The sequence below is a fragment of the Entelurus aequoreus genome, linkage group LG08, assembly GCF_033978785.1.
Source record: "Entelurus aequoreus isolate RoL-2023_Sb linkage group LG08, RoL_Eaeq_v1.1, whole genome shotgun sequence".
Taxonomy (NCBI): Eukaryota; Metazoa; Chordata; class Actinopteri; order Syngnathiformes; family Syngnathidae; genus Entelurus; species Entelurus aequoreus.
In genome coordinates this window covers 47,344,994-47,417,082 of record NC_084738.1, presented here as the reverse complement: position 1 = coordinate 47,417,082, position 72,089 = coordinate 47,344,994, and the positions used below count along the sequence as shown (strand labels likewise).

General features: G+C 42.2%; 2 protein-coding genes across 2 annotated transcripts; both read right to left on the bottom strand.

The window, feature by feature from the left end:
* Positions 1 to 13,330: 13,330 nt before the first annotated feature.
* LOC133655116 (voltage-dependent calcium channel gamma-4 subunit-like) lies at positions 13,331 to 36,441 on the bottom strand. Its single transcript, XM_062055032.1, has 5 exons — positions 36,096 to 36,441; positions 35,516 to 35,776; positions 30,876 to 30,959; positions 19,335 to 19,475; positions 13,331 to 15,864 (listed from the first exon to the last, which is right to left on the bottom strand). The coding sequence occupies exons 1-5, from the start codon at positions 36,124 to 36,126 to the stop codon at positions 15,053 to 15,055; spliced, it is 1,329 nt and encodes a 442-aa protein (XP_061911016.1). The 5' UTR covers positions 36,127 to 36,441; the 3' UTR covers positions 13,331 to 15,052.
* A 3,606-nt stretch (positions 36,442 to 40,047) lies between these two features.
* LOC133655115 (voltage-dependent calcium channel gamma-7 subunit-like) lies at positions 40,048 to 67,389 on the bottom strand. The gene is made up of 6 exons (XM_062055031.1): positions 67,264 to 67,389; positions 59,050 to 59,245; positions 58,784 to 58,870; positions 58,573 to 58,713; positions 42,584 to 42,729; positions 40,048 to 41,858 (listed from the first exon to the last, which is right to left on the bottom strand). Exons 2-6 carry the CDS (start codon positions 59,243 to 59,245, stop codon positions 41,391 to 41,393), a joined length of 1,038 nt encoding a protein of 345 aa, XP_061911015.1. The 5' UTR covers positions 67,264 to 67,389; the 3' UTR covers positions 40,048 to 41,390.
* Between the last annotated feature and the right edge of the window lie 4,700 nt (positions 67,390 to 72,089).

Here is a 72,089-nt window from a genome sequence, read left to right as displayed (position 1 = left end):
AGCTAATGAACAATACAAAATATCAACAAATAAGACAATGTTGTCAGTGACATTGACAAGTGATGTGTAGCTCACAGTACATCTCAGTCTCCATGTTGACCCGCTTGCAGGCTTAATTGAGCCTCTCCTACGTAGTTTGGCTGCGACCCCTTCTCTAAATATAGAGCGTGGTCAACAGGAACACAACCACACAACATTACACACATACACAAACGAACACACACGCGCACACTCACACTTGTGCACCGTCAGTATGAGTTAACTAAGAGCTCATCAAGTCAGAGGCTTGTCATCAAATGTCTTCACGTTGAGTCAGCGCCATCATTTCCATTTAACATGTCCTGGTTGTCTTCGTGTCCCACATCTGACGACCCCTCCCTCCCACCTACCCCCTTGGAGTGACAAGATGCACCCTCGCCTGAGTGTTACGGCGGATTTAAGCGCCAAAGCAAGTAAAAAAAAAAAGTCATCTTGACTGGCAGCCTCACCCACACCTGAGTAAAGTGCGCACGCGGCTCAGGAAGCTGTGCACGTTATCAGCGAGAGCAGACAAGGAAGGAAATTAAAACGTTGGCTCCAATGGTGACTTCATCCCAGCCAGGTGCATAATGACTTACGCATACTTAGAATTTCAAGTGTGTTACAATAAAAAGTAAAATGCATGTGTCGACGTTGTTGACATCCACATTCTTCCTTCTAGATTGGAAAAAGTTGGCCAATTGTTATTTTGAAGCTAAATACATTTTTTTGGTTCTCTGTTCTTCACTGCCTCAGTATTGGATACATAAGTGTAATTCTGCCAGCAAGGCCTTCTCTGCTGGCCTAACATAACCAGAAATCATGGTCATAATTAAAGATTAAAGTAATGTTTAATTTACTTTCCCTAAATATCTAAAAATATTCATATTCTCTTCATGTCAAATTATGTTCGTTCCAATGCTGTTGTTTTTCAGTTTAGTTTGTATCCAATCAGAATTCAGCTAGCTAATGTTGCCATGCTGTACGAAATCTGTCCGGGGCCTTCAGAATCAACAATGCAGGCGTCTGTGCACTGTAAGTGAAAGGCCTACTGAAACCCACTACTACCGACCACGCAGTCTGATAGTTTATATATCAATGATGAAATCTTAACATTGCAACTTATAAAGTGCAATTTTAAATTTCCCGCGAAACTTCCGGTTGAAAGCGTTTATGTATGATGACGTTTGCGCGTGACGTCAATGGTTGAAACGGAAGTATTCGGACACATTGTATCTCAATACAAACAGCTCTGTTTTCATCGCAAAATTCCACAGTATTCTGGACATCTGTGTTGGTGAATCTTTTGCAATTTGTTTAATGAACAATGGAGACTGCAAAGAAGAAAGCTGTAGGTGGGATCGGTGTATTAGCGGCTGGCTGCAGCAACACAACCAGGAGGACTATCCGACGCTAGCCGCCAACCACATGATGATCGGGTGAAGTCCTTCTTCGCGCCGTCGATCGCTGGAACGCAGGTGAGCACAGGTGTTGATGAGCAGATGAGGGCTGGCGTAGGTGGAGCGCTAATGTTTTTATCATAGCTCTGACGAGGTCCCGTAGCTAAGTTAGCTTCAATGGCGTCGTTAGCAACAGCATTGCTAGGCTTCGACATGCGGCACAGCATTAACCGTGTAGTTACAGGTCCAGTGTTTGGTTCGGTGTCTCCTGATAGTAGTATTGTTGATCTGCTGTCTATCCTTCCAGTCAGGGGCTTATTTATTTTGTTTCTATCTGCATTTAAGCACGATGCTATCACGTTAGCTCCGTAGCTAAAGTGCTTCGCCGATGTATTGTCGTGGAGATAAAAGTCACTGTGAATGTCCATTTCGCGTTCTCGACTCTCATTTTTAAAAGGATATAGTATCCCAGGTGGTTTAAAATACAAATCCGTGATCCACAATAGAAAAAGGAGAAAGTGTGGAATCCAATGAGCCCTTTTACCTAAGTTACGGTCAGAGCAAAAAAAGATACGTCCTGCACTGCACTCTAGTCCTTCACTCTCACGTTCCTCATCCACAAATCTTTCATCCTCGCTCAAATTAATGGGGTAATCGTCGCTTTCTCGGCCCGAATCGCTCTCGCTGCTGGTGTAAACAATGGGGAAATGTGAGGAGTCCTTCAATCTGCGACGTCACGCTACTTCCGGTACAGGCAAGGCTTTTTTTATCAGCGACCAAAAGTTGCGAACTTTATCGTCGATGTTCTCTACTAAATTCTTTCAGCAAAAATATGGCAATATCGCGAAATGATCAAGTATGACACATAGAATGGATCTGCTATCCCCGTTTAAATAAAAAAAAATCATTTCGGTTGGCCTTTGATGGACACATACAGGTGATAGACAATTGCAATAGCCAATCGGATCACAAGTTGTTGTCAGTAAGGCCTGCTAGCTGGCCTAACGCTGTGATTGGATACTCACTTAGGAGTCCCAAGTGAGTATCCAATCACAAGGAAGTCAACAGGAAGTGGCACCGGAACCATACGAGCCATAGAAATCCACAGAAAACTCAGCAGTACAATAACTACGAAGATAAAGTGTTTGTCTTACACCTAGTAATCCGCTGTGGACAGACGAAGCCAAGCAATGCAGGTTTAGCGAGTGGTGAGCGCTCCCGCGAAGGAAATCTAATTTTGGCGGGCAATCACATTTTGTCACAACGCCGAAGGCAAAATGGTTTGCCCTTTACTTTGACATGAATCAACCGACTACGACGGTACCGAGTGCTACAAATTGTGAGTTCAAATATTTTATTTCTTTATTCTTTTAATTGCTGAAGCAGGTTTATTGAAAGTCAAATGCGCCAAAAAATAGACCCTTTTGTACACTGTTGAGGGGATTCAATCCGCCGTAGCGTGCAAGTGTGTTTCTGTATAGTTAAAGTTAAAGTTAAAGTACCAAGTACTAGGTGTGGTGAAATTTGTCCTCTGCATTTGACCCATCCCCTTGTCCACCCCCTGGGAGGTGAGGGGAGCAGTGGGCAGCAGCAGCGCCACGCCCAGTAATCTTTTTTGGTGATTTAACCCCCAATTCCAACCCTTGATGCTGAGTGCCAAGCAGGGAGGTAACGGGTCCCATTTTTATAGTCTTTGGTATGACTCGGCCGGGGTTTGAACTCACAACCTACCGATCTCAGGGCGGACACTGTAACCACTAGGTCACTGAGTAGATATAGTATAGTATTAGTAGTATATTGTATCTCCAGCCGTGTCCATGTGGTGACATAAATTACGATATTTTGAGAGGTGAAGTAGGGAGGGCATCACTGAAGGCCAAGCAAGAGCAGTGTCTTTAATCCGATGAGGCAGGACAAAAAATACAAAAACTCGGAGGCTAAACAAGCGTGGAGCCAAAAACCAAATGGTCACCAAGGGTGAACAGCGAGATGGTCTATAACAAGGGAAAAGCACTTAAGTGTGGAGAAAACAAGACAAAACGTAAACATTGCGAGGAGCGAGCATTGACTCAAGAACTTGTGCTGTGTGACTGAAAACTATAAAGGAGAGTGATTAATCAAAACAGCTGTTGAGAACACTAATTACTAAACAAGGGCAGGTGTGGAGAATTAGTGTCCATGGAAACCAAAAGTAAACGAAAGGAAAGAAGTTACAGCAAGGAAACAGACTAAAACATAGGAAAAAAGCTACTAATCATAAATCAAGCCATGACCCGGGCAACGCATCATGACACATTCGACACCTCATCTGCTCTATGATTTGTTCCTTTGTGCAGTTATTTTCTCCCATGGATCCTTCATGTTAGCCTGGATTATGTTTTCAAGACCTTTGATGACACTGTCGACATTTGTGATGTTGTTGCTTTTATAATTGTTCGCCAGCCAGCCGTCTGTCAGCCAGCTGTCTTTAGTTAGCTTCTATATCTGACTTCCACAACAGCTCAATTATCCTTTATCACAGGGGTGGGCAATTAATTTTTACCGGGCGCCGCATGAGCAACCCGAGCACTGCTGGAGGGCCACACTGACAATATTTCAATTCAATTTTGCTCAAATTATTTTTGATATACCGTAAGATAGATAATAATAATAATAATATTTTAATTTAATCTAACTTATCTTTATACAAAAGCAGATGGCTTTTGATGGTTTTATTTTTAACACTTTCTTACACAACACTTCCTGATGTATATTACAATACAAAAATTTCAATTTCTGTCACTTCATCCTGCATCCTCTTTGTTGTAGAACCTTTATTTAACCAGATAAGAAAACGTTGTGAACGTAGCACGCCTGTAAGGTGATTGGCGAAGAAGGAGTAAGCGTTGCTGTTGCGGAAATGAGGAGTGAGAATTGGTTTTCCTATTGGAAAGAACGAGATAAGTTGAGCTGTGTTAGTATAGGTTACTCAATAAAAGTTTAAAAAGAGCGTCAGACTTGGTGTGCACTTCTTCTGGACGCTACAATTGATGTCACAAGTGGGATGAAATGCCTCCCAGTTCGCCTTGCCATCAAACCTGGGAGTCTTCATTGAGGGCGGAATTCCCCCCGTGGCAAGCAGCGTGGCTGCACCTGTAAAAGCTCTCTCTCTCTCTCTCTCTCTCTCTCTTTGCGGCGAGCTCCTCACGTGGCACGTACCTCCCGATGACGTAGCACACAAACAGTGCAGTATGCGCAAAGTTTTACTTCTGCCACCAATTGTAGCGTCCAGAAGAAGTGCACATCAAGTCTGACGCTCTTTTTAAACTTTTATTGAGCAAGCTATACTAACACAGCTCAACATATCTCGTTCCTTTCACACGCACGTCTCCTCACTCCTCATTTACGCAACTCAAGAAGACAACATCTACTTCAGCAGGTCGTTACACTATATTCTTTAAACACAGCAACGTGTGTACCACAAATAAGCACACAGCTTTACCTTTACTTGGCAGTCCATGTCTTGTTGAAAACACGCCATTCGTCATCAACTTTTCTCTTTTTAGCGTCTCGGGGATAACCGGGCATCACTTGTCGCTGTGCGCCTTCCCTCACAGGACATACGCACATATAACACTTTTCAAAATAAAAGCAGCACAGTTGTATTGCACGCAGGACAAAGATGTTTTTTTAAATGTATTTTGTAATTTGAGATTGCCGCTGCACGCACGAGCATACGTCCACACGGAAGTAATACAAATAACGCTTTTCAAAACAAAAGCAGCACCGTTGTATTGCACACTCGAAATAGATGCTTTTTAAAATGTATTTTGTAATTTATAATTGGCCTCACGCGGGCCGGACAGGGACGTACAAAGGGCCGGATGCGGCCCGCGGGCCGCACAATGCCCAGGTCTGCTTTATCATGTATTATTATTATTATAGATCATCATTTCTTTATTTTACACCCAAGGGATCCATATCACAATAAAAAATTACACAACAACCACAACAGAAAAAGCAATAAAAGCAATACAAACAGTAGAGTAAATTTAGAGTAACATTACTAAATTCAGCATGGCGGGCAAGGGGTTAGTATGTGTGCCTCACAATATGAAGGTCCTGGGTTCGATCCTGGGCTCAGGATCTTTCTGTGTGGAGTTTGCATGTTCTCCCCGTGACTGCGTGGGTTCCCTTCAGGTACTGCGGCTTCCTCCCACCTCCAAAGACATGCACCTGGGGATAGGCTGATTGGCAACACTAAATTTGCCCTAGTGTGTGAATGTGAGTATGAATGTTGTCTGTCTATCTGTGTTGGCCCTGCGAGAAGTGCCCCGCCTTCCGCCCATGTGCAGCTGGGATAGGCTCCAGCACCCCCCGCTACCCCGTAAGGGACAAGCTGTAGAAAATGGATGGATGGATTACTAAATGTTCAATCTCTCCACACTCTTTAATGTCCGACATACAGTACGCTTGAAGCTTTTTAATACTGGGTTAGTTCATACCGACACCACAGGTAGGCAGTATACAACTGCAATATGCTCTAAAAAGTGTGATCTTCACAGATACTGAGCACATGCTAAACTTTCCACAAAGCATGTTTGCTTGTGCATATAATGTACCAACGCTGCTTGTAAATATTCTTGTCATCACACAGGTCTTTCGCTATAATATATGACCTAAATATTAAAATCTCATGGTACGATATTATCACAGTATTAAGGCCACGGTACGATATTATTGCGGTATATGTCCCCCAACAAAGCTTGGTAAAAATGCCAAAGTGTGTAAAATAAAGTGGTAGGTATGTTTAGTATAAACATGCTTACTATAATTGAACATAAACATATGCTAAAATGTTCTAATCATATATTTTTTTAACTTTTTAACTGAAAAATGCATGCAGTTCCAGAAATAACAATAACAGAGTGGAGTAGGAGGGGAAAAAAACATTCCATATGTATCAGGTCTATCTGAGAAAGTCTGAATAATTTTTTACCATGACAACATCCCAGTACACTTCAAACTAGGCAACACCCTGAAACACAGACTAGTGCATCCTAAAGATTGGACACCCCACACCCACAAAAACAATCTGGTGTATGCTATTCAGTGTTATGATGAATGCACTGATTCATATATTGGAGAAACAAAACAATCACTAAGTTGACGTATGGCACAGCATAGACGGGCGGATTCTTCAGGCCAAGACTCAGCTGTCTACCTGCACCTCAGGGAGAAACAGCACTCCTCTGAGAACAAAAATGCACAGATTCTGCAAAGGGAGGATGGATGGTACGAAAGAGGAGTGAGGGAAGCCATCTATGTCATGGTTGAAAAACCATCCCTGAACAGAGGAGGTGGACTGCGACACCACCTATCTCCCACATACAACACCATCCTTTCAACCATTCCTAAAATACTCTGCAATTTAGCTTCCAACAAATAACAGGAGTTAGAAACATTCTGGTCACAGAAGGTGACCAGAATGTTTTTAACTCCTGTTATTTGTTGGAATGCCATTTGTGCCATTTGTTTACAACTGAATAGAAAGCTAACGTGGGGGATTCCGACTGTTTTGAACTGGTAGTAATTGATCCACAATGATCGTTCTGCCACACAATACCTCAATGCTATACATCCATCCATCCATCTTCTTCCGCTTAGCCGAGGTCGGGTCGCGGGGGCAGCAGCCTAAGCAGGGGAGCCCAGACTTCCCTCTCCCCAGCCACTTCGTCCAGCTCCTCCCGGGGGATCCCGAGGCGTTCCCAGGCCAGCCGGGAGAGATAGTCTTCTCAACGTGTCCTGGGTCACACCTCCCTTTTTATAAGCTGACTCTTTTTGTTTGAGTTTAGACCGCTTCTTGATGCTGCTATTATCGCATGTAAGGGCTGGTCTTCTAAATCTTTAGTAAAACTTGGCCAAGTACTATTCTGTCTCTGTGGTTCTTCTTACTCAACATATATGTCATCCAAAAGAACTTGGGATTGACCAGTATGTTTTATTCCCTGAGAGGAAGACTGATCGCATGCAAAACTCCCCAGATCGTAGACCTATGTTTCATGGTCCTTTGCCCATTCATTCTTCCAACATTCTATTTCCACCACGCTGCCTACTTCTGACCCATTCGCGGAACATTCATGCTCAACTGCCATTGACAGAGGGATTTCAGGATGTTTATTTTTCACACTTCTCCATGTTTTTTCCCATCCTCTTCCTGCTGAAGATTCAGCCATCCTTTCCCCTCCTCTCTCACCGTCTATCCACTTTGTGCAAAAGTTTATATTTGCTGTTTTTCTGTAGTTTATCAGTCTCTCCGTCTCCAACCAGTTCGGCAGTGAGTAGCAACCTCATCAGTAGTCTTTTATCTTTAGATCTCCAATCACTGTTGCACTTTTTTATCCATATCCTCACTTCTTTCCACACAGCTAGCTCTCTCATCATTAACTCTACAAAAGATAACGTTTCTTGTTTGTCCACCTTCTCTGTCATCATTAGCTCGATATTTCTGGGCACGCTTCCTCTGGGTTAGTATATTTATGTTTCTTGTGCTGCGTCCCATCTCGTTGCTAAGCATTTGCTTTGATGTTCAACCATTAGCAAGCTTGTTGGCGGCTAGCGTAAATTGGAATATAAACGAATACGTAGCTCACACCAGACCGGGTTCAAGCAAAATATGTTCTAGCCGTCAAGATCTGTGACCCCAAAATAGTCTAAAAGTATGATCACAGTGCAGAGCTCAGCATAAACATCCACGTTGACCCACAACAAGCGAAAAAATGTCAGACTATACTTTATAAAGAACAAATCATTCAATCAATCAATCAATCAATGTTTATTTATATAGCCCTAAATCACAAGTGTCTCAAAGGGCTGCACAAGCCACAACGACATCCTCGGTACAGAGCCCACATACGGGCAAGGAAAAACTCACCCCAGTGGGACGTCGGTGAATGACTATGAGAAACCTTGGAGAGGACCGCATATGTGGGTAACCCCCCCCCCCCCCCCCCCCCCCCCTAGGGGAGACCGAAAGCAATGGATGTCGAGTGGGTCTGACATAATATTGTGAAAGTCCAGTCCACAGTGGATCCAACACATCAGCGAGAGTCCAGTCCATAGTGGGGCCAGCAGGAAACCATCCCGAGCGGAGACGGGTCAGCAGCGCAGAGATGTCCCCAACCGATGCACAGGCTAGTGGTCCACCCGGGGTCCCGACTCTGGACAGCGCGCACTTCATCCATGGCCACCGGACCTATGCAACTCCCCCTCCCAAGGGACAGGGGAGAAGAGGAGAGAAGAAAAGAAACGGCAGATCAACTGGTCTAAAAAGGGGGGTCTATTTAAAGGCTAGATTATACAAATGAGTTTTAAGATGGGACTTAAATGCTTCTACTGAGGTAGCATCTCTAACTGTTACTGGGAGGGCATTCCATAGTATTGGAGCCCGAATAGAAAACGCTCTATAGCCCGCAGACTTTTTTTTGGCTCGGGGAATCACTAATAAGCCGGAGTTCTTTGAACGCAGATTTGTTGCCGGGACATATGGTACAATACAATCGGCGATATAGGCTGGAGCTAAACCGTGTAGTATTTTATACATAATTAGTAAAACCTTAAAGTCGCATCTTAATTGCACAGGAAGCCAGTGCAAGTGAGCCAGTATAGGCGTAATATGATCAAACTTTCTTGTTCTTGTCAAAAGTCTAGCAGCCGCATTTTGTACCAACTGTAATCTTTTAATGCTAGACATAGGGAGACCCGAAAATAATACGTTACAGTAATCGAGACGAGACGTAACGAACGCATGAATAATGATCTCAGCGTCGCTAGTGGACAAGATGGAACGAATTTTAGCGATATTACGGAGATGAAAGAAGGCCGTTTTAGTAACACTCTTAATGTCTGACTCAAACGAGAGAGTTGGGTCGAAGATAATACCCAGATTCTTTACCGAGTCGCCTTGTTTAATTGTTTGGTTGTCAAATGTTAAGGTGGTATTATTAAATAGATGTTGGTGTCTAGCAGGACCGATAATCAGCATTTCTGTTTTCTTAGCGTTGAGTTGCAAAAAGTTAGTGGACATCCATTGTTTAATTTCATTAAGACACGCCTCCAGCTGACTACAGTCCGGCGTGTTGGTCAGTTTTAGGGGCATGTAGAGTTGAGTGTCATCAGCATAACAGTGAAAGCTAACACCGTACTTGCGTATGATGTCACCCAGCGGCAGCATGTAAATACTAAAGAGTGCAGGGCCAAGAACCGAACCCTGGGGAACTCCGCACGTTACCTTGACATAGTCCGAGGTCACATTGTTATGGGAGACGCACTGCATCCTGTCAGTAAGATAAGAGTTAAACCAAGACAAGGCTAAGTCTGACATACCAATACGTGTTTTGATACGCTCTAATAAAATATTATGATCGACGGTATCGAAAGCGTCGCTAAGATCAGGAAGCAGCAACATAGATGACGCATCAGAATCCATCGTTAGCAATAGATCATTAGTCATTTTTGCTAGGGCTGTCTCCGTAGAGTGATTTGCCCTGAAACCGGATTGAAAAGGTTCACAGCGATTGTTAGTAACAAAGTGTTCATTTAGTTGTTGTGCAACAATTTTTTCGAGAATTTTGGAAATAAACGGAAGGTGGGAGACCGGTCGGTAGTTTACCATGAGGTCAGGATCGAGGTTAGGTCTTTTGAGCAAAGGATGAATAACCGCTTTTTTGAATGCTAGGGGAACAGTGCCGGAGGAAAGTGATAAGTTTATAATATTTAACACTGATGGACCTAATAATACAAACAGTTCCTTGATAAGTTTCCCAGGAAGTAGGTCAAGTAAACATGTTGTTTGTTTTATCCCACTTACACGCTGTAATAATTCCTGTAATGTTATTTCATCAAAAATAGAGAGACTATTTTGGAGGGCAGTGTCCGTCGTATATACAGTCGTATTTGTGTTAATAGAACCCAGTTGTAGCTGGGATGCGTTGTCTTTAATCTCCTTTCTAATGAGTTCAATTTTCTTATTAAAGAAATTCATAAAATCATCTGCCGAGTGGGTGGAGCTACTGGGAGGAGTCCCTTGTTGGGTTAGCGATGCTACTGTACTAAACAGAAATTTAGGATCGTTTTTGTTGAGGCGGATGAGATTTGAGTAGTATTTAGCTTTAGCTAAGGTAAGCATGCGTTTATAAGTTATTAAACTATCACTCCATGCTTGATGGAAAACCTCAAGTTTAGTCGCGCGCCATTTGCGTTCCAGCTTTCTACATGATAATTTATGAGCTCTAATTTCTTCTGTAAACGATGGGGTGCGCCTTTTAGGGGCCCTTTTTTGCTTTAGCGGTGCTATACTATCAATAATTTCGCGCAAGGCATCGTCAAAGTTGTTAGTGAGGTTATCAATAGAGCCGACATAATTTGGGAATGGTGCCATTACCGAAGGCAGTAGGTCAGCAAGAGTCATCGTTGTGGCAGCATTAATGTTGCGGCCGCTATAGCAGTTATTATGATTATTAGCTTGTTGACAATGAGTCAAAACTTCAAATTTTATAAGGTAATGACCGGACATTACTTTAGTATATGGAAGTATCATAACTTTGGAGGTGGTGACACCCCTGACAAGCACTAGATCTATTGTATTACCGTTGCGATGCGTGGGTTCATGTATTATTTGTGTAAGACCACAGCTATCAATTTTGGTTTGGAGCGCCACGCACTGAGGGTCCGATGGGGTATTCATATGGATATTAAAGTCCCCCATTATAATTATATTGTCGGCGTGCGTCACTAGATCAGCAACGAACTCTGAGAATTCACTGATAAAGTCCGAATAGGGCCCAGGGGGGCGGTAGATAACAGCCAGGTTGAGAGGTAGCGGTGTGACAGACCTCATAGTAAGCACCTCAAACGATTATATTTATTATTTAGGTTAGGGGTAAGGTTGAAATTTTCATTGTATATTAGTGCGACACCCCCTCCCCTTTTAAGAGGACGGGCAACATGCGCATTCGTATAGTTAGGAGAAGATGCCTCATTGAGCGCAAAAAATTCGTCTGGTTTGAGCCAGGTTTCGCTAAGACCAATGACGTTAAGATTGTTGTCTCTAATGACCTCATTAACTAATAACGCCTGGGAGACAATGATCTTATGTTTAAAAAGCCCATATTATAGGTATTGGGCTGTTTTGACGAGTTTTTGTTAAGATTATCCGTAGTAGCAATATTAACAATGTTGCGTTTATTATGCGTAGTGCACTTTAAATAGTTTCGACCATATCTAGGAATTGATATGACGGGAATTTTCTGATTGTTTGCTTGGTGCTGCAATAGACTGGACATATCATAATTTGCCACCTCAGTAGAATGCATGTCCACCTCTGACACAGACACAACAGAAAAAACATTATGTGAATTGTGTATTATTCTAAGAGAATTGCTATGCGTACATGGATTATCCAGCCTGGCGCTGGCTAGTTCTAGCTTAACTGACTCCTCACCCGGACTAACAGACATTGTAATTGCCTGTGACCGGGCTTGCTCTAGTGTAGTCAGTCAAGTGAGACTTAAACAGTAGTCTATGTTTCTAGACAGGATGATGGCGCCTTCCTGGTTAGGGTGAAGGCCGTCTCTCATCAGCAAGCCTGGTTTGCCCCAGAAAGAGGGCCAGTTATCAATAAACGTTAGTCCCTGTTGCCTACAGAAGCTAGCCAACCACTTGTTAAGCGAGACTAATCTGCTATATCTCTCATCATTGCCTCTCGCAGGCAGGGGGCCAGAGACACTTACTCGATGCCTGGACATCTTTCTGGCGAGATCACAAGTCCTGGCTATGTTTCTCTTTGTAATCTCTGACTGTCTCATTCTAGTGTCATTGGAGCCAACGTGTACAACTATATTCGCATAATTAGTGGTGCGATTAGCCTGTCGTACGGGTTTACTAGGCCTGTTGCGAGTTAGCTCCCTAAGATTAGCTTCAATGTCAGGTGCTCTGGCCCCGGGGATACACTTTATTGTGGCTGGTTTGCTAAGCTTTATGTTTCGGGTGATGGAGTCCCCTATGACTAAGGTGTGGTGCCCGGTAGACTGGGGTGTAGGACTAGCTAAAGAGCTAAATCTATTATGCGTCTCAACCGGTACACCGTAGCTTGTAGGCCGCTTAGGACTGCTACAAGCTGGGCTAGTTAGCTCGCTACAGCTAACGCTAGCAGATGTGTCCGCAACATCTAAAGTTACGACATTACTCTGCTCTAATTGGCGGACACGGCCCTCTACCAGAGCCAACCTCTCTGTGAGTAAGGTGCAAGACGCGCAGGAAGCCATTACTCACAGTGTTTTCTGTCACCGAGTGAAGTTCCTGCTGTCCTCAGGGAAGTGGTCGCGGTGTGCGGGAGTAGCTTCCTACTTACCTTCTGACCGGCGCTGCCTTTCTTAGCAGCTAGCTAGCTGAGGAAAGGGTGGTGGGACAGAGATCGGGTGATTTGCAAGTTAAATAGTACCACTAAATATGTTTGAGAAGTGATAAAGAAAGCTGTAGAACAATTAAAAGCACACAGATAAAGCGATACTTAGCCTTTTTCGCAACAGCGAACAGACGGCGAGCAGTCACGCACGGTGAACCGGAACCGGAAGCACCCGGTATTATATATTATATATTCCACAATATTTTATTGTACAGTGTCTTCTGGTATATTTTATTATTTAAAAGCGTCAAATAAATGGTTAATGGTGGCGACTTGTCCAGGGTGTATCCCGCCTTCCGCCCGAATGCAGCTGAGATAGGCTCCCGCGACCCTGAACGGGACAAGCGGTAGAAAATGGATAGATGGATGTCCTGTTAAAGATGGCGGCCATTATATGCAGTATATGCTGCCCCCTGCAGGCCTGGAGTATGAAAGCCTGTGTCTCTACAGTAATCTGCATGACACAAGGGATTTTCAAAAAGTTTTATTGAATATTTCTACTGTATACCTGTATATATGTTCATATATGTATTTGATGTTCTGACCACTATTTCGTATTGCTTTCTTTTATTGTTCTAATTTGATATATGCTGTGTGTTGGGAAAAGGAGCTGGCGTTTACGTTCAAATTATTACGGTATATCATCACTGCTTTGGAGGCAAAAAGCTTAAACACGAAGCTCGATTTCTCAGCACTGACGTCACATGACACACATTAATATATTACATATATATCTTTTACGTTCCACCAATAAATAAATCAACATCAATTCTATTTCCTACACTCATCAGTACACGAGCCAGAACATGAAAAATACACTCAGTAATAAAAAGGCAGAAATCAAACAAACAAAACAACGATAATAAAAATTGAAGTGAAGTTGTTTGACCATCAACACTTTGTGCACACGTCAAGTCCACTGAGAGCAGAAAAAGCAACAAAGATCATAAAAAACGCAAAGTCACGAACAATGAAACAAAGTACTGAGAATACACTACATGTACATTATTTGTACATTAGAGAATAGAGTGAAGGCTTCTTAGAGAGTTCCTCATTTGGTGCTTGAGATGTTTCATCTTAAAATGTGCTTTTCTTTTGAGGCTCAAACGCTGCAGTCAGCACGTTGAAAAAACTAAACCTTTAAAAAGTACGTACTTTAGCTAGAGACCGAGTGCCCGCAGTACCACATAGTTTCATGAGGGTAGACGGCGAGCGTGCGCTGAAATAGAGAAGTGTCTCAGATTGGCTACAACCCAAAATGTGGAAATCCAAATTTTGTCTTCACAACAGTCAAATGTCCATAACGTCCAGCACGTCCGACAAAGTCTTGTTTGGTTTACAAACAGAAAGAGACTACGTCGCTATAAAAAGGCGTTTGTCTTCTGGAAAGAACCATGTAACTTCCTGTGAGAGGAAAAAAAAAGATGACTGACCTCGAAGTGATTTAGCAAATATTTCACAGACTTGAAGGCAGTCACCTGGCAGTGTTGTAGTTTTTTTGTTTTTTTACAGTGATGCCTACTAACAAAGAATAGTACTATTTAAAATAATACATATATACATAAAATTCATATTTAAATTGCTAAATAATAACATTAGTATTAAATAATTATATATTAACATGTATTAATACTAAAATGAAAAGTACCACACAGTGTTAAAAATATACTTAAATACATATTAACATATACTATAATGTATAATAATAACAAACTCAATAAATAAATTATGAACATTTACTATAATTATAAATATTCATAGTCTGGACCCTTGCTGGTCCTGCTAAGAAGGTCTTGGGTCATTTTAAGGCAGATGTCTCAAACACATGTCAGCTGCTGATCACACACTGTATGCTCAAAAGTATTGGGGCATCTAAGTCTTCTGGGAAAAAGTAGAACAGAGTATTGTCCATTGGTGGTCACTGACATTCTTTCATATCAAACTCATGCAAACATGGCTTTAAAGACCTGACTTTGTGGCACTGGAGACAGAAATGGGGTTTCTCCGAAGTGTTTCCAAGTAAGAAGCGTACAATAATGTCTAATGAACCCTGATTGACTAAGGGGAGTGTCCCAATACTTTAGTGCGTATAGTGTGTCCTAATGTCCGTATGGCTGCTAGGTGTCCTAATGTGAGGACAGAACTTAGCCCTCCTTTGACTTCCTGTTGCCTCATATTTGGACGAGAGCTCTTAAACTGGCGTGGTTTTCCTGTTGAGCGTGTCCGAGTTGCTGTCTCGTTCCCTCTTGGCCGTAAGTCGGTCCAGGGTTCCCACGTTGCCCCTGTCCCTCTCCATGGTGGTGGTGGACATCGGAGCCTGGGGGGTGGTAGGGGCGGCTGATGAGGAACTATTCAGTGGGGCCGTGTTCTGGGCGGCGGCCGCAAGGTTGGACTTTGAATGGGAGGGTAGCGTGCCGCTGCCCCCTCCGCCGCTGCCACCCCCGCCGGCCTCCTTGGGGAAATAGTTGTGGAGCTGGTAGAGCGTGGTGCGGTCCACGGTGCCGTAGAGGGGCGGGGCACCACCCCCCAGGCTGCCCAACTTGGAGTCTCTGGACAGAGTATACATGGAGATATCCCCGCCTCCACCGCCACCGCCGTGGTGAGGGTTAGGCAGGGTGGCTACGGAAAACGGGGGGGCGGACGGCGGCAGGCTGAAGGTTTTGGAGGCGCCGATGGGGGAGTTCTCTTGAGAGCGGGGCGGGTCGGTGGAGCGCGAGCTGGAGCGCGAGCGTCTCCTGAAGCGATAGCTGGGCAGACGCAACATGGCGTGCGTGGTGCTCTTGAAGAGGTCGGCGCGAGAACGACAGCGCAGCTCCTTGTTCTTCTCGATGTAGATGTTGACCGCCAGCACGCCCACCATCTCCGCCAGGATAAACGACAGACCACCGAAGTAGAAGGACCACCCGTACGAGTAGTGCCATTTCTTGTCCTCGTCCTTCTTGGGAGAAATGTCGCTGAGCGCTGCAGAGATGTACACGATCACTCCAATGATGTTGCTGAGGCCTGAAGGCACAAAACGACAACATAGGAAGGTTTAATGCTGACTCGGCTGTGTGACATCATAGCACAGTGACATCATTGCTATATGATGTCATAGCATAGTGACACCATAGCTGTAAGATGTCATAGTGTGTGGCATTTAGCACAGTGACAGTGATGTGATGTCATACTATTTTGACATCATGGCTGTGTGATGTCATTGTATCACACATTGTGTTATGTCACGCGTGCAGCGCAGTGGCATAGCAGTGACATCATTGCAGTGTGATGTCATAGCATTTTAAAATAGGTGTGTCGTGTCAATGTGTCACATCATACCAGTGCTGTGATTGCCTTGTGATGTCATAGTGTGAAACATCAGCACTGTGACATCATAGCAGAGTGACATCATAACTGATGTTATAGTGTGAAACATCAGCACTGTGACATCATAGCAGAGTGACATCACAACTGTGTGATTCTATAGTGTGTGACATCATAGCAATGGCATAATGGATGTGTGATGTCATAGTATGACAGCAGTGAAATCATAGTTGTGTAATGGCACAGTGCAAAATATCATAGCACAGAGGCATCATAGCAGTGACGTGTCATAGTTTGTGACATTATAACTGTATGATGTCATAGTATGTCCCAGAGGTGGGACCAAGTCATTGCTTTGCAAGTCACAAGTAAGTCTCAAGTCTTTGCCCTCAAGTCTCGAGTCAAGTCCCGAGTCAAGACAGGCAAGTCCCGAGTCAAGTCCAAAGTCAAGACTGGAAAGTCTCAAGTCAAGTCACAAGTCCTGCATTTTGAGTTTCGAGTCCTTTCAAGTCCTTTTAACCACAGACTAATATTTTTACACAGATTGTGTATGCTTTTAAACCGCTGTATTTATTTATTAAAGCAAGTGCATTTGAAATAGCAGGAAAAAAAATAGTACTGACATTGCAATTCATAATAGCACTATTAACCAGTCATTTTAATAGTTTAAACAATTTTAAACATTTAACTCATTCCTTTACAGAATAAACACATTTGCAAAAACAAGTGCAACTGTACTTATTTGTACAAAAGTGTTAACATTGTATTTCCATGGCATATTGCATTGTAACTAGTTCCACAGCAGTTTCTATTCTGTTCTTACCTTATCTCATTGATCTCATCTCATACTGTATGTGTGTTCATGTGTGCGTACACATGAAAAACATAACAAATACATGAACGTAACAATAAACAGAGTTGTACTTTTTAGATGTCAGGGCCCTAAGCAATATGTACACATATTCTTAATATAGTATACATTTTAACTGACCTTTATTTGACTATGTTTGTCTTTTTGTAGGTGGCTAAAATATGCGGTGCTGCTGACCGCCGTCTAACGTTATGTTACTGTGTGTGATACAATGACTAACGTAACGTTATGTTTAGGTACCTCATGCAACCCTGCTTAAAAAAATCACTTGACAAAAAGAATGAATAAGGAAGCAAACTGCAGTGGACGCAACATATTGCTGTATTTGAAATGATGTTATAACCATAGACATCTTATAAGTAGACGCAGTATTGGTTGCTGTGACGCGAGCAAATTGCATCTTGAAGTGGTGATGAGGAGCCGGCGAGCAGCCTAAACTGACAGTTGACAGGTAGAAAACAAAGATGCCGGGCTGGTGTTCAGCGTTTTCCTGCTCAAATGAGCGGACTGTTGAAAATAGGAATCGGGGGATTACTTTTCACAAGTAAGATTTAACATTAATGTACTTTTGGTTGTATTTTATGAAAATAACATTACCACAGAGTTAAGAAGGAGCAAAGATCTTCAATATTTGTATGTGAAAATCACAAACAAATCTTCTGGGGGAGGATGACCCCCCCTACAGGGGTTTGGTTTACAAACTTTCAGCCCCACCTAAAACAAAATTCACCAGCCGCCATTGATTATAATGCATTCTCATTTTAGGCAAAATATAAGACAATACTTTCTTAACAGTATAATTGTAACCAGGAATAAGTCTTCAAGTAACAATATTCAAATACTAACATTGTTGGGTAAGACAGCATTTGGTTTTATTCTGAATCCAGTGAACCAGATTGGTGGTTTTAGCTGATGTAAAGACTTTCAGGTGTTTATATATGTTTAAGTATTTGGCAGACGCTTTTATCCAAAGCGACATACATAAAAAATACATACATAACAATCACTGTAAACATCATTTAAGGGAAGAATGTAATACAAAATATCAATACAAAGTGTCAAGACAGAATAAACTCTCTGCTGCTGCAGCAACAGAGATACGGTCTATAAGATATATAGATATCTAATGTATTCATACATTGTTTATGTAGGATATACGCATGTATATATAACGTAATTATATTGTTTCTTCAACTTAAAAATAGCTGACCGTTTTTTTCCCCCTTCTCTGGGTTTATATTCCCAGTTTTGATCTCGGACGTCTGGTCACTTATAGCATATAAGAATATTCTATTACTGTTAAGCAAACTATGAATAATAAAACATGTGTCCGTTATCATAGCTACACGTATGACAAAAAAACGTGTGAAAATGAGTGGTATTCAGTGAGGTAAAATGAATTAAATGCGCTGACAGTTCATTGCTCCTGCCAAATGAATTGCACTGAGTGGAGCGGATCACCACTCCAAGATGGCGGCCCCGCGTCTCGTCTGCGCCAGTAGGCAGTAGCGCTCGATGCTGCGTACCCTTATAAGATGTCTATGGTTATAACGTTAGCAGTGAGTTTACAGCCTCACTGATTTAACTACACAGCAAATAAAAGTCATGTTACTTAGCCAATAAACGTTATCTTACATTCAAAACTTACCCTTTGTGCAACTTCAAATGTCGAACGAAGTTAGAAGTTGTTGCGTCTCCGTCTGTAATATTCGAACTGCGTGATTTGCATACGGCAATTCGTTTTTTGTTGACCAAGTCGTAGTTTTTATACCCGAACGAAACCAACTTTGGTATAAATCTTTCTCACTGGCGCGTTGTTTGACAACTCTTGTTCATTGGTTGTCACACACACGCTGATAGACAGACACGTACAAAATGAAAGATACGGAGCGCTCCCAAATAACTTTTTAAACTTTAGGTTTTGGGGAAAGTAGCAAGTCATGTCAAGTCAAAAGGCTCAAGTCCAAGTGAAGTCACAAGTTATTGATGTTAAAGTCTAAGTCGAGTTGCAAGTCTCTTTACATTTTGTCAAGTCGAGTCTAAAGTCATCAAATTCATGACTCGAGTCTGACTCGAGTCCAAGTCATGTGACTCGAGTCCACACCTCTGGTATGTCCATCACAGCAATGACATTATAGCTGGGTAGATGTCGAATCTGTGTGATGCAATAGAGTGTGATCTCATAGAAGTGACATCCTAGCCAAGTGACATCATGGCACAGTGACATCAACTCCACACATTAAAAACGTCCTGAGTTGTCTGGTGGGATACATTTTGCTCATCTTCAAGCGTTGCTCACCTGCTGCCACAAATAGTATCCCGCCTCCCAAGATGATGTTCCTCTTTCTCTTGTAGAAGCCGCTGGAAGCTACGCACACACCACCCATCAGAAGAAGAACAGCGCTCAGGATGGGGAAGATGCTGGACGCCCGCACGACACCTGCACACACACACACACACACACACACACACACACACACACACACACACACACACACACACATTCTGGTTATCATTTAGAATGGGGACCAAGTTTTTGATCATCACTTGTGGGGACCACCCTTTCTACAGGTTGTGAAGGCATAAAACATTTTTGGTAAAATGGCCACTGCCCAGTTAGCTCATACACGTCTTTAAATCTCTGGATTGATGAAGTAATGTGCTGATCATTCTTACTGGGGAAAAAGAGTTAATATGGTTTATGGGGACCAAATTTTAATAATTTTGCATAATTCACACAAATTTGTACGTGACTACTGAGGACCATTTAAAAAAAAAAAAGGTTCAAATTAAATATGACATGATCCTCAGAATACAGCACTACAGCTGTCCTCTTATAGGAAGTTTCACCACTTAAATGTTAAAGCAAATCCTGCATCTTCTGTGACATTACTGAAAACTGCTATTTAGCAGTAATGAAGTTGTCTGCAACTCCAACTACCATATATAGAAGGATGGAAAATTCTGAATGTGAATCATACTTTAAGGTAATAATGTTTTATAATCGTGCTGTATGAAAATTTCATCCTAAGGAACACTAAACCAGATTTTGTTTTTGGAAAAATGTGTTAGTTTTAACTAAGGATGGATACCATACATAATCACAGTACTATTAATGCCAGGATAACAAATATTTCACTTTTCAAGAAAATTAATTTTCTCTTTCACCAATATTTGAAACACGTAAACAAAGTAACCCAAATTTCCCTGTTGTGGAATCAATAACAGGTAAAGGGGACCTGTTTTTTTGTCCCCATACCGTCAGAGGTCCCCTAAAAGGCCTACTGAAACCCACTACTACCAGGGGCGGATTAAGAAATTTTGGCCCCCTGGGCCTGACATGGTCTTGGCCCCTCAACCCCCCGCGCGTGTGGGCGCACACACACGCACGCACTATGCAAGAAATACTGTATACTGTGAACAGACATGCACACTGTACTGTACAGAAGAGTGCACATACTGCACACACACTATTAGGTATACCACACAGACACTGACAAGCACAGGTTTCACACAGACACAGGGGGAGGGGATAAATGGCCTAAAAATAAACATTTTTGAAAATGATTACGCCCACTTCAGTGATGGTGCATTGGGTCATTTGAGAGATATTATGTATTGGAAGTTGGTAGCTATCATGAAATAAACCCCCCAACCCACCCAAAAAACTAAATCGGACATGATTTTTGCCCCCTTTTCCTCCCTTCTATCATTAAAAATAAAATAATATCTTAGGAAAACACATTGGCATAACGGCAGCTGTGCAGCAAATTGAGGCTCAAAGTCTGTATCTATTTGTGGTTAAGCTTGAGGAGAAGGAGAAAGGTAAAATGATAACATGCATCGGAGAGCACCACAAAGAAAGGTGTAGGCCAGTTCATGGTACAAGGGCTGCATGCAGGTCAAGATAGCCCATTTCCAAGAATGCTATAGTGGCTGGACAGGCACTGGACATGTCCTGAACTCAGTGTCAGACGTGGCTGCCGAATACTTGGATGAAGTGAAGCAGCTGACAGATCTCATGCTGCCCCATCTGAAGACTGTCCTGGCCAGGCAGAGGATGGATGAGGAGACCTTCCCAATGGACCCTGTCAGTGAACAGGCTAGTAACATTGATGGCACCCCTGTGCACAACATTGGGATGGAGAGACAATGTGGCAAGGTGGACTACAAACTGAAGAAGTTGGGCACACTGAACGCAGTCAATAGGTCAATAATTTTACAGAAGAGCCAGGAGCTTCAGAGGTTTCAAGGCAGCAGCACAAGCAAAAAGGGAGGTTGAACTCAACTGGAGTAAATTCATGAAGGCAAAATTCGAGAGTAGGGCAGATGAGAAACAAGAGATGGCTCAAAGAAAGGAGAGTAAGAGACTAGACATGCTGGACACACTGAAATCTTTTGATGGCCCCTTCACGATAGTGGGGAAGTTGAAAAGTTCCTTGTGGATGAAAGTCTGCACAAGAATGCAAAGCTGCAGAGAATGAAGCTTGAGGTTCAGTTTGCCAGAGAAAGCACCAAGCTTCTGCCTAAAGTCAATCCTATCTTCACAATCCAGGTGACACTTCCCAGAAATGGCAAAAGTGCAATTCTCCAAGTCATAATGGATACTTAGAATTTTATGGTGGTGGTAAGTATTCATGAAAACAGGTAGCCTAACATTAGTGAATGGGTGAATTCTGGAAATAACCTAAAAATCTTACACAGTGCACCTTTAAGCAAGGGGTTTCTTTCGTGCTTTCAATTTTGCAAAATCATCCACCACATCATTGAAGTCCAACTCTCTTGTCAGCTCACTCTCAATTGCCATTAGAGATAACGCATTTAATCTTTTCTGAGTCATTCTTGTGCGCAGCTCATTTTTTACTCTTGACAAAAGAGAGAATGAGCGTTCTCCCTCACAGTTACTGACCGGTAGAGTGAGAAAAATCTGTAGCGCAATGTATGTATTAGGAAACGTAGGCTGTAGTCCAAAATGTATTATTGTTTTGAGCAGTCCTGAAGGGGTCCTCTCCTCATCAGTGTTGTTGAGCTGTATAAAAGATTTGAACTGTATAAGCTCCTGTCCAAGACTTTCATTGAGGTCAGATGGGTATGATTCAGTGAGAATCTTGGCCTTGTGAAGGACTGAAGCATTGGACTCTGTATCCAAAGAGAAAAGGACACTGAACAAATTGTTCAGATGTTTGTAGGCCTCCAGACGGTGATTAAGGCTTGAACTCAGTTGATCAATAGAGGCAATAAATGTCTCTATTTGAAACAGTTGCCTTCCCTCAAGCACAACATCTGGGGATGCTGATTCATCAGCAAACTTTTTACGTTTCCTCGTCCGTTCAGCCCTGTAAGATGGGGTGCCACCCAACATGTTTAAGGCTTTCTGCTCAAAATGATCAAATAGATCTCTTTGGGAGAGAACAAAGGTGCGCAGAGATTCCAGCAATCTAACTGCTGTACCAAGGTCCATGTCTGCTTTTTGAAGTTGCAGACTTGTGGCCTGAAATCTGGACAGAACAGTGTCCCAAAAGCCTGCCATGAAGGCCATCTCAAGTGAATCCAGCTTCCGCACTAGACTGTCAGCTTCAGTTCGTGTGTCTCGTTTCTCTGTGTCATCAGTGGAAATAACCTGTAGTGCTGCTTTTATTTTACTGTAGTTCTGCCACAGTGCTTTGGTAGATTCTGCACGGCAACTCCAACGCGTGTTGGATAAAGCTTTAAGTGTGAGATCTATGTTGGAATTGCCAAATACCCTGTCCCATCGGTGTGTGGATGCAGTTGTGAAGTTGTAAATAGACTGAATCAAGTCAAAATACTTAGAGACTTCATTTCCACATCTGTCAATGCTGTTGACTCCCACCAAATTCAAAGAGTGAGCTGCACATGGAATATAGTGTATTAATGGGTTGCTTTTCTTTAAGTGAGCCTGCAACCCATTATACCTCCCTGACATGTTGCTGGCATTATCATAAGCCTGCCCCCTGCAATTTGACAGCTCTAACCCTAGATTTTCCAACACAGACATGACACAGTTAGCCAAACTTTCACCTGTATGGCTAGTAATGGGCTCAAAACCCACAAAGCGTTCAACAACACTGCCCTCTTTGCTAACAAAACGGAATATGAATGTCAATTGGTCCACATGAGATAAATCTGGGGTTGAATCCACAATGATAGAGTAGTATTTGCTTGCTTGCAGTTCATCTGCTATAGCCTGTTTGGTTTTTGCACCCATCAATTCAATGAATTCCTCACAAATGGTGGAGGACAGATATGAGGTATTACCTCGACCCATCTGCCCAAACTTTCTGATGTGATCCTTTAGAAAGGGATCAAATTCAGCCAGGACCTCCAGAATACCAAGGTAGTTCCCATTGAGAGGAGACCCTAACGATTCATTTTTACCCCTAAATGCAAGGCCCCTTTCTGCAAGGAATTTAATGACTGCAACAACTCTTTGTAACACCTGCCTCCAATAGCTGCTCTCTGCCTGAAACTGTTTGAACAGGTCTGCATCAACTGTGGCACCTTTGGCGCGGTTCAAGACTGCTTGCATGCAGGTTATGTGCTCAGCACTTCGCTCATGTTCACCAAATCTTTCTGAGTGTTTCCAATCACAATAGCCTGTCACAAAAGAATGCGTTTTTGGGGAAAACAGTTTGCATGCAAAGCAGTAAACATTACCAGTAGAGGGAGAGTACATCAGCCACTCTCTTTGTACTCGTTGTCCATTGGGCAAGTGTGAAGTAAAATGTTCATTGTTTAGGCATCGGGTTTTGCCTCCTAGCCCACTGTTCCTCACAGAAGCTGGATAATGGCTGTGACGGTTGTGAAATGATTTTGCACCTCTTTGAATAAGAACTTCCTTCATTGACTCAGTGAGGGTCTCAGCCCATTTAGCGGGATCACTAGGTAGAGTTGTCACTGTAGATGGTGTTGAAGAAAGATTCAGCTCATTTTCTATGCTGTCCAGAGGTGCAGTGACCTCACATTCATCCGAGCAACTGGCTACTGCTGAATTGGTTGAATCATAAGCATCAGAAGCATTTGGTTCAGTGTCTACACTTGTAGTGGTCTCAGGATCTTGGGAGCTACATGCTAGCTCAGGTGCATTGCTAACCTTAGCTGAATTTGCAGTAGCATTTATAGAATTGCTTTCAGCAGATGTCTTTGTACTGAAGAAGCTGGAGATATTTGGAACACTCTCAAGTAAAACTGATTCCTTTTTTTTCTTTTCTTGCTGAATTTTTTTTCTAGCTCCTCCACTTAAACGTTTATGATCCATATTTCCCTTCTTTCTTTGCACATTGGCTCTTTGCCTATCACAACAGATAAACCAACTATGTGTGTGTGTGTGTGTGTGTGTGTGTGTGTGTGTGTGTGTGTGTGTGTGTGTGTGTGTGTGTGTGTGTGTGTGTGTGTGTGTGTGAGTTTGTTTGTGTGTTTATGATCGGTGCTGCTTCCTTCAAGTGTGTGAGGTGATTTAGAAAACTAGCAACCCAGCATCAACACTCCAAAGCAGAGAATAACAGCTTACTAGCATAGACAATTGAGAGCAGAGAATCAACTGATTCGTCTGATAGACAGCAGGAGAGCAGAGTGGTCAGTGATGATCGAATCAAGAAAATGTCTAAATGGCAAGGGAACAGACTGATTTGTACTGAGGAGAAAGAGAGAGAGAGCCAATTACAGTGAAATATATTCCAAAAGAGCCAAGTGACTAGCTGAAGGCAGGGACAAATGCCTTGGAGTGACCAACAAGAGTGCAAAGTACCAAATGGCAAAATGTGGAAAGACCAACAGGCAGATCTGCTTTTACCTCTTATCTTCACAACCAAAAAGTTGCTAAATGATGTTTTCAGTCGCTAGCCAGGTATGGCCAAAAGACGCGAAATCTAGCGGCAAAGTCGGTCAATCACACTGACAGTGAAACAAATATTTTGAAAAGATAATCATTGTACACCTTTGTGCACTTTAGTCTTCTATCTAAATATTTTCACAAAGGACACCAAGGCAGCTTGCTAGCTATGATGGGAGCAACAATGTCTGATAGACAGCAGGAGAGCAGAGTGGTCAGTGATGATCCAATCAAGAAAATGTCTAAATGGCAAGGGAACAGACTGATTTGTACTGAGGAGAAAGAGAGAGCCAAGTACAGTTAAATATATTCCAGAGCCAAGTGACTAACTGAAGGCAAAGACAACAGCCAGATACCTTAGCAGAGACCAACAAGAATTCAAAGTACCTAATAGCAAGATGGCGAGACCAACACAATAAATTGTATTAGGATTTAATTTATTAACGTTAATCTTAACAGCCAAAAAGTTGCTGAATAATGTTTGTAGTCGCTAGCCAGGTATGCCCAAAACAAGAGTCGCTAAACCTAGCAGCAAAGTTGCTTAATTGCAACACACTCTAGGATTCAGGGGAATTAAGGATAATAAAGATATTAATTGTACAACTTTTTGTACTTTTTTTCTAGTTTTTTGAGTCGCCAGCCATGTATGGCCAAAAGTCGCTAATTGAATGCCAACGTTGCTTAATCGCCAACACACTGGGACTCACTGAAGGACTGACTGAATAAAAAAGATAATTAAGATAATTGTGTACTTTTCTCTTCTGATATTTTCTCTAAGGACCCCAAGCTATCTGCAAGCAGCAATAATGTCTGACAGACAGGAGAGCAGAGTGGTCAGTGATGAATGGCAAGGGAACAGGCTGATTTGTACTGAGGAGAAAGAGAGAGAGAGAGCCAATTACAGTGAAATATATTCCAAAAGAGCCAAGTGACTAGCTGAAGGCAGGGACAAATGCCTTGGAGTGACCAAGAAGAGTGCAAAGTACCAAATGGCAAAATGTGGGAAGACCAACAGGAAGATCTGCTTTTACCACTTATCTTCACAACCAAAAAGTCGCTAAATGATGTTTTTAGTCGCTAGCCAGGTATGGCCAAAAGACGCGAAATCTAGCGGCAAAGTCGGTCAATCACACAGTGAAACAAATAATTTTAAAAAGATAGTAATCGTACAATGTCTTGTACTTTTGTCTTCTTTCTTAATATTTCTCAAAGGACACCAAAATGTCGCTATCTGCAGGCAGCTTGCTAGCTATGATGGCAGCAACAATGTACCTTAGAGTGACTGACCAACAAGAGCTCAAAGTACCTAATGGCAAAATGTGGAGAGACAGACACAATAAATTGCATTAAGATGAAGAGAACTGTTGCTATTATTAATCTTAACATCAACCAGAAAGTCGCTAAATGTCACCAGCCAGGTATGGCCAAAAGTCGCTTAATTGGCCACACACAGTAACAGAGAAACTAACAAAAAAAAGATCATAAAGATAATAGTTGTACAACTGTGTGTACTTTTGTCTTCTTTCTAAATATTTTCCCAAAGGACACCAAAATGTTGCTATCTGCAGGCGGGAGCGTGCCTATGTTCCCCGGGTCCTATGTTCCCCGGGTCCTATGTTCCCCGGTTGTTCCTGGGTCTTTGTATGCGACCGGGGAACTTAGGACCCTTTTTCTAAAAAAGGGTCCTATGTTCCCTGCATTGTATCTGGCGAAATTGCGAAATTGTGCCCTGACCAAAACCATCCCTAAACCTAACCTGTCACAGGGCGTTGTGGAGCACTTTTTTTTGGCGAAATTGTGCCCTGACCAAAACTATCCCTAAACCTAACCTGTCACAGGGCGTTGTGGAGCACTTTTTTGGCGAAATTGTGCCCTGACCAAAACCATCCCTAAACCTAACCTGTCACAGGGCGTGCGGCAGCAGATAGAGCAACTCAAACGCGAACTTCCTTCCTTCGACAACTTAAACGCGTCTCTGTCATGCGTGTCTGCGTGCGTCTTACTTAGTCGCGCATTGGAAGCAGCGGGGAACATAGAACCCTTTTCTGGAAAAAGTGTTGTACGTTCCCCGCAGCGGGGAACATAGAACCCTTTTTTTTAAAAAGGGTCCTTAGTTCCCCGGTAGAGGGGAACATAGGACCCGGGTAACATAGGGACGGGGAACATAGGGATGACCCGCTGCAGGCAGCTTGCTAGCTATGATGGCAGCAACGATGTCTGCCAGACAGGAGAGAGTGGTCAGTGACGATCGAATCGAGAAAATGACAAAATGGGTCAAAGACCAAAAAGTTATTAACTGACAGCAGTGACAAATGTCAGACTGTAAACTTTCTCGAAAGAAAAGGACAAAATGGGAAGATGCTGATAATAACAGCAAAATGGAAAATATAAGAATTTCCAAGTAATGCTCAACTCAAGTGTGTGTGTGTGTGTGTGTGCGCGCGTTAAACTTCTTGTTGAATGATTTCAAATTATCTCTGAGTCTGAACTGAGGGAAAGGAAACCAAATTTTGAGCAGTCTCTCACGAGTTCAAAATACCAAATGAGGAGATTCTAAAAGAACAGACCGGTTTATGAAAGACTTGATGGGGGAGGGGCACAGCTAAGAATACTTGAGTGAGATTCTGTGATCCAAATTCGAGATAGAGCTTTTTGATAATGATAATTTGTCAGAGTAAGGTTGTGTAATCAAAATTTGAGAATGAGCTTTGTCAATCAATCAAGAATATTTGCATTAAGTTCTGTGATCAAAATTCAGAAACAACCTTTAATAATTGATAAAGAATATGTGAGTGAGGTTGTGTGATCCATCCAATTTGAGAATTAGCTTTGATAATAATGATTGAGAGCCTCTGGCCCTCTGTGGATCATGGCCGCGGGGCCAATTTTGCCTGGCCCCTTGGGGCCTCTGTGGGTCGTGGCCGCGGGGCCAAGTTGGCCTGGCCCCTTGGGGCCTCTGACCCTCTATGGATCGGGGCCAAGTTGGCCTGACCCCTCGGGGCCTCTGGCCCTCTATGGATCATGGCCGCGGGGCCAAGTTGGCCTGACCCCTTAGGACCTCAGGCCCTCTGTGGGTCGCGGCCGCGGGGCCAAGTTGACCTGGCCCCTTGGGGCCTCTTACCCTCTATGGATCGTGGCCGCGGGGCCAAGTTGACCTGGCCCCTTGGGGCCTCTGGCCTTCTGTGGCTCGCGGCCGCGGGGCCAAGTTGGCCTGGCCCTTTGGGGCCTCTGGCCTTCTGTGGGTCGTGGCCGCGGGGCCAAGTTGGCCTGGCCCCTTGGGGCCTCTGACCGTCTATGGATCGTGGCCGCGGGGCCAAGTTGACCTGGCCCCCTGGGGCCTCTGACCCTCTATGGATCGTGGCCGCGGGGCCAAGTTGGCCTGGCCCCTTGGGGCCTCTGACCGTCTATGGATCATGGCCGCGGGGCCATGTTGGCCTGGCCCCTTGGGGCCTCTGGCCCTCTGTGGGTCGCGGCCGCGGGGCCAAGTTGACCTGGCCCCTTGGGGCCTCTTACCCTCTATGGATCATGGCCGCGGGGCCAAGTTGGCCTGGCCCCTTGGGGCTTAAGATTATTATTTTTGCAAAAGTAGTTTTGCTTGGGTCGCGGCCGCGGGGCCAAGTTGGCCTGGCCCCTTGGGGCCTCTGGCCCCCTGGGCCTGGGCCCGGTAGGCCCGGTCATTAATCCACCTATGACTACTACCGACCACGCAGTCTGATAGTTTATATATCAATGATGAAATCTTAACTTTGCAACACATGCCAATACGGCCGGGTTAACTTATAAAGTGCAATTTTAAATTTCCTGCCACACTTCCGGTTGAAAAAGCCTTCGGAGGATGACGTATGCGCGTGACGTAGCCCGGGGAACAGACGTATGCCTTCCCCATTGAATACAATACAAAAAAGCTCTGTTTTCATTTCATAATTCCACAGTATTCTGGACATCTGTGTTGGTGAATCTTTTGCAATTTGTTTAATGAACAATGGAGGCTGCAAAGAAGAACGTTGTAGGTGGGATCGGTGTATAGCGGCTGGCTGTAGCAACACAACAAGGATTACTCACTTGGATAACAGACGCGCTAGCTGATGCTAGCCGGCCACCGCACGGACGATCGGGTGAAGTCCTTCGTCGCGCCGTCGATCGCTGGAACGCAGGTGAGCACGGGTGTTGATGAGCTGGGCAGATGAGGGCTGGCTGGCATAGGTGGAGCGCTAATTTTTTATCATAGCTCTGTGAGGTCCGGTTGCTAAGTTGCTAAGTCAGCCTTAGCGTCGTTAACAACAGCATTGTTAAGCTTTGCCAGGCTGAGATCTATTAACCGTGTAGTTACATGTACATGGTTTAATAGTATTGTTGATCTTCTGTCTATCCTTCCAGTCAGGGATTTATTTATTTTGTTTCTATCTGCATTTGAGACAGATGCTATCACGTTAGCTCATGCTAAAGAGCTTCGTCGATGTATTGTCGTGGAGATAAAAGGCACTGAATGTCCATTTCGCGTTCTCAAATCTCATTTTCAAGAGGATATAGTATCCGAGGTGGTTTAAAATACAAATCCGTTATCCACAATAGAAAAAGGAGAGAGTGTGGAATCCAATGAGCCAGCTTGTACCCAAGTTACGGTCAGAGCGAAAGAAAATATGTATTTCACTGCATTCTAGTCCGTCACTCTAACGTTCCTCGTCCACGAATCTTTCATCCTCGCTCAAATTAATGGGATAATGGTCTGAATAGCTCTAGCTGCGTTGAAAACAATAGGAAAATATGAGGGAGTGAACAACTGACAACGTCACGGTACTTCCGGTAGGGGCAAGGTTTTTTTTATCAGAGACCAAAAGTTGCGAACTTTATCGACGTTGTTCTATACTAAATCCTTTCAGCAAAAATATGGCAATATCGCAATATGATCAAGTATGACACATAGAATGGATCTGCTATCCCCGTTTAAATAAAAAAAAAATCATTTCAGTAGGCCTTAAAGGTGACTGTGTAAACAGAGCGATGTCCCCATTAAGTAAGCATTGCCAGAACACACACACACACACACACACACACACACACACACACACACACACACACACACACACACACACACACACACACACACACACACACACACACACACACACACACACACACACAGCAGGTGTGACTCTGCAGAGGAAGTGCTACACTACAACTTGGCAGCAAAACACACACATTCTCATTTCTATCCCATATTTGAACAGTTACCTTTATTATTACATTTGTGGGTTTTTTATAACAAGCGATCAAAGAACAAAATCAAGAAAGAAAGGGAAACTCATAATTTTTACTTCTTGTAAAATGTAAATGTCTATTTACATTTTACCCTACAAATGTTCCTGTTTTACAGTTTGAAGATTTAGTATAAAACAAGGGTGCCCAAACTTTTTTCCTCCGAGGGCACCCCTGCTTTAAAACATTACAACATTCCAGGATAGAATCATGTGGACAAGACCCAAGTTCTAAAGGAACACAGTACATTCGGCACTTGACAACGGAGGCAGCATGTGAAACCTGAGCTGAAAATAACCCATTTGCTGCTTTTTTCTGTGAAAGCTGCTTTTGTGTACACCCCCAGACTCAACAGCACACACACACACACACACACACACACACACACACACACACACACACACACACACACACACACACACACACACACACACACACACACACACACACACACACACACACTCACACACCTGGGCTTTAACACACACATACCTTCTTTGCTTGACTCTGACATTCGTGCATTGATGTCCGCCCACCACCCCCTTCTGTCCTTTCCACATCCTCTTCTTTCTGTGTGTGTGTGTGTGTGTGCGTGTGTGTGTGTGTGTGTGTGTGTATGTGTGTGTGTGTGTGTGTGTGTGTGTGTGTGTGTGTGTGTGTGTGTGTGTGTGTGTGTGTGTGTGTGTGTGTGTGTGTGTGTGTGTGTGTGTGTGTGTGTGTGTGTGCATCACTCACGCAGCAGATACTCGGCAGCGTCTTGGTCGTAGTCGGCGTCATCTGGGAAATGATTGATCTGGGAACACACACCTTGCTTCAAGCCTGACAGCAAAGACAAGGTGGAATACGATGAAGACAGGAGCGAAAAACATTTGCGTTAGCTTAGCCACTTAGCGTCCAGCAATGTTCTCGACTAGGCAAAAAACAACCAAAAAAAACACTTAATATTTCATCTTCCCTCTATTGATTTTGAGTCAGTCTGTCCAAGGGGACGCCAAGAAACACAAATACTCAACATGAAATGTTACATAACATTTTCATTTACTCATGTAAAAATCAGTGGTGCTTTTTGATATCGGCCACATGGGCAATTGCAGAGGTCGGCAATCTCTAAAGGGCGTCAGAAAACTGAGGAGAAATAATATATACAAATTTGTGCTCAGCGCTTATTTGCTTATCAGGTTGTAAACAAAGGAATTTACAACAGAATTGGCTTAAAAATGTAATTACTGTATTTTCCAGACTACTTTTTTCCTATGCATTGAAGCAATGCGGCTTATAAAACAATTTAATTTATGGATTTTTCTTCGCTAACTGCCAGAATGTTTTGTGTTCCACAAATAGTTTTTGTATTACGCCGACAGAGACACTGAAAATGTGTGTTATGGTTTGTGCTATGGCGCAATCTTTTAGACTTAGACTAGACTTAGACTTCCTTTTTATTGTCATTCAAATTTGAACTTTACAGCACAGATAAGAACGAAATTTCGTTACATAAGCTCATGGTAGTGCAGGATAAAAAAGCAATAAGGTGCATATATAAATAAATATATATATATAAATATATATATAAAATAAATAAATGTATATAAATATATGTAAATAAATAAATAGATTACTGTACAGATAAATATATTGCACTTTTCCACATGCGTCCACGTTTATGGATGTATGTTATATTGTCTTTTTTATTACAGCGAGTTAATCCATTTTGGGGGGAGTTGAGGGAATAATTTAATTATGAACGCGTTTGCTCACTGCAGGTGCTGCGGGGTGACAATGTGCTTCCTCTATTCGCAGACAGAATTTCTACTCAAAATTTTTATTTATTCGTCACTCCAAGCAATGTTTGTACGTTTTAAAATATAACTAAAACCATTCATACTCACTAAACAGTCCCATGTGTGATGTAAGAGTGTTTTCATGCATATGTGTACGCGCTATCGTAATGTAATCAAGATATTGTCGCTAGCATTAGCAAATATGCTAACAAGTCTACAAGTTCAGTCCAGTTCAGTTTATTTAGCACATTTAAAAACAATCCCAGTTGGCCGAAGTGCTGTACAGACATAAGAAAAGGGGCACATAGTGTCAAATTTACATTGTAAGACGGAAGGATGAATAGAATACAGTAGTAAAATATACCTTAAAAGAAGTGCAGAATATATCAGTCAAAATGTAAAACATAAATAAAAAGGGATAAAACAAGAAATAAAAACAACCAATAAATAAAAACAACCAATATATCCTGTCTAACTAGATTTTAATGCCAGGGAGTAAAAATATGTTTTTAGCCTAGATTTAAATTGGCCCAGAGACTGGGAGGACCTAATAGATAGTGGAAGGTTGTTCCATAGTCTGTGCCCTACCACTCTCGTTTTTAGCCTAGTTTTTGGGACAGCTAGGAGGAGCTGGTCTGAAGATGTCAGGGTCCTGCTGGGACGATAAGGCTGCAGCAGCTCAATAAAATAAGGCGGGCTTCTTGGTGTAAGCATTTAAAAACAATAGGTAACATTTTCAAATGAACTCTAATAGTATATGGGAGTCAATGAAGGGAAGCCAGTACGAGGGTAATGTGCTCGCGGCGTTCGGTTTTAGTTAAAAGACGGGCAGCAGAGTTCTGCAAGCGCTGCAGCCGCTGGAGAGAGCCCTGATCATGGCCTAGTCATCCAGGCGTGACGTCACAAATGCATGGATAGCTCTTTCAAAGTCGGCCTGTTTTATTTTTTGCCAAGAGTCTTAGCTGAAAGAAGCTAGATTTAATGACACAGCTAATTTGTTTGTCGAGATTCTTTGCCAAGAATCCTAGCTGATTCTTGGCAATATGAGGACAGAGGATCAATAGCACTGTCATGCACACTAAAACATACTGGGTTATTCTGATAACCCAATTTATGAGTTGCTGGTGTTGAGTTAAATTGTGGAGTTATTTTTAAGAATAGCAATCCATTTTTTGGATTATAAGGGTATTATTTTAACTCTATTTCTGGGTTTTCAAAATGATAAATCATTTTTAGGTTGTTTTTCAACAAGTAACGCATTTTTGGGTAAACAGCTTTTTTTTTTAAATTAAAAAGTTACTTTTTTCTTGAAGGGAATTCTATTATGGATTAATCTCGTTAACATTATTTACAATCACCCAACATTGAGTTATCATAACTCAACTTTTTGGTTAAATAATTAAATGCACAAGTTGGGTTGAAAAACTTAACCCAAAATGTTGAGTTGAAATAACTCAATTAAGGGGTTCATCCTTTTCTGAACCAGCAGTTGGGTTAAAATTGGGTTATTTTTTAACCCAACATTTTTTAGTGTGTGTCCTTGCAGCTAGTTTGTTTAACCAAATACGATGATTTCTGTTTTATTTTTGTTTAGGTATAAACAATTGGCCCTCAACCATCAAACAATTCTGCAGAGTAGTCATGGCAACCTGGGTATTGCTTACTGTTACAGGCAGATATATCTGAATATTGTCTGCGAAACAGTGAAGGGACATTGTGTTTTATAAAAACAACACCCAGGGGAAGCATATATAAAGAAATCAGGACAGGTGCTAACATTTAACCATGGGGTACACCATATTTAAGGGCAGACTCAGAGGAGGAGTATTGGCCTAGGTTTACAGAAAAACTCCTGCTGGTCAAAAATGACTGGGACCATTTTAGAGCCATTCCCAATACCCACACAAAACTCAAGGCGAGTAAAAGAATGTTGTGGTCCACCGTATCAAAAACAGCAGTCAAATCTAAAAGCACAAGAACTGCAGATTGACCTGAGTTCACAGCTAAAAGAAGGTCATTAAAACTCTTAAAAGGGCATTTTCTGTGCTATGTTGTGATCTAAAACCAGACTGGATTTTTTCCCCCAATATCATTTGAGTTAAGATAATGAAGAGGTTGATCAAAGACAACATTCTCTCGGACCTTGGGTAAAAATGGCAACTTTGAGGTTGGTTTAAGATTTGATAAAATATTGGGGTGAAGGTTATTCTTTTTGATTAGTGGCTGGACCTCAGGGAGGAATTGACTACATGGACAAAAAAAGGCCCAATAGAGGTAAAAACATTTTTAGAAAGCTGACATGGGATAATGTCTAGTGGACATGGAGAGGGTTTTATCTGTTGAACTATTTTTGTTAATTCAGGAAGGGACACTGGCTCAAAACACTCAAAGGCAGTAAGGCATGTTTCCACTGAGACTACAGCAGCAGGAAGGGACAGTCTAATCATTGATGTTTTTCTGTGAAAAATGTCAAAAATTGTTCACATTGTAGAAGAATGCTCCACACTGTTGGAGTTCAGTGGATTAATAAGCAAGTTTCAGTGTCACATGAGTACCTACACAAGTGACTGTGTTGGTATTACTAACTTACAATGGCATTATTTTTATACCGTTTGTATCGTTTGCTCAGTGGCCTTGTGGTTAGAGTGTCCCCCCTGAGACTTGAAGGTCGTGAGTTCAACCAAAGACTATAAAAATGGGACTCATTGCCTCCCTGCTTGGCACTCAGCATCAAGGGTTGGAATTGGGGGTTAAATCCCGAAAATGATTCTTGAGCATGGCCACCGCTACTGCTCACTGCTCTCCTCACCTTCCAGGGGATGAACATGGGGGTGGGTCAAATGCAGAGGAAAATTTCACCACACCTCGTGTCTGTGTGTGACTATCTTTGGGACTTTAACTTAACTTAACTTTCAGTTTTGTAAATTCACCAAAACGTCACTGTGGCGTTATTGAGTCTGTTTAGCTAATTAGAGCGGTAGCTTCTATAGCTAGTGGGTCCCTGATGATGACCTCTGTTTTGTTTGATCAGCTGTTTTACTGCCCTCTTACAGGCACCGTTTGGAAACAATTAAGGTATGTAAATAAACATTTACAAAATCTTTTGAACCGGTATATATCTGCGGCTTATAGTCCGGTGCGGCTAATATGTAAACATATTTATTTCTTCAAAAATGTGGTGGGTATGGCTTGAATACCGGTGCGCTCTATAGCGCGGAAATAACGGTAATTTAATTCTTAATATTGTATAACATTGAATATATTGCAGGTTAAACGCCTTGAACAAATTATTTCACTCCAAATATCCTTACGCAGAGGTGTCTCGGACAGGGCGCCATTAAGGCCACAACCAGATCAGATCAGTGTTGCCGCGCTACAACGACGCTCGGCATGTTGTCTAGCTTCAACAACTTATTGTTTGTGATTATTCCTGTCATGCTAATGATACTAATGCGCTACATAATTGATTGCATGGCAACACCCGTGCCACACACACACACACACACACACACACACACACACACACACACACACACACACACACACACACACACACACACACACACACACACACACTAACACAGAGACTAGGTTTACCCTCCAGGCAGCAGATCCTCCACAGGCCAGAGTGCGTGAGCGCCCCCGGGTCTTTCTTGTCCTTGCTGCTGCTGCTGTCGTCCTGCGATGAAGACGAGTTGGCCGTGCTGTTGCAGATGAAGGCGCGAGCGTACAGCCAGTAATCAGTGCCGATGGCCACCGTCATGAGGGCGAAGGCGGCAAAGGCTCCCATGGTGGTCAGCAGCACCTGAATGCCTCGCTCGCACCACACCAGTGCCGGGCGAGGCAGGAAGCTGATCTCTGAAGACAGAAAGTGCATCATCATGCCAACATGTCAACAATGTCTTCTATGGTACGCACACACACACACACAATATTGTGTGTATTGACATGTGTATGTTCATAATGATGCTCAGAAGAAGAGTCCAAATGTCAGAAGGCGAGGTGTCAGGTGTCCACTGCAGTGTCTCGGTGTCATATGAGTGTCGAACAACAATAAAAACATTTGGGTGTCTTCAGCATCACGTCACGTGCACGTGGATGTGACATTCATGTGCACGGCAATGCAGATGTGCATAGTGTGTTTGTGTGCGTGTGTTTGTGTGTGCGTGTGTGTTACCTGAGGGCACGTTCCTGCTTTTTGTCTCCATCTTCTTCTTCTGGTCAAGTCCTGGTCGCCTCCTCCATCCACCGTGTTTACCCTCTGCTCTCCTCCCTGGGCTCTCCTTACCTCACTGGTGGTCCTCCTCAGTGGACGGCCTGGCTGAGGAGGAAAGGAGGAAGGGAGGGAGCAAGGGATCAAGGGAGCGAGCTAGAGGTGAAGGGCACGAGGAGACAAAAGCGGGGAGGTGAAGGTGAAGAAGAAGATGATGATGGAGAGAAGAAGCTTCCTGTCAGAGAGGAGAAGCTGCTTTGAGAGCAAGGAGACGTAAACGATGTGAGCGAGCGTGCGCTCCTGCATCGCCATGGCAACAGTGGATTCAAAAGTCTACCATGGAGCTGCCAAGTGTGTGTGTGAGAGTGCGTGTGTGTGTGTGTGTGTGTGTGTGTGTGTGTGTGTGTGTGTGTGTGTGTGTGTGTGTGTGTGTGTGTGTGTGTGTGTGTGTGTGTGTGTGTGTGTGTGTGTGTGTGTGTGTGTGTGTGTGTGTGTGTGTGTGTGTGTGTGTGCACTTTAGGGGGGATGTAACAGCTGGGAGGATTTTGTCGAGATGAAAAGAAGAAAGTGTGAGGACAATCACATACGCACGCACGCACGCACGCACGCACACTCACACACACACACACACACACACACACACACACACACACACACACACACGCACACACACACTGACAGGAAGGACGGGGGAGAGAGAGATGTAAGACACCAATATTATCAAGAGAGTTCCTGAAGACACAAATACTTTACATGAACAACCTTCATTCTCATCCTCATCATGACTATGCTCATCATCACCTTTATTCTCATCTCATTACTAGCATTCTCAACATCTACATTTACTTAATCGTCCTTATCATTCTCAACTTCACGCATACATCATCCTCATCACTATCACCTCAATTATCATATGGCCATCACCCTCAACATCCACTACCTCATTATCCTCCTCACATCACCATCCTCCTTCTCAACATACACATCACCGTTATCCTCACCATCACCGACATCAACATCCTCATCACATCACACTAATCACCTTCTTCTCATCGCATCTTCCTCACTATCATAACATTGACATTATTATCATTACCACCAGGCACAATCAACAACATTCTCATCCTTAAATCCTCATCACCATTATCCTCATCATCACCATTATCCGTAACATTTACTTCTTCATATTCATCAACCACAACCTCGTAATCAGCATTTTTCACATCATCATAATCCTCTTCATCATTCTCATCGTCTTCATTCTCATCATAATTTCCACCATCCTCGTTATAACCATTATCATTTTTATCATACACATCATCATTATCATCACCATCCCCAACACCATTATCCATACCATGATCCTCAGACCATCATCATTCTTATCCTCATCAACATCATTACCTTGACTTTCATAATACTACATACATCCTCATCACCATCATCACCTTTAGTCTCCTCAATCATTCTCATCATCCTCCTCAACATTAACTGTACTTACTCATCCTCATTATCCACAACATCGCCATCCTCTTCCACATTAGCACGATCCTCATTCTCAACATCCCCATACATCCTCATCACCATTATCCTCGCCATCACCCTCATCAACATTCTCTTCCTTACTATCCTAATCACCAATACCCTCAATATTCCCTTCATCATATTCATCATCCACAACCTCATAATCAACATTATTCACATTATCCTCTTCATCGCTCTCATCGTCTTTATTCTCATATTACCACCATCCTCGTTATCACCATTATCACTCTCATGATCACCATCCTCATCAACTCTATCATTATCATCCCCATCCTGAACACCATTATCCATAGCATAATTCTCACACCATCATCAGTCTTATTTTCATCACCATCATTCTCATCATTTTGCAATATCCTCAACATCACCATCCTAATTCACATGACCCATATTAACTTGTGTTTTTTGTTCAATCCCAGAAACACTGTGATTTAAAGTTTAATCCTGGCTTTGTAGATACACTGAGACGAAGTCTAAGCTCATTGTGTTTTTGAAGCTGCATCAATTTCCTCAGAATTTTCAACAAACTTGAAGTGTTTTGTCCATAGGATTATTTGTGATTTGTACGTTTTCAGAATATGCTTGTTGTATTTTTGGCCAAAGTAAAACGAAGAAAACAACTTGGAGTTGTCTTTATTTTTAAGTTATCATGCCATGATTTTACCATTACGGCCCACTTGGGAATAGATTTTCCTCCATGCGGCCCCTGGACTAAAATGAGTTTGACACCCCTGGTCTAACATTTCTCCACCTGTGCCTTCCACACAGAATGCAGAGAACATGTTGTTGTCCTCCTCCACAATTAGTTCATAAGACGATGTCACGTCTTTTCTGACATATACTTTCACTTTTGCTTGCCTGCCTCTGTTACTGCCTATGCAGTCGGTGCTGGCCACCAGTGTTGGGACTAACACGTTACAAAGTAACAAGTTACTGTAAAGCCGTTAAATTCGGCCGTAACTAGAAATCTAGCGCGTTATTTTTTATATTTAGTAACTCAGTTACCGTTACTGCTGCGTTATTTTACGTTATTTTTTATGTAGTGTCGGTTAGACACAGAAAATCTGAGTATGTTTTATTGGAGCGCTGCAGTGTCGTCCTTCTGATTCTTCTTGTGTCACAAGCCGGAGAAGAGAGACGCGCGCTCTGTGTGTGTCTGGGTGTGGGTGTGGAGAGGGAGAGGAGGGGAGGGGGGCGTGTCTGATCATGGCGGAGCTGCAGTTGAGTTTGTTAACATGTAGATATTCTCAATACTTTTCTTTTGTCGAGCACAAAGAAAAGAACATTTTAGTTAAATGTAAGTTGTGTCTTGGATCAAAGATCCTATCTACTGTCCAAAACAGCAATTCAAATCTGCTGAAACAGCTACAAAAGCTACATGCTTCGACAAAGCTGGTAAAGGGAGACACAGACTCCGATGCCATTTCCCCTCCTCCACCACCACCACTTAAGGATTAACTCTGCCTCTGCTCATCATTCAGCACTGAAGGTACACACTCTCTTATATACTCTTTCATTCTAGACTTCTAGAGTGTTTGATTATCACATCACTCTAAATGTATAGACTATAAAGTTCACAAACATAAAGAGGGATCCTAGTGGGCCAAGCCAATCTTTACTTTTCTCTAAACTAAAACTGGGGAAATGTGTAGAGTGTTCTGGGCTTCAGACATGATTTTGTTTCAGAATTCCTTGAGAAAAAAACGCCTGGTTAGGCTTTGTGTATGTAGTGTTTGCCTTCCTTGCTTTACAGCTATGTTGTTATTATGCTGTTTGTTACTTATGTATGTTATGTTGCAGCTATTTAAAATAGTTTTGTCAATTTGTTCTGGCCTGAAACAAATTGGCCCTTTGAAACATATCTTTGTCTTTGTGTGTTGTATGTAGACCACATTGCTTAGCAGAGTTCAGTGATGCAAATGCATGTCAAGTTGATCAACAGATTGTATTATTCTCCAGTGCAATAACAGTAAATGAAGGCTAAAAGGGCATTAATGGGAGCTTTAAAAAAAAAAGAGAAGAAAAAAAGAAGTAACTAAATAGTTACTTTTCACAGGAACGCATTACTTTTTGGTGTAAGTAACTGAGTTAGTAACTGGGTTACTTTTGAAATAAAGTAACTAGTAACTGTAACTAGTTACTGGTTTTCAGTAACCAACCCAACACTGCTGGCCACACAGAGAAAACGTGGCTGTAGTAAAAATCTAGAATGTCCAATTCTTGGGCCAAAAAAAAACTTGGAAGAAAATGTTGGACACCTCCACACCCACCAGGAGGACATTGTGCTCATGAATTCATTAGAAAAGAAAGTGTGAATGTGCTCACAAGTTCACAAAGTTTTTAAATGAGAAGCTTCCTCAGAAACACAAAGACAAGCTGTGCAACTTCCTGTCTTTAATCAAATGACTTCTGCTACACTGCCCCCTGCTGACTGAGACATCAACTGTCACTAAAGATGTCTTCTTCTAATCCAATCCAATCCAATACACTTTATTTATATAGCACATTTAAACAATAAAAATGTTTCCAAAGTGCCGCACAGCAATATTAAAAACAATATTAAAAACAATGTTCAAATATTATCCTTAGCTCCACCAATGACTGAATAAAAACAAAAAATAAATAAATATAAAACCAATATAAAAACAATATAAAAATAAATATGATTAAAAACGATTTTAAAGGGAAAAACCAATTAAAACAGTAAATAGAAATCAACATTTATTAAAAAAAAAAACATAGAGGACAACAGAAGACAGAGGACCACACAACTCACGTAGTGTTAAAAGCCAAAGAATAAAAGTGGGTCCTAAGATGAGACTTAAAACACTCCACTGTGGGAGCGGTTTGAACATGGAGGGGCAGAGTATTCCAGAGCTTAGGGCCGACCACAGAGAAGGCCCTGTCTCCTCTGGATTTAAGTCTGATCTTGGGCACCACGAGCTGGAGCTGACTCTCTCTACTGCTAATGAGGAGATTTTGTCACATTATTGTGGGACTAAAACCAAAAGTATAATTTTTTACACCTTCTACATGCGCTTCAATGACGACAACACGTGTAATTATGATTAATATGATCTTTGTCAGCCTCTTTATTAACAGCCACGCACACATGACCTCTGAGCTCCCACTCACACGACTGGACGGAAGAGAACATGTTGAAGTAAAAGACATAAAAAAAAACCTTACACCTCTTTACCAGTGTGTGTTTTGCTACTGCCAGGATGACCTTTGACCCCAGCTGGCTCCAGCGTCGTCCATTCAAAGTAATAATCCCTGATTTGACCTTTGACTTCAGCCTCATCAATAGGGTCCCTGCTGAAGTCACCTCGTAAAGCCTGGATGCAGACGTGATGATCATCGGGGTGAGGATGAAAATGTGTTTATTATGAGGTTGATGATGATGAAAGTTCTGAATGAGAAAAGTCCACTTCCTGTCTCCAGTGTGTAATAATGAAGGCGTCCATCCTTGTGAACGTTTTCGTCTCGGCGGCGGTAATCTATCTCTCCGCCCACCTGCCCCTCCCTCTTGTATTTCCTCGTTTTGCTCTGCTCCTCCCACGCAGTGACAGAGTGTAACAATGTGTGTGTGTGTGTGTGTGTGTGTGTGTGTGTGTGTGTGTGTGTGTGTGTGTGTGTGTGTGTGTGTGTGTGTGTGTGTGTGTGTGTGTGTGTGTGTGTGTGTGTGCGTGCACGCTGCCTCTCCCACGCAGACTAGCATGGCGAGGCGCTAAGCCGCATATGTGTGTGGTAACGTGGCGGAAGAACAGCGGCGGGCGGCGCCGCCATAGGCAGGGACTGGGGCAGGTGGTAGCCCATAGGGGGGTGGGACGCCCGCGGCATGGTGGATGTGGCGGACTGATGGAAAGGGTGCGGGTAGGAAGTGGCGGGCTGGAAGTGGTAGCTGGCAGAAGACGAGGGCCCCGAGGAGGAGGAGAACATGGCCCGGGCGGCCTGGGCCCGAGAGGGCGTGGCTTGGTTTAGCTGGATGGAAATGTCCGAGGAGACGTCGGACGGGCTGCGACCACGCTGAGGCGGCGGCCATGAGTCGGGGTGGAGGAACTGACCGCTGTAGTCGCTGCAGTCAGACATGCGGGGGCGGTAGAGGGCGGGGTGCGGCCTGTAGCTCTCCTCCTCCGCATAGCGCTTCATGAAGAGGTACACCGACATCACGCCTGCACCCTGCAAGCCACAGACACACCGTTACTGGATGCCCGATAAGCGCTACGGTCTTCTGGTGATGCAAGAAGCTCTCACACACAGTTGTAGTTACACCGTCTAACCACTAAGCAAAGGATGGTGCCATCACCATGGCAACAAGAGGATATGTTGATGTAGTAATGGGTGTTTGCTTCATGCGTTTAGTTGCACGATGACACACAAACGAATAAAAAGACACGTGTGCTCCAAAACCAACAGTGTTCTTGCCCTGATGCACAAATGTTGCCAAACGAGCTCTGCGCCCCCCTGTGGACTAAACTATTAACAACTAACTAAACAATTGATTCATGTTTTCACGCTGAGCTCATTTACATGCACATTGTGTTCATCTTTCCAACAAGCCCCCTGTGTGTGTGTGTGTGTGTGTGTGTGTGTGTGTGTGTGTGTGTGTGTGTCTGTGTGTGTGTGTGTGTGTGTGTGTGTGTGTGTGCATGTTAATTCCCTTTCCTGCAGCTTCAGGAAAAACAGTGATGGAGAAAGGAGGAGAGGAGATAAGGATAGAGGAGGAGGACAGAGGAAGGAGGTATTGTGGGAAAGAGGAGAGAAACCTTTGAGAGAAGGTGCATGGAAAGACGGTGGAAGGAGGAAGCAGGCGGGGACTAAAGGTTGTGATGTCATTGTGGGAGGAGCGATCATATCATGCTCAATCATACTTGATGATTATTACTAAGAGCGACGCTGCTCACCTCTTTGAGCAGGAAGGAGGAGGCGGCGAGGGCAAAGGACCAGCCGTAGCGATAGTGGAAGAACTGTTCGGCCTCCCTGGGTCGATTCATCACTTCATCATTGATGCTGGAAATGTACAAGACCAGGCCAACCACCAGGCTCAGACCTGCACACACACACACAGTTCAAATAGTATGGACAAATAATCACTCCATATTCTCTACTGCTCACCAGTGTTACCATATCTGAGTTATTGTGCAGAAATATTGGGAAATAACAACAACATGACATTTAGCATGTTACAAAAAAGAAAGATCAATTAGAATAATACGCAATGAAATACATTTTTTTTAAAAAGTGTCTGTTTTCTCAGTACCTGCATTATGATTTCCCTATCAAATGAATAAATAAATATTATTAAAATAAAAAGAATAATACACAATGAGTGATACATACAGTGATTACAAATACATTGGCGGCAGACACCACAGTTCACATACTTCACACAAAATAATAATAATAATAATAATAATGGATTAGATTTATATAGCGCTTTTCTAGACACTCAAAGCGCTTCACAGAGAAGTGATGACCCATCATTCATTCACTCCACATTCACACCTGGTGGTGGTAAGCTACATTTGTAGCCACAGCTGCCCAGGGGTAAACTGACGGAAGCGTGGCTGCCAGTTTGCGCCTACGGCCCCTTCGACCACCACACGAAAAGTCACCATTTCTCTGGGATTGTTGGTCCAAAGCTAATGAAGATTTTGACAAAATGAAGGTTTAATAAGTTATTTTATTTTTTTGGTTGTAGTGTGTATTTTGTTTTACAATTATTGTGCTGTCGGGTGCGTGTTAGAGTGCCTGCTGGTTAAGATACACTACAGGAATGTGTACAGCCAATTGCATCAGAAACAGCCGCAAAATTATAGTTTGAAAAAATACAAACCCCGTTTCCATATGAGTTGGGAAATTGTGTAAGTTGTAAATATAAACGGAATAAAATGATTTGCAAATCATTTTCAACCCATATTCAGTTGAATATGCTACAAAGACAACATATTTGATGTTCAAACTGATAAACATTTTTTTTTTTTTTGCAAATAATCATTAACTTTAGAATTTGATACCAGCAACACGTGACAAAGAAGTTGGGAAAGGTGGCAATAAATACTGATAAAGTTGAGGAATGCTCATCAAACACTTATTTGGAACATCCCACATGGGTGAACAGGCAAATTGGGAACAGGTGGGTGCCATGATTGGGTATAAAAGTAGATTCCATGAAATGCTCAGTCATTCACAAACAAGGATGGGGCGAGGGTCACCACTTTGTCAACAAATGCGTGAGCAAATTGTTGAACAGTTTAAGAAAAACCTTTCTCAACCAGCTATTGCAAGGAATTTAGGGATTTCACCATCTACGGTCCGTAATATCATCAAAGGGTTCAGAGAATCTGGAGAAATCACTGCACGTAAGCAGCTAAGCCTGTGACCTTCGATCCCTCAGGCTGTACTGCATCAACAGGCGACATCAGTGTCACATTTCAAATTGTTTTTGGAAACTGTGGACGTTGTGTCCTCCAGACCAAAGAGGAAAAGAACCATCCGGATTGTTATAGGAGCAAAGTTGAAAAGACAGCATCTGTGATGGTATGGGGGTGTATTAGTGCCCAAGACATGGGTAACTTACACATCTGTGAAGGCGCCATTATTGCTGAAAGGTACATACAGGTTTTGGAGCAACATATGTTGCCATCAACGTTACCATGGACGCCCCTGCTTATTTCAGCAAGACAATGCCAAGCCACGTGTTACATCAACGTGGCTTCATAATAAAAGAGTGCGGGTACTAGACTGGCCTGCCTGTAGTCCAGACCTGTCTCCCATTGAAAATGTGTGGCGCATTATGAAGCCTGAAATACCACAACGGAGACCCCCGGACTGTTGAACAACTTAAGCTGTACATCAAGCAAGAATGGGAAATAATTCCACCTGAGAAGCTTAAAAAATGTGTCTCCTCAGTTCCCAAACGTTTACTGAGTGTTGTTAAAAGGAAAGGCCATGTAACACAGTGGTGAATATGCCCTTTCCCAACTACTTTGGCACGTGTTGCAGCCATGAAATTGTAGGTTAATTATTATTTGCAAAAAAAAAAAAAGTTTTTGAGTTTGAACATCAAATATCTTGTCTTTGTAGAGCATTCAACTGAATATGGGTTGAAAAGGATTTGCAAATCATTGTATTTCGTTTATATTTACATCCAACACAATTTACCAACTCATATGGAAATGGGGTTTGTAAAAGCATGTTTTAATGTAAGTTCATGAGCTGGAGTATGTTTAGAACAAGGGTGGGCAATTAATTTTCACCGGGGGCCGCATAAGCAACCCGAGCACTGCTGGAGGGCCACACGACAATATTTTAATTACATTTTGTAATAATAATAATAATAATTTAATTTAACCTAACTTAACTTTATACAAAAGCAGATTGCTTTTGATGGTCACTTTATCCTGCATTATCCAACATTTTTCCCCATCAGATTTGGACAACCATCAACATTTTATATTGTTTTTTATATTGGTTTTATATGTAATTGTTTTTTCTTTTTATTCAGTCATTGGTGGAGCTAAGGATAATATTTGAATATTGTTTTTAATATTGTTGTGCAGCACTTTGGAAACATTTTGTTGTTTAAATGTGCTATATAAATACAGTGGATTGGATTGTCACACCTGCCAGCTTGTCCCATTTCAGTCCTAACATGTCCAAACACGCATTTACCTATGTGAACAAGTCATTACCTGTGGTTGTCTCTTTAATTGACTGCATGGCTGCGAGCTCCTCCGTGATTTGAAAGTCTGCAGTTATCCCACGTAAGAAGATGAGCAGCTGGGCGGTGTCACGTACATCACAGCTCTCATCCAAAGTTAGCGAAAAACAGTCCATGTCTCCGGGCATATCAGCGCAACAGAGTCCAATAAGCACTCCTTAATAAACTCTCCGTCAGAAAACGCCTTACTTTTTCTGGCGCTTTTGTGAGAAATGACGAAACTTGTCCTGACGGCTGCATCTCTGGGGGTGTGAAATATGGCAAAAAGTCCTTGTTGGGTTTGCAGTTTTACCATCAACGCATCGGCCTCCCTTGCGCGCGCTTCATCAGACACATTCCGGTATTTTCCCTCGTGTTTCTTCGTGTGGCGATTAAAATGATATTCTTTAAACACAGCAAGCTGTGTACCACAAATTAAGCACACGGCTTTACCTTTAATTTATGTAAAGAAATACTTGCCAGTCCATGTCTTGTTGAAAACACGCCATTCCTCATCAACTTTTCTTTTTTTAGCGTCTCATCACTTGTCTCTATGCACCTTCACTCACAGGTTCCCCCCGGACATACGGCATGAATAACACATTTCAAAATAAAAGCAGCACAGTTGTATTGCGCGCACGACATAGATGTTTTTTAAACTTTATTTTGTAATTTGTGATTGCACCGTTCAATTCACTCACAATCGCACACGCGCATACGTCCACACGGAAGTAATACAAATAACGCTTTTCAAAACAAAAGCAGCACCGTTGTATTGCACACTCGGCATAGATACTTTTTGAAATGTATTTTGTAATTTATAATTGGCCTCACGCGGGCCGGACAGGGATGCGCAAAGGGCCGGATGCGGCCCGCGGGCCGTACAATGCCCAGGTCTGCTCTATAAAGTGGTATGTGGGCTCCACCTAGCGGTAAGCCAAATAATCACTTGATTGAAGTATAATGTTTTATTTTTCTACATTCTAACTCAGTGTTACTGTTCTAACTGTGTGTATTGTTACTGTGGCCGACAATATTAAATATACTTGTTAAATAAAACCTCTGCCTTGTTTTTAATGAATACTTAAACCTACTATGCTACTGTATTTTAATGTTGGTCATTATGGTGCTACAAAGCCAAGTGTGTGTACATATGTATATGTATATATATATATATATATATATATATATATATATATATATATATATATATATATATATATATATATATATATATATATATATATATATATTTTTTTTTTTTTTATATATATATATATATATATATATATATATATATATATATATATATATATATATATATATATATATATATATATATATATATGTAAATAATTATTTCAAAATATAATATAATAATATAATATTTCAGTATATATTATATACTGTATATATAATATGTAAATATTACATAAATGACATATTTTATATTGTTACCATGGTACATTTTAGTTTACTTAATACCTGCATCATCCTTACCCTTTCCATCCTTTGAAACCGAGTTACTGTGTGGAACAATTTCCCTTGTGGATCAATAAAGTTTGTCTAAGTCTAAGTAAAAAAAAAAACAGGGATAAATGACTGATACATTAAAGCTGCAATTGCCAGTGTTGGCCACGAGGTGGGGGTGTTGAAGCTGGCAACGTGTAAACGTGTGCACGGTCGCACAGCGGGAACATACGTGTGAGCTACGCTGCCTGGTGCAAAAAAAAGGTGATGTCATCCTAAATCTTGGCGTTAACCAAGAGGACACGCCCCCCACCTCACTGGCCCTCCATGCAACAGGAGTGTGACGTTACCATGTTGGTTTCTCCCAGCAGGCCTGTCAGCAGCAAGTCTAAATCAAAGCGACATTAGACGGCGCTGACCCGAGAACGGGACATTCGTGGGTCATGGCCATAGGTGGATTAATGACCGGGCCTACCGGGCCCAGGCCCAGGGGGCCAGAGGCCCCAAGGGGCCAGGCCAACTTGGCCCCGCGGCCGCGACCCAAGCAAAACTACTTTTGCAAAAATAATAATCTTAAGCCCCAAGGGGCCAGGCCAACTTGGCCCCGCGGCCATGATCCATAGAGGGTAAGAGGCCCCAAGGGGCCAGGTCAACTTGGCCCCGCGGCCGCGACCCACAGAGGGCCAGAGGCCCCAAGGGGCCAGGCCAACATGGCCCCGCGGCCATGATCCATAGACGGTCAGAGGCCCCAAGGGGCCAGGCCAACTTGGCCCCGCGGCCACGATCCATAGAGGGTCAGAGGCCCCAGGGGGCCAGGTCAACTTGGCCCCGCGGCCACGATCCATAGACGGTCAGAGGCCCCAAGGGGCCAGGCCAACTTGGCCCCGCGGCCACGACCCACAGAAGGCCAGAGGCCCCAAAGGGCCAGGCCAACTTGGCCCCGCGGCCGCGAGCCACAGAAGGCCAGAGGCCCCAAGGGGCCAGGTCAACTTGGCCCCGCGGCCACGATCCATAGAGGGTAAGAGGCCCCAAGGGGCCAGGTCAACTTGGCCCCGCGGCCGCGACCCACAGAGGGCCTGAGGTCCTAAGGGGTCAGGCCAACTTGGCCCCGCGGCCATGATCCATAGAGGGCCAGAGGCCCCGAGGGGTCAGGCCAACTTGGCCCCGATCCATAGAGGGTCAGAGGCCCCAAGGGGCCAGGCCAACTTGGCCCCGCGGCCACGACCCACAGAGGCCCCAAGGGGCCAGGCAAAATTGGCCCCGCGGCCATGATCCACAGAGGGCCAGAGGCTCTCAATCATTATTATCAAAGCTAATTCTCAAATTGGATGGATCACACAACCTCACTCACATATTCTTTATCAATTATTAAAGGTTGTTTCTGAATTTTGATCACAGAACTTAATGCAAATATTCTTGATTGATTGACAAAGCTCATTCTCAAATTTTGATTACACAACCTTACTCTGACAAATTATCATTATCAAAAAGCTCTATCTCGAATTTGGATCACAGAATCTCACTCAAGTATTCTTAGCTGTGCCCCTCCCCCATCAAGTCTTTCATAAACCGGTCTGTTCTTTTAGAATCTCCTCATTTGGTATTTTGAACTCGTGAGAGACTGCTCAAAATTTGGTTTCCTTTCCCTCAGTTCAGACTCAGAGATCATTTGAAATCATTCAACAAGAAGTTTAACGCGCGCACACACACACACACACACACACTTGAGTTGAGCATTACTTGGAAATTCTTATATTTTCCATTTTGCTGTTATTATCAGCATCTTCCCATTTTGTCCTTTTCTTTCGAGAAAGTTTACAGTCTGACATTTGTCACTGCTGTCAGTTAATAACTTTTTGGTCTTTGACCCATTTTGTCATTTTCTCGATTCGATCGTCACTGACCACTCTCTCCTGTCTGGCAGACATCGTTGCTGCCATCATAGCTAGCAAGCTGCCTGCAGCGGGTCATCCCTATGTTCCCCGTCCCTATGTTACCCGGGTCCTATGTTCCCCTCTACCGGGGAACTAAGGACCCTTTTTAAAAAAAAGGGTTCTATGTTCCCCGCTGCGGGGAACGTACAACACTTTTTCCAGAAAAGGGTTCTATGTTCCCCGCTGCTTCCAATGCGCGACTAAGTAAGACGCACGCAGACACGCATGACAGAGACGCGTTTAAGTTGTCGAAGGAAGGAAGTTCGCGTTTGAGTTGCTCTATCTGCTGCCGCACGCCCTGTGACAGGTTAGGTTTAGGGATGGTTTTGGTCAGGGCACAATTTCGCCAAAAAAGTGCTCCACAACGCCCTGTGACAGGTTAGGTTTAGGGATAGTTTTGGTCAGGGCACAATTTCGCCAAAAAAAAGTGCTCCACAACGCCCTGTGACAGGTTAGGTTTAGGGATAGTTTTGGTCAGGGCACAATTTCGCCAAAAAAAAGTGCTCCACAACGCCCTGTGACAGGTTAGGTTTAGGGATGGTTTTGGTCAGGGCACAATTTCGCAATTTCGCCAGATACAATGCAGGGAACATAGGACCCTTTTTTAGAAAAAGGGTCCTAAGTTCCCCGGTCGCATACAAAGACCCAGGAACAACCGGGGAACATAGGACCCGGGGAACATAGGACCCGGGGAACATAGGCACGCTCCCGCCTGCAGATAGCAACATTTTGGTGTCCTTTGGGAAAATATTTAGAAAGAAGACAAAAGTACACACAGTTGTACAACTATTATCTTTATGATCTTTTTTTTGTTAGTTTCTCTGTTACTGTGTGTGGCCAATTAAGCGACTTTTGGCCATACCTGGCTGGTGACATTTAGCGACTTTCTGGTTGATGTTAAGATTAATAATAGCAACAGTTCTCTTCATCTTAATGCAATTTATTGTGTCTGTCTCTCCACATTTTGCCATTAGGTACTTTGAGCTCTTGTTGGTCAGTCACTCTAAGGTACATTGTTGCTGCCATCATAGCTAGCAAGCTGCCTGCAGATAGCGACATTTTGGTGTCCTTTGAGAAATATTAAGAAAGAAGACAAAAGTACAAGACATTGTACGATTACTATCTTTTTAAAATTATTTGTTTCACTGTGTGATTGACCGACTTTGCCGCTAGATTTCGCGTCTTTTGGCCATACCTGGCTAGCGACTAAAAACATCATTTAGCGACTTTTTGGTTGTGAAGATAAGTGGTAAAAGCAGATCTTCCTGTTGGTCTTCCCACATTTTGCCATTTGGTACTTTGCACTCTTCTTGGTCACTCCAAGGCATTTGTCCCTGCCTTCAGCTAGTCACTTGGCTCTTTTGGAATATATTTCACTGTAATTGGCTCTCTCTCTCTCTTTCTCCTCAGTACAAATCAGCCTGTTCCCTTGCCATTCATCACTGACCACTCTGCTCTCCTGTCTGTCAGACATTATTGCTGCTTGCAGATAGCTTGGGGTCCTTAGAGAAAATATCAGAAGAGAAAAGTACACAATTATCTTAATTATCTTTTTTATTCAGTCAGTCCTTCAGTGAGTCCCAGTGTGTTGGCGATTAAGCAACGTTGGCATTCAATTAGCGACTTTTGGCCATACATGGCTGGCGACTCAAAAAAATAGAAAAAAAGTACAAAAAGTTGTACAATTAATATCTTTATTATCCTTAATTCCCCTGAATCCTAGAGTGTGTTGCAATTAAGCAACTTTGCTGCTAGGTTTAGCGACTCTTGTTTTGGGCATACCTGGCTAGCGACTACAAACATTATTCAGCAACTTTTTGGCTGTTAAGATTAACGTTAATAAATTAAATCCTAATACAATTTATTGTGTTGGTCTCGCCATCTTGCTATTAGGTACTTTGAATTCTTGTTGGTCTCTGCTAAGGTATCTGGCTGTTGTCTTTGCCTTCAGTTAGTCACTTGGCTCTGGAATATATTTAACTGTACTTGGCTCTCTCTTTCTCCTCAGTACAAATCAGTCTGTTCCCTTGCCATTTAGACATTTTCTTGATTGGATCATCACTGACCACTCTGCTCTCCTGCTGTCTATCAGACATTGTTGCTCCCATCATAGCTAGCAAGCTGCCTTGGTGTCCTTTGTGAAAATATTTAGATAGAAGACTAAAGTGCACAAAGGTGTACAATTATTATCTTTTCAAAATATTTGTTTCACTGTCAGTGTGATTGACCGACTTTGCCGCTAGATTTCGCGTCTTTTGGCCATACCTGGCTAGCGACTGAAAACATCATTTAGCAACTTTTTGGTTGTGAAGATAAGAGGTAAAAGCAGATCTGCCTGTTGGTCTTTCCACATTTTGCCATTTGGTACTTTGCACTCTTGTTGGTCACTCCAAGGCATTTGTCCCTGCCTTCAGCTAGTCACTTGGCTCTTTTGGAATATATTTCACTGTAATTGGCTCTCTCTCTCTTTCTCCTCAGTACAAATCAGTCTGTTCCCTTGCCATTTAGACATTTTCTTGATTCGATCATCACTGACCACTCTGCTCTCCTGCTGTCTATCAGACGAATCAGTTGATTCTCTGCTCTCAATTGTCTATGCTAGTAAGCTGTTATTCTCTGCTTTGGAGTGTTGATGCTGGGTTGCTAGTTTTCTAAAGGGGCGGTATAGCTCGGTTGGTAGAGTGGCCGTGCCATCAACCTGAGGGTTGCAGGTTCGATTCCCGCTTCCGCCATCCTAGTCACTGCCGTTGTGTCCTTGGGCAAGACACTTTACCCACCTGCTCTCAGTGCCACCCACACTGGTTTAAATGTAACTTAGATATTGGGTTTTCACTATGTAAAGCGCTTTGAGTCACTAGAGAAAAGCGCTATATAAATATAATTCACTTCACTTCACTTCACTAAATCACCTCACACACTTGAAGGAAGCAGCACCGATCATAAACACACAAACAAACTCACACACACACACACACACACACACACACACACACACACACACACATAGTTGGTTTATCTGTTGTGATAGGCAAAGAGCCAATGTGCAAAGAAAGAAGGGAAATATGGATCATAAACGTTTAAGTGGAGGAGCTAGAAAAAAAATTCAGCAAGAAAAGAAAAAAAAGGAATCAGTTTTACTTGAGAGTGTTCCAAATATCTCCAGCTTCTTCAGTACAAAGACATCTGCTGAAAGCAATTCTATAAATGCTACTGCAAATTCAGCTAAGGTTAGCAATGCACCTGAGCTAGCATGTAGCTCCCAAGATCCTGAGACCACTACAAGTGTAGACACTGAACCAAATGCTTCTGATGCTTATGATTCAACCAATTCAGCAGTAGCCAGTTGCTCGGATGAATGTGAGGTCACTGCACCTCTGGACAGCATAGAAAATGAGCTGAATCTTTCTTCAACACCATCTACAGTGACAACTCTACCTAGTGATCCCGCTAAATGGGCTGAGACCCTCACTGAGTCAATGAAGGAAGTTCTTATTCAAAGAGGTGCAAAATCATTTCACAACCGTCACAGCCATTATCCAGCTTCTGTGAGGAACAGTGGGCTAGGAGGCAAAACCCGATGCCTAAACAATGAACATTTTACTTCACACTTGCCCAATGGACAACGAGTACAAAGAGAGTGGCTGATGTACTCTCCCTCTACTGGTAATGTTTACTGCTTTGCATGCAAACTGTTTTCCCCAAAAACGCATTCTTTTGTGACAGGCTATTGTGATTGGAAACACTCAGAAAGATTTGGTGAACATGAGCGAAGTGCTGAGCACATAACCTGCATGCAAGCAGTCTTGAACCGCGCCAAAGGTGCCACAGTTGATGCAGACCTGTTCAAACAGTTTCAGGCAGAGAGCAGCTATTGGAGGCAGGTGTTACAAAGAGTTGTTGCAGTCATTAAATTCCTTGCAGAAAGGGGCCTTGCATTTAGGGGTAAAAATTAATCGTTAGGGTCTCCTCTCAATGGGAACTACCTTGGTATTCTGGAGGTCCTGGCTGAATTTGATCCCTTTCTAAAGGATCACATCAGAAAGTTTGGGCAGATGGGTCGAGGTAATACCTCATATCTGTCCTCCACCATTTGTGAGGAATTCATTGAATTGATGGGTGCAAAAACCAAACAGGCTATAGCAGATGAACTGCAAGCAAGCAAATACTACTCTATCATTGTGGATTCAACCCCAGATTTATCTCATGTGGACCAATTGACATTCATATTCCGTTTTGTTAGCAAAGAGGGCAGTGTTGTTGAACGCTTTGTGGGTTTTGAGCCCATTACTAGCCATACAGGTGAAAGTTTGGCTAACTGTGTCATGTCTGTGTTGGAAAATCTAGGGTTAGAGCTGTCAAATTGCAGGGGGCAGGCTTATGATAATGCCAGCAACATGTCAGGGAGGTATAATGGGTTGCAGGCTCACTTAAAGAAAAGCAACCCATTAATACACTATATTCCATGTGCAGCTCACTCTTTGAATTTGGTGGGAGTCAACAGCATTGACAGATGTGGAAATGAAGTCTCTAAGTATTTTGACTTGATTCAGTCTATTTACAACTTCACAACTGCATCCACACACCGATGGGACAGGGTATTTGGCAATTCCAACATAGATCTCACACTTAAAGCTTTATCCAACACGCGTTGGAGTTGCCGTGCAGAATCTACCAAAGCACTGTGGCAGAACTACAGTAAAATAAAAGCAGCACTACAGGTTATTTCCACTGATGACACAGAGAAACGAGACACACGAACTGAAGCTGACAGTCTAGTGCGGAAGCTGGATTCACTTGAGATGGCCTTCATGGCAGGCTTTTGGGACACTGTTCTGTCCAGATTTCAGGCCACAAGTCTGCAACTTCAAAAAGCAGACATGGACCTTGGTACAGCAGTTAGATTGCTGGAATCTCTGCGCACCTTTGTTCTCTCCCAAAGAGATCTATTTGATCATTTTGAGCAGAAAGCCTTAAACATGTTGGGTGGCACCCCATCTTACAGGGCTGAACGGACGAGGAAACGTAAAAAGTTTGCTGATGAATCAGCATCCCCAGATGTTGTGCTTGAGGGAAGGCAACTGTTTCAAATAGAGACATTTATTGCCTCTATTGATCAACTGAGTTCAAGCCTTAATCACCGTCTGGAGGCCTACAAACATCTGAACAATTTGTTCAGTGTCCTTTTCTCTTTGGATACAGAGTCCAATGCTTCAGTCCTTCACAAGGCCAAGATTCTCACTGAATCATACCCATCTGACCTCAATGAAAGTCTTGGACAGGAGCTTATACAGTTCAAATCTTTTATACAGCTCAACAACACTGATGAGGAGAGGACCCCTTCAGGACTGCTCAAAACAATAATACATTTTGGACTACAGCCTACGTTTCCTAATACATACATTGCGCTACAGATTTTTCTCACTCTACCGGTCAGTAACTGTGAGGGAGAACGCTCATTCTCTCTTTTGTCAAGAGTAAAAAATGAGCTGCGCACAAGAATGACTCAGAAAAGATTAAATGCGTTATCTCTAATGGCAATTGAGAGTGAGCTGACAAGAGAGTTGGACTTCAATGATGTGGTGGATGATTTTGCAAAATTGAAAGCACGAAAGAAACCCCTTGCTTAAAGGTGCACTGTGTAAGATTTTTAGGTTATTTCCAGAATTCACCCATTCACTAATGTTAGGCTACCTGTTTTCATGAATACTTACCACCACCATAAAATTCTAAGTATCCATTATGACTTGGAGAATTGCACTTTTGCCATTTCTGGGAAGTGTCACCTGGATTGTGAAGATAGGATTGACTTTAGGCAGAAGCTTGGTGCTTTCTCTGGCAAACTGAACCTCAAGCTTCATTCTCTGCAGCTTTGCATTCTTGTGCAGACTTTCATCCACAAGGAACTTTTCAACTTCCCCACTATCGTGAAGGGGCCATCAAAAGATTTCAGTGTGTCCAGCATGTCTAGTCTCCTTTCTTTGAGCCATCTCTTGTTTCTCATCTGCCCTACTCTCGAATTTTGCCTTCATGAATTTACTCCAGTTGAGTTCAACCTCCCTTTTTGCTTGTGCTGCTGCCTTGAAACCTCTGAAGCTCCTGGCTCTTCTGTAAAATTATTGACCTATTGACTGCGTTCAGTGTGCCCAACTTCTTCAGTTTGTAGTCCACCTTGCCACATTGTCTCTCCATCCCAATGTTGTGCACAGGGGTGCCATCAATGTTACTAGCCTGTTCACTGGCAGGGTCCATTGGGAAGGTCTCCTCATCCATCCTCTGCCTGGCCAGGACAGTCTTCAGATGGGGCAGCATGAGATCTGTCAGCTGCTTCACTTCATCCAAGTATTCGGCAGCCACGTCTGACACTGAGTTCAGGACATGTCCAGTGCCTGTCCAGCCACTATAGCATTCTTGGAAATGGGCTATCTTGACCTGCATGCAGCCCTTGTACCATGAACTGGCCTACACCTTTCTTTGTGGTGCTCTCCGATGCATGTTATCATTTTACCTTTCTCCTTCTCCTCAAGCTTAACCACAAATAGATACAGACTTTGAGCCTCAATTTGCTGCACAGCTGCCGTTATGCCAATGTGTTTTCCTAAGATATTATTTTATTTTTAATGATAGAAGGGAGGAAAAGGGGGCAAAAATCATGTCCGATTTAGTTTTTTGGGTGGGTTGGGGGGTTTATTTCATGATAGCTACCAACTTCCAATACATAATATCTCTCAAATGACCCAATGCACCATCACTGAAGTGGGCGTAATCATTTTCAAAAATGTTTATTTTTAGGCCATTTATCCCCTCCCCCTGTGTCTGTGTGAAACCTGTGCTTGTCAGTGTCTGTGTGGTATACCTAATAGTGTGTGTGCAGTATGTGCACTCTTCTGTACAGTACAGTGTGCATGTCTGTTCACAGTATACAGTATTTCTTGCATAGTGCGTGCGTGTGTGTGCGCCCACACGCGCGGGGGGTTGAGGGGCCAAGACCATGTCAGGCCCAGGGGGCCAAAATTTCTTAATCCGCCCCTGGTCATGGCACCCACGCAGAACTTTTAAGGAAGCTGGAGGAAGTCCAGCACGTTCATGACAACATGCATTCTGCACAAACACACACACCCACACGCACACACACACGCACACACACACACACGCACACACACACTCACTCACACGCACACTCGTTTTACACGCACACGCGCACGCACGCACGCACGTATTTGTTACCTTCTTCAGACCTCCGGAAAATGCCTACCTCTTTAGGACAACCCTTTCTAGATGTATAAAGATTTGTATTTACAACAATAATAATGTATACATACTATGCCAATATAGAAAAGATTGTTGTGAAAAATGAGTTGGAATTTCACAAGAAAAACGTCACAATTTCACAAGAAAAACTTAGAATTTTGGCAGTATTGTAATAAAAGTCGTCATTTTACTCAACGCAAGTCAACATTTTACAAGAAAAACTGAACATTTGTGCAATATTATGAGAAAAGTTGGAATTTTACTCAATATCAGTCACAATTTTACAAGAGAAGCTGAACATTTTGGCAATTTTATGAAAAAAAGTTGTCATTTTTACTCGACAAAAGTCACAATTTTATAAGAAAACTTTAAAATGTTATATTAAAATATTATGATAATATTCAGAATTTTACTTGGCAAAATTCCACTCCAAAAAATGTCACTGTTTTACAAGAACAGCAAAAAAAATGGCAATATTGTGATGAAAGTTATCATTTTATATGACAAATGTCACCATTTTGCATTAATAAGTAATGATTTTACATAAAAAAGGAACAATTTTACAAAAAAATATTGCAATATTACAGAAACAGAATGAATTTGATAAATTGTTCTCAATTTTATAAGAAAAAAGTTGACACAATGTGAGAAAAAGACTGCTTTTAGTTCTTTTTTTTTGTAATTGGTTTTTAATCTTCATTATTTACTTCAAGTTATTACAGTATGTCTCTATATACAGTACATATTTATTTATTTTTTGTATTCATTTTGGCCAGAGAGGGCACATTTCAATTTCTTACACACACTTGTTATTACATATGTTGGCCAGAGGGGGAGCACTTCAAATTTTTACACACACATGTTATTTCACATGTTGACCAGAGGGGGAGCACTTTTAAAACCGACACACAGTCAATTTGAAAAATCCCTCTTTTGTGGGACCACCCTCATTTTGATAGATTTCACCACAAGGGGTGCAAAGGAGACATTCTCTCTTAGATGCATTGGTTTTCCGTCTTAGGACCAGGATTTCGGTCTTAACTTGTTCACCGGTCCTCATTTGGAATGGAATTCTCCTTCTTGATGTCTCAAGAAAGACAGAAATACAAGAACACACACACACACACACACACACACACACACACACACACACACACACACACACACACACACACACACACACACACGTACACTCGTCTTACACACACACGCGCACACACGCACGCACGCACGCACGCACGCACGCACATACGCACATATTTGTTACCTTCTTGAGACCTCCAAAAAATGCCTACCTCTTTAGGACAACCCTTTCTAGATGTATAAAGATTTGTATTTACAACAATAATAATATAAACATAGTATGCCAATATAGAAAATATTGTTGTGAAAAATGAGTTGGAATTTCACAAGAAAAAGGTCACAATTTCACAAGAAAAACTTAGAATTTTGGCAGTATTATAATAAAAGCCGTCATTTTACTCAACGCAAGTCAAAATTTTACAAGAAAAACTGAACATTTGTGCAATATTATGAGAAAAGTTGGAATTTTACTCAATATCAGTCACAATTTTATAAGAGAAGCTGAACATTTTGGCAATTTTATAAAAAAAAGTTGTCATTTTTACTCAACAAAAGACACAATTTTATAAGACAACTTTCAAAATGTTATATTAAAATATTATAATAATAATCTGAATTTTACTTGGCAAAATTCCACACAAAAAAAAGTCACTGTTTTACAAGAACAACAAAAAAAATGGCAATATTGTGATGAAAGTCATCATTTTATAAGACAAATGTCACCATTTTGCATTAAAAAGTAATAATTTTACATAAAAAAGTAACAATTTTATTATTTTTATTAACAATATTAAAAAATATTGCAATATTACAGAAACAGAATGAATATGAGAAATTGTTCTCAATTTTATAAGAAAAAAGTCGACACAATGTGAGAAAAAGACTGCTTTTAGTTCTTTTTTTTTGTAATTGGTTTTTAATCTTCATTATTTACTTCAAGTTATTACAGTATGTCTCTATATACAGTACATATTTATTTATGTTTTGTATTAATTTTGGCCAAAGAGGGCACATTTAAATTTCTTACACACACTTGTTATTACATATGTTGGCCAGAGGGGGAGCACTTCAAATTTTTACACACACATGTTATTTCATATGTTGACCAGAGGGGGAGCACTTTTAAAACCGACACGCAGTCAATTTGAAAAATCCCTCTTTTGTGAGACCACCCTCATTTTCATAGATTTCACCACCAGGGGTGCAAAGGAGACATTCTCTCTTAGATGCATTGGTTTTCCGTCTTAGGACCAGGATTTTGGTCTTAACTTGTTCACCGGTCCTCATATGGAAGGTACTTTTCCTTCATGATGTCTCAAGAAAGACAGAAATACAAGAACACACACACACACACACACACACACACACACGCACGTATTACAAAAACACACACACACACACACACACACACACACACGCACGTATTACAAAAACACACAATACACTGCACCCTCACCAGATAGGATGAAGAATATTCCGGAGACAAAGGCCAGGATTGTCCGCTGAGGCCGGATGTGTCCGATGCTGCTGATGACGAAGGCGATGAAGACGAAGAGCAGCGACACCACAGGGAAAGGCGTGGCTGTCCGCACCATTTCTAAAGAAAGTAAGGGGTCAGAGGAGCACTCTCATCATTGTCATCTTGTTGTCATGGCAATGAGACTCACTGAGAATGTTGGCCGTGTTCTCTGTGGTGATCTCTATCTCAGGCTCACTGAAGTACTCAGACGCCACACAGCGGCCCTTCTCGGGTCCTGGGGGGTTTACAAAGGCACAAAATGTCAAGGAGGAGACCAATGAGACCCAAAATGTACAAGTGAAAGACACAAACACACACAGGAGGCCGGCAGAGGGTTTTTGTCCGCTAACCTTTCAGAGCGGCCCAAACAAACATGGCCACATGGCGACACCGCCATAACAAGTTCTTCCTCACCCGCCACAAAGCAGACACGCCACAGGCCCGAGTTCAGCGCCATCTTGACCTCGGTGGTCTGGTTCTGCTGCAGGACCACACCCTCCTCCATCAGCAGCCAGTAGTCTGTGGACACGGCCACGCCCACCAGCAGCAGCCCGCATGCTCCAAATATGGATGACAGCAGCGTCAACGCTCGCGTGCTGAACGAAGTCATCTGTAGAAAGAAACGGAAGAAGGAGGAGACGAATAAGAAAGACTAGAGGAAACAGAAAGAGAAAGAAAGAGAGAGAAAAGAAGGGGAGGGAGGAAAAGATGAAGGAGAAGGAGATAAGGAAGAAGGGAAAGAAGAAGATAAAAAAGAAGATGAAGAAGGAGGAGATGAAGAACAATGAAAAAAGTAGATAATGAAGAAGAAGAACGAGGAAGAGAATAAGGAAGAAAAAAAGAGGAAGGGGAAGGAGATGCAGAAGATGTAACAGGGAAAAGAAAGAGAAGGGAAAAAAAAGAGGATATGAAGAAGGAGAAATGAGGAGACAAAGAAGAAGGGAAAGAAGAAGGGGGATGAGATCAGGAAGAAGTAAAAGTAGGCGGACGAGAGAGAGAAGAAGGAACAGAATGAGATGAAGAAGTGAAAGGGGAAAAGACAGAGAAGGAAATAAGGAGAAATAAGGAGATGAAGGAAAATGAGGAGACAACAAAGAGGAGGGAAAAAGAAGCGGAAGGAGGAGAAGATGAAGGAGAAAGAGATAAATAACAATGCAAATAAATAGACAAAGAGGGAGATAAAGGAAAATTAGAAGAGGAAGATGAAGAAGAAAGAGAAATAGATGAAGAAGATGGAACAGCGGGAAAATAAAGATATGGAGCAAAAGGAGGGAGGAAGGAGAAGAACATAATAAAGATATGGAGAAAAAGGAGGGAGGAAGGAGAAGAACATATAGATATGGAGAAATGAGGAGATGAAGAAGGGAAGGAACAAGGGGAAACATGAGGAGATAAAGAAGAAGTAAAAGAAGAAGGTTGTAATAAAGAAGAAGGAGAAGCAAGAGATAAAAGAAGAGTAAAAGGGGATAAAGAAAGAGAAGGAGAAAAGGAGGAGGACAGAGAAGAGTGGGATGAAGAAGGAGAATGAGGAGACAATAAGAAAAGGAAGCAGGAGAAGATGGAGATGAAAAAGAAGGCACACAAGGGAGGAAGAGGAGGATATGGAAAAGGAGAAGTAGGAGATGATGAATAAGGAGGAATAAAGAAGAAGTAGATTAAGAACGAAGAAAATAAGACAGGGGAGGAGGAGGAGAAGAAGGAGGAGAAGACTTCTGCTAATGAAGTCCTTAAAAATAATAATAATAATCTTAACCTTATTATAACAACCTGTTCACTTCCTGTCATGTGACTCCTGAAAGAACATCAAAGATGAAAGTGTTTGGGTCAGTGTGGAAGCTTGGCTCCACAGATGGCGATTTAAGTCACGTGGCCATCACCAGGGGTGTGTGTGTGTGTGTGTGTGTGTGTGTGTGTGTGTGTGTGTGTGTGTGTGTGTGTGTGTGTGTGTGTGTGTATGTGTGCGTGTGTGTGTGTGTGCGTGTGTGTGTGTGTGTGTGTGTGTGTGTGTGTGTGTGTGTGTGTGTGTGTGTGTGTGTGTGTGTGTGTGTGTGTGTGTGTGTGCGTGTGTGTGTGTGTGTGTGTGTGTGTGTGTGTATGTGTGCGTGTGTGTGTGTGTGCGTGTGTGTGTGTGCGTGTGTGTGTGTGCGTGCATACGTTTCTATTGAGAGGCAATATGTCCCTCGGACCCAGCGCACGCCAACTGGCACCAACAAGTGGACATGTTTAAACCAGTGTGTGCTTGTGTGTGTGTGTATGTGTGTGTGTGTGTGTGTGTGTGTGTGTGTGTGTGTGTGTGTGTGTGTGTGTGTGTGTGTGTGTGTGTGTGTGTGTGTGTGTGTGTGTGTGTGTGTGTGTGTGAAGCATACACAAGGAGACTGAAGGATGAGAAGAAGAGGCAGAAGAGAATGAAGATGAATGAGGGCAGGATTAATGAAGGACAAGTTTGCCCTGACTGTACTGAAACATGATCATACTGCAATACGACGATGAGAGCTGAGGGAAACAACCATGGCAATGATTAGCTTGGCTGTTAAGACTACTCACACCTGCAGTGTCAAAGTGCTACTTTTAAAGAACTGCTCCTCCCAATTAACAAAAGTAACAGGAAATGATGCAAACAGGCTACGCTGTCTCTGATTGGTTGAGAACTGACCCAGCATCTTATGTTCTTAGTGCCCAGAACTTTAAATACGCCAGAGCTTTCTCAACTATTTTCTGTCACGCTTCCAAGGAAGGAGTACAATTATTTTCGCCGCAACCATAAATAGCACCATTTCTCTATACAATTGATATAAGTACACCTTTGCATAACAGTGTATCCATATTAACATTAAAGAAAACAAAAAATAGATAACAAAGAAATACAGATCAAATCACAACAAATAATAACTTTATTGACATTGTTTGTTTGTCTGTAACAGAAAAGATATGAAGTGCATCAATTTGCCTGAAAAAAATAAAAATAATAATAACATTCCAACCGATAAGCAACATTAACTGAGGAGCACAATATACAGCATACAACATTTTAACAAACAAAACAAAAATGAATTAAACAATTTGTGCGGGTTTTTTTATTTTTTTTAATCAAAATGAGGATGTCAGGATTAATGGCTACAATGACCACGTTTTGTAGTGCACAGCTTTTTGAAGCAGGATTTGAAACATTATACTGCATGATACTGATAAAGCATGTTCTTCGGGGTCAAACGAAACACTGTTTACGAATCACAAAAATATGTGGACATGGTTTCTGCACGGTTGCTGCAATAGGATCAGTGAGTGCCGTAATCTAAGTGTTTTAGATTTCAGATTTTTGTTAATGTTTTTATTAGGGCTGTCAAAGTTAACATGATAACGTGTTAATTATAAATTCCAATAACGGCACCCATTTTTTTAACAGGCAAGTAACGCAAACACTTCCTTTTTGACCCTCGAGCCGCGCCGTAGCGGGGGAACTTGGCTGCATTTCACTTGCTGCTGATGAGCCCCAATTGAGCAAAAATGGACAGAGGAAAGCCTACTTTATGGAAATATCAGATTCAAAATCATGGCAAGTTGTTCTCCCAACAAGAAATAATTTTTTTTTGCCGAGAGAAGAGGCGAGCGACATCCCTGCAGCAAACATCAGCTGCGCTGAAAATACTGTGTAAATTATTTTATAACATGTCCTGGTGGAGTCCTCAATTACAGAATGATTAGCAGGTTCAGTATTACATTTGATTAATTAAGAGAAAAGGTTAAAACATTGTCATGGAGTAATATGTAGCCACCCCCCCTGAAAATGATCTGTCTAGGGCAGGATTCCCCAAACTTTTTTCTACCACGGACCGGTTTAATGTATGCAATATTTTCACGGACCGGCTTTCTACTTGTGGCAGATAAAAACAGCAAAAAAATGAGCATGAAAAATTAGCCTTTGGCTACAATCTGGCGCATTAAGATTTTATATGTCCATTAATGTGCATTGTCCAATGTACTATAACAAACAAGTTATATTAACAAGCTTATTGGTGTGTTTAGTGGGACAGGCGAAAGTTAAGTCGGAGAAAATGCGGTAGTTTATAAATTAATTATTGTTTCTGTGCGGCCCGGTAGCAAATGCGTCACGGACCGGTACTGGTCCCCGGACCGGTGGTTGGGGACCACTGGAGGGTACACTTATAAATGATGAAAAATTATACCTATCTGTGATTATCGCGATTAATTTTAAGTTAACTTTGAACAATGCAAAATATTTTAATCATTTGACAGCCCAAGTTGTTATTTTTATTAATGCACACATGTTAAAAGTGACTTTTCAATGTTGATGATGTTCATTTAATAAAAAAAAAAGAAAGAAGGTTATGTCAAGCAGAAAAATAGTTGTTTATTTCACACATTTTCCCTAAAAACACGTAGTGAGGCTATAAAGTTTGTGATATCCGATAACTCGATTAATCAACCAAACTAACTGATGGCTTAATCGATCACTAAAATAATCGATAGCTAAACACAGAGCTTACTGTAGTATGAGTTTAGTAGAATGTTGTACAAAATGTAATGCAGTGTAAATAGTATCAAACATACAAATGTTGACAGTACTTTTATGAACCCAATATAAATTATTCATTTGTTATTATTGTTTAATAGTTTCATCATCAGTGTCGGCCATGTTTGTTATGTTTATAGTGTAACCTGTGCACAAAGCTCACACATGAACATGTAATAAGCAGAAAAATCGCTTATTCAACTGTTTTCCCTAAATACCTACTGAGGCTCTACATTGCTTTTTTTGATCTGATTACCCGATTAATCGACCAAACTAATCAATGGATTAATCGATTACTAAACTAATCAATAGCCACACACAGAGCCTACTGTAATATGCGATTTTTAGAATGTTGAACAAAAAGTATTGCAGTGTAATTAGTAGCAAACAGACAAATGTTGGCAGTAACGTTGATGAAGCCAATATGAATGATTCATTAGTTATTATTTGCATCATCAGCATCAGCCATATTTGTTGTGTTTAAGCTGTAGCCCAGGAGTCCCCAAACTACAGCCTGCAAGCGTCAACAATCTGGCTCGCGGTAGGGCCCAAGTTAAAAATAAATAAATAAATATATTAAAATCTGTCCCGTCCGGCCACTGAATCGTATTGTTGTTGTAGATGCCGATATATGCTGTACAGGTTTATTTTAAAAAAGAGAAGTGTTGAATACTTCTCTTGTCTTATTTGTATTTGACTTTAATACATTTTGGATGTGTGTGTATATATATATATATATATATATATATATATATATATATATATATATATATATATATATATATATATATATATATATATATATATATATATATATATATATATATATATATATATATATATATATATATATATATATATATATATATATATATATGTATATATATATACCCACAACGCACACAACCCCGGCTTCGGCCCGAGTGCAGCTGGGATAGGCTCCAGCACCCACAGCGACCCAGAGAGTGACATGCGGTAGGAAATGGAAATGGATGGATGGATGGATACACACATATATATATATATATATATATATATATATATATATATATATATATATATATATATATATATATATATATATATATATATATATATATATATATATATATATATATATATATATATATATATATATATATATATATGTGTGTGTATATGTGTGTGTGTGTGTGTTTTTCTTTTTAACTGTGGTTAGTCACATAAAATATTGCATTATTCATGTACACACTGAGATTAATCATACAATTTTTTTTGACCATACAAGCTCTCTTACCCTAACCACTATACGGTCAGTGATCTGATCAATGCATACATCAGTACAAACATGAGTGAAGAGACGCCAACTGTTTTGCCCACTAGCAAATTTCACTCCAAAATACAGCCTGAATAAAAAACTTTAGAAACAACTGTTACCAGGTTTTGGGCAAATAAATGACATGAATTCAAGTAAAACATTCCTGGATGAAAGTCTGACAATAAAATATTGCATTTGTGTACAAATATTGGCTTTTCATAAACTCATTTAAAGTATTCAAGCGAGTAATCACCTGTGATTAATCAGGATCAATTCAAATTCCAAAATGTGATTAATCTAATTGAAAAAAGTATTAATTCGACAGCCCTAATATATATATATATATATATATATATATATATATATATATATATATATATATATATATATATATATATATATATATATATATATATATATATATATATATATATATATACACACACACACACACTCACACAATAGATTCACCGTAAAATAATACAGTCACGATGTATAGAACATTACAATATGTTGATGTTGAATCCGTTAATTTTACAGTTGATAACTGTTTTTGCTTACGGTATATTACTATGAAAAAAAACCTGATATATTGTTAACCTGTTTACAAAAAACTATTGCATTTACAGTAAAATACTGGCAGCCGTCGTTTGCAGGAATTCATTGTAAATCAAATTAGGGCCAATTTTAATGTTTCCAATCAGCCTATCATGTTTTTTTTAATCATGCATGTTTTTGGAGGTGAGAGGAAGCCCCAGAGAAGAGCCACACAGTCACGGAGAGAACATGCAAACTCCACACAGAAAGACCCCTCGCCCGGGAATCGAATCCAGGACCTTCTCACTGTGATGCACAGTCACCAATACTAGTATCTGCAAAATGCCTGTGTTTCCAAGACATGTGAGCGGTACTAAGGATGTTAACTTGAAAGTACAACTCACAACACGGCACTTTGGTATTAAAAAAGAGCATTACTGCTCCGTATCTGTTAAATAAGTGCTTGCAACCAGGTTCAACACATTTAAGCACACACCGTGGTTCATTTCGATGCAGTTTACAATGAAGCAGAGACATAACCGCTAAAAGTCTGAAACGACTTGCCACAAAAATACAAGTGAACATGTTGTCAACATTTGTCATATGGCCAACAGTTAACTAGGCTAATAACACAAACCCCTAAGCGCAATGCTGTAAATTTAAATGTACAATCTGCAAAATCTTTCATTTAGACAGAATACCTTAAACTTTAGAGTATTTGCATGCTTGTGACTTTACAATAGTGTACCCCGCGGAAGGCGGGGTACACCCTGGACAAGTCGCCACCTCATCACAGGGCCAACACAGATAGACAGACAACATTCACAGTCACATTCACACACTAGGGCCAATTTAGTGTTGCCAATCAACCTATCCCCAGGTGCATGTCTTTGGAGGTGGGAGGAAGCCGGAGTAACCGGAGGGAACCCACGCAGTCACGGAGGGAACATGCAAACTCCACACAGAAAGACCCCGAGCCTAGGGATCGAACCCAGGACCTTTGTATTGTTAGGCCCATGCACTTACCCCTTTTGTACCGCGCTGCCCGTGCACAAACATGTGACAAGTAAAAAAATGTTTTTTTCCAACTATTTCCCCTAAAATACGCCCTGAGGCTATAAAGTGTGTTTTGATTGAAACTGATTGATAGATTACCAAAATAATCGATAGCTGAAGCTTTATTTTAAGACGCACACGTTGTGCAGTTGGCACACAATTTACAACTAACATTGCACAAAAGGTGCAAAACAAAAATAACCAACACAACAGTTTTGTATGGGTTAGAAGTTCTAAATGTTGGTTTTTATTCTTTTTCCGAGTAATCGCCCAGCCCAAAGACAACCTGGACAATCTAGTGGCGATCAATTTGATGCCCTAAGACTACACCACACAGTTGCTGTCCGTGGTGCTGAATAAACTATTAAACTAGGGAGTGTTGGCACATGCTAACAACATTATAACACAACTAAATACACACACACAAAACAAAAATAACCAACACAACAGTTTTGTATTGGTTAGAAGTTCTAAAATTTGGTTTTTATTCTGTTTTCGAGTAATCGCCCAGCCCAAGGACAACCTGGACAATCTAGTTGCGATCAATTCGATGCCCTAAGACTACACCACACAGTTGCTATCCGTGGTGCTGAATAAACTATTACATTAGGGAGTGTTGGCACATGCTAACAACATTATAACACAACTAAATACACACACACACACAAAACAAAAATAACTAACACAACAGTTTTGTATTGGTTAGAAGTTCTAAAATTAGGTTTTTATTCTGTTTTCGAGTAATCGCCCAGCCCAAGGACAACCTGGACAATCTAGTTGCGATCAATTCGATGCCCTAAGACTCCACCACAGAGTTGCTGTCCGTGGTTCTGAATGCACTATTACACTAGGGAGTGTTGGCACATGCTAACAACAGTAGAACACAACTAAATACACACACGCACACTCCTTCAAACACATGCAGAGGTTAGTGCTGCAGTGTGCTGGAATACAATCAGACGATGATTTCCCCGACAAGGAGTTTTTAGAACACGCGCGCGCACACTCTCCTGGGGCAGATAGAGTGCGCTGGTTTCTGGTCCTTTGCCAGCGCAAGCACGACAGCGCGCACACGGCCGCGCGGTCACGTGCACGCTTGAAGTAAATGGAGCGTCGTTCCAAAAAAAAAAAAAATGCGAGCACGAGGTGAGGCGGGGTGAAGGGTCAGTGCGAGGAAGGAGGAGAAGGAGCCGAAGACGTGACTCACCTTGCAGAGCGAGGAGGTGCTGCTGTCATGTGAGGAGGTGTGTGATCACTGGAGGAGGCTCCCAACTGCAGCCTGTCCTCTCCTCTCTCTCTCTCTCTCTCTCTCTCTCTCTGTCTCTCTCTCCCCCCCCTCTCTCTCTCGCTCTCCTTCTCACGAGTGTCTCCTCTCGTCCTCCTGCCTCCCCCTCCTCCCTCATCACTTCTCTCCCACTGCAGAGAAGCTTTGCTCATTTCTTTTTTTCGTGGGGTGAAGAGGAGGAGGAGGAGGGGAGCGCTGACTGAGGTCTAGGATGCAGCACAACATGGAGACAATTAGCTGTGTGTGCATGTCTGTGCGTGTGTGTGTGTGTGTGTGTGTGTGTGTGTGTGTGTGTGTGTGTGTGTGTGTGTGTGTGTGTGTGTGTGTGTGTGTGTGTGTGTGTGTGTGTGTGTGTGTGTGTGTGTGTGTGTGTGTGTGTGTGTGTGTGTGTGTGTGTGTGTGTGTGTGTGTGTGTGATGATTGACGGCCGCGTCAGCTTTTGCCATCGTGATTTTGAAAAATGGAACAAGGTCTTTAAGGAGGTCACAGGTCACGTTTGCCTCACACGTCGACACAAATTGTGTTGTGTTAGCAGACGCATGACAACAGGAAGTGACATCATCACGTGAGGAAAAGATGCGTGCGTGTGTCGTCGTTCATCCTTGACTGATCCGCTCAGCCGCCGGCGACCTGCACTGATACAGTAATACACACACGCGCACGCGCGCACACACACACACACACACACACACACACACACACACACACACACACACACACACACACACACACACACACACACACACACACAAGCACACAAAGCCTACTGTAACATGAGTTTAGCATATTGTACAAAAAGTAATGCAGTGAAATAAATATGAAACAGACAAATGTTGGCTGTACTTTGTTCAAACCAAAAAAAATCATGGTTTTCGATACTTGAGGCCATCTTGCTAGCATTTCAGCGAATTTTCTATACTGAAACTTAAAAATCATGGAATTTGATGCTCACAATCTTGTAAGTATGCTTACTGTTCCTTTATTAGCATGCTAATGTTAGCATGTTATTATGTTAACGTTCACACACTATTTGTTTCTTTTTTTTGGCAAATTTTGCTCTTGAATCAAAACAACTTTGGTGTTTAACCCCAATACTCATAGATAGCCTATTCAACAACTTCTGAGGGAATTTTCTATTTCAGTGGTTGTCAAACTTTATTACTATCTTGGCTCTCTAAGAACCACTATAATGACCAACATTCAAATACAGTAGCTTAGTAGGCCTAAGGTCTAAGTCGGGGGTGTCAAACTCATTTTAGATTGGGGGCCACATGGAGAACTGGTAAAATCACAGCACGATAACTTAAAAATAAAGACAACTTCAGATTGTTTTCTTTGTTAAAAAATAGAACAAGCTCATTCTGAAAATGTACAAATCATAATGTTGTTGTTGTTTTTTACACTTACATGTTACAGTTTATAGTATTCTATCTTTATTTGTCGTTATTTATACTTTCTGAATAAATTATGTGATAATGTTCATCAGTCAACTTATTGATGTTCATTTTCTATCTATTAAGCTAAAAAAATAATATATAAATCAAATAACAGGATGTTATTTATGTAGTTTGATCTTTTTCCTTGACTGATGTGCTAACATCATTGGGTTTATTTTTAATTTTTTTACATATTTAGCATAATCTGCATAGATACAAAGAATTGCTCTTGCGATATCTAGTGGACACATTTAGAACAGCAGTTTCTTTCATTCAAAAATTTCGGCTCATTTTTATACTTAGCAAACTCATCCCGCGGGCCGGATAAAACCTGTTCGCGGGCCGGATAAAACCTGTTCGCGGGTCTGATCCAGCCCGCGGGCCTTACGTTTGACACCCCAAGTCTAAGTTTTGCGTTATGAGCAATCAAGCTGAAGATGGAACCAACAGTTAAAGTCTCCTTCAATTATTGAATAGTACATTGACAAATCGGGAGATTGAGAAAAAGACATTTGAAAAAGGTGTCATCGTTATAGTTGGGAGCACGTGATAGAGCAGCCGTGCCACAACTTGAGGGTTCCTGCCCAGCTTCCCCCTTCCTAGTCACATTCGTTGTGTCCTTGAGCAAGACACTTCACCTTTGCTCCTGATAGGTTGTGGTTAGCGCCTTGCATGGCAGCTCCCGCCATCAGTGTGTGAATGTTTGTGTGAATGGGTGAATGTACTGTAGTTGATTAAATAACTCATACTATGTTTTGCATATGGTGAATGTTTATATTCATCTTGGAGAACGCAAACCACCAGTTTAACTAATGGGGATTTCAGTTTGGGCACATAATAACGTAGGACCCTTTAGTATTGACATTTGTGTGTGGATTGGATTAGTTCTCGTGGAAGAAAAGGCAATAACATTGGACCTCAGTATGCAAAGGTGATGGCCCTATACGTGAGAAGAGACTAAATGTTTAGCTTGATGTCAACATCTAATTTACGACCTGCATCTGTTGTCTTTCCAGACACTTACACACGAACATCTCCTTTTATGGTCAGGATGTGCTCTCCTGACCCAGCACACACACACACACAGACAGGAAGGGGGGAAATAAAACTCATGGTTTGTCTTCTCCAAGTTAAGAGTGCTTTATCTTTGACCTGACCTCCTCCAGGAACTGCAGTCCCGTATAATGATGATTGCTTGTAATAAAGAAACTTTTTGTTCAGTTCAGCGTCTCCAACATCTCTTTTGATCCAGCTGCACTGCCGTGTTGCCCTTCTGCCTGGGAGAGGGTGACAAGACCAGGAACACACATTAGTACCTTGAAGGGAGAAAGCGCTATACAAGTATAATCCATTTACCATAAACATTTATGAGGGCTACTGGGGTGTTGGATATCTGCCCAGTGACGATACCTCCCATTGGGATCAGAAATACTATTCGAGCGTAAAATAGGAACAGATTTATGTAGCAAAATAGCATCTCCCCTCAATTTGCCCGAAAATGAAGAGTGGTAAATCTGCCCTATCCATCCGCTCCTCAGCCTCAAGTGATCAAAGGTTCTAGTGGAGTCTCCTGCAAGAAGATAACCTGGGTGCCCAGATGACGGAGATGATGTAACATCTTACTTCATTTTATAGGATTATTCAGCCCATGCAATTAAAAACTGGTAAACCTAGCATCACACCCGCCGGATGTCACTGTTAGATTAGGCTGCGTCAAAGCAAAAAGATGTAAACATCAAATATACAGTATTCAAAAATGCAAGTCTGTGGTAAAACAAAAGATATATATTTTGACTGATGTAAAGAAAATAAAAATAAAACAGTGGCCCCCCACTACCCCAACCCAAAACTCCTGCAGAAGAATTCGTTTGAACTTGGTGTGCGCAACATCCCCGGCCCACAAAAAACAACCATCACGCCTGTTCTACACTGACAAACAACACAATAGTGCCAAAATTGTGACATATAGTTAGCAAATAAAGTGTGCTAAGATAAATGTTTGAATAAGATGAACAAAGGCCGTTTAATTACAGCTTACTATCAAAACCTATTTTCTCAATCCATCCATCCATCCATCCATCCATCCATCCATCCATCCATCCATCTATCCATCCATCTTCTTCCGCTGATCCGAGGACGGGTCGCAGGGGCAGCAGCCTAAGCAGGGAAGCCCAGATTTTCCTCTCCCCAGCCACTTCGTCCAGCTCTTCCGGGGGATCCCGAGGCATTCCCAGGCCAGCCGGGAGACATAGTCTTCCCAACGTGTCCTGGGTCTTTCCCGTGGCCTCCTACCGGTCGGACGTGCCCTAAACACCTCCCTAGGGAGGCGTTCGGGTGGCATCCTGACCAGATGCCCGAACCACCTCATCAGGCTCCTCTCGATGTGGAGGAGCAGCGGCTTTACTTTGAGCTCCTCCCGGATGACAGAGCTTCTCACCCTATCTCTAAGGGAGAGCCCCGCCACCCGGCGGAGGAAACTAATTTCGGCCGCTTGTACCCGTGATCTTGTCCTTTTGGTCATAACCCAAAGCTCATGACCATAGGTGAGGATGGGAACATAGATCGACCGGTAAATTGAGAGCTTTGCCTTCCGGCTCAGCTCCTTCTTCACCACAACGGATCGATACAGGGTCTGCATTACTGAATATGCCGCACCGATCCGCCTGTCGATTTCACGATCCACTCTTCCCCCACTCGTGAACAAGACTCTGAGCTACTTGAACTCCTCCACTTGGGGCAGGGTCTCCTCCGCAACCCGGAGATGGCACTCCACCCTTTTCCGGGCGAGAACCATGGACTCGGACTTGGAGGTGCTGATTCTCATCCCAGTCGCTTCACACTCGGCTGCGAACCGATCCAGTGAGAGCTGAAGATCCTGGCCAGATAAAGCCATCAGGACCACATCATCTGCAAAAAGCAGAGACCTAATCATGCAGCCACCAAATTATGTCCATAAAAGTTATGAACAGAATCGGTGACAAAGGGCAGCCTTGGCGGAGTCCAACCATCACTGGAAACGTGTCCGACGGACCAAGCTCTGACACTGATCGTACAGGGACCGGACCGCCACAATCAGATAGTCCGATACCCCTTACTCTCTGAGCACTCCCCACAGGACTTCCCGGGGGACACGGTCGAATGCCTTCTCCAAGTCCACAAAACACATGTAGACTGGTTGGGCAAACTCCCATGCACCCTCAAGGACCCTGCCGAGAGTATAGAGCTGGTCCACAGTTCCACGACCAGGACGAAAACCACACTGTTCCTCCTGAATCCGAGGTTCAACTATCCGGCGTAGCATCTTGGGTTTCT

Excerpts from the sequence above, each read along its gene's own strand:
- LOC133655116 (XM_062055032.1), bottom strand. The coding sequence starts at position 36,126 with ATGGAGACAAAAAGCAGGAACGTGCCCTCAG. Across the intron at positions 30,960-35,515 it reads GAGGATCTGCTGCCTGGAGG|GCTTGAAGCAAGGTGTGTGT; the intron begins GTAAACCTAGTC and ends CTTTGCTGTCAG. Across the intron at positions 19,476-30,875 it reads CGCTGCCGAGTATCTGCTGC|GTGTCGTGCGGGCGTCCAGC; the intron begins GTGAGTGATGCA and ends GTGTGTGTGCAG.
- LOC133655115 (XM_062055031.1), bottom strand. The coding sequence starts at position 59,245 with ATGACTTCGTTCAGCACGCGAGCGTTGACGCTGCTGTCATCCATATTT. Across the intron at positions 58,871-59,049 it reads GCGTGTCTGCTTTGTGGCGG|GACCCGAGAAGGGCCGCTGT; the intron begins GTGAGGAAGAAC and ends TAAACCCCCCAG. Across the intron at positions 41,859-42,583 it reads CCTCCTTCCTGCTCAAAGAG|GGTGCAGGCGTGATGTCGGT; the intron begins GTGAGCAGCGTC and ends TGTGGCTTGCAG.